At 39.7% G+C, this 51,266-nt stretch overlaps 3 protein-coding genes across 3 annotated transcripts; 2 read left to right on the top strand and 1 right to left on the bottom strand.

Annotated features, from left to right (window-relative positions):
* Positions 1-934: 934 nt before the first annotated feature.
* On the top strand, positions 935-5,245 carry si:dkey-56m19.5 (protein TsetseEP). Its single transcript, XM_047364194.1, has 2 exons — positions 935-1,160; positions 2,945-5,245. Exon 2 carries the CDS (start codon positions 2,953-2,955, stop codon positions 4,699-4,701), a length of 1,749 nt encoding a protein of 582 aa, XP_047220150.1. The 5' UTR covers positions 935-1,160; positions 2,945-2,952; the 3' UTR covers positions 4,702-5,245.
* Positions 5,246-30,110: 24,865 nt separating this feature from the next.
* nae1 (nedd8 activating enzyme E1 subunit 1) lies at positions 30,111-36,686 on the bottom strand. Its single transcript, XM_047363393.1, has 20 exons — positions 36,548-36,686; positions 36,041-36,144; positions 35,896-35,956; positions 35,767-35,797; positions 35,537-35,608; positions 35,210-35,289; positions 34,992-35,101; positions 33,101-33,210; positions 32,941-33,003; positions 32,776-32,839; positions 32,607-32,698; positions 32,444-32,503; positions 32,201-32,334; positions 32,020-32,095; positions 31,665-31,704; positions 31,322-31,408; positions 31,104-31,196; positions 30,760-30,874; positions 30,634-30,683; positions 30,111-30,531 (listed from the first exon to the last, which is right to left on the bottom strand). The coding sequence occupies exons 1-20, from the start codon at positions 36,595-36,597 to the stop codon at positions 30,422-30,424; spliced, it is 1,602 nt and encodes a 533-aa protein (XP_047219349.1). The 5' UTR covers positions 36,598-36,686; the 3' UTR covers positions 30,111-30,421.
* Positions 36,687-38,243: 1,557 nt separating this feature from the next.
* On the top strand, positions 38,244-46,009 carry ca7 (carbonic anhydrase VII). Its single transcript, XM_047362425.1, has 7 exons — positions 38,244-38,369; positions 38,856-39,053; positions 42,272-42,390; positions 42,765-42,860; positions 43,567-43,629; positions 43,731-43,886; positions 44,898-46,009. The coding sequence occupies exons 1-7, from the start codon at positions 38,333-38,335 to the stop codon at positions 45,015-45,017; spliced, it is 789 nt and encodes a 262-aa protein (XP_047218381.1). The 5' UTR covers positions 38,244-38,332; the 3' UTR covers positions 45,018-46,009.
* The last annotated feature ends 5,257 nt before the right edge of the window (positions 46,010-51,266 follow it).

Genomic DNA, 51,266 nt, shown 5'->3' with positions numbered 1-51,266 from the left:
GGTCTAATCAAACCCCTAACCCAGTTGTTTTGTCTTCCTTCCAGTTTCACTGAAATAAATGTTAAAGACAGACATTTCTGGCTGAGTGGTCATGGACAAAGCTGATCTTTTCCTATTGTTTGCACATAAACATCCTCATCAAAAAAAGAGTCTGTGTCTATAGGTATTTTACAGAAGCCTAAATGAGAGCACACGGGGTGTTTTCAGCTTCTGCCGTTTCACTTTTAATGTCGAAAAACTGATTATCAGCATCACCACGTGGTGTGCAGCATGAAGGGTATTTTTTTTTTTAAAGATGACGACATGATTATCTGGAAGGGTCAGATGTAGAATTTCATAGAGTCTCACCCCCAGCCAAGGTGTCCCATTAACACACAGAAGGCAAATAGCAAAGAAGTGCAATGGATTCAGATTATAACAAGAATGGTTGTACAATCAGAAACTAATAGATTCTTAAAACGGGAATGAACTCCACATAGATCTGTTTGCTTTAAACTTTAATCAAAATCTCCATAAACATCTTGTTACTTTTGTTATCTAATGCCACTCTTTTCTATTCATTATCATGTGCTTATAACGATAGACAAGAAAGAAAACATCAGGGGAAGTATAATTTACATGGAGTGTGTACGTGCGTTTTGCTGGTAAGGTCCTCAAGGGTTTTTCCTAACATAACACATCTCATGCATAATTTACATTGCAGAAATACTTCTGGGGATTTACAGCTAACACGATTTCCAAGCCAACTGTGGTCTGGGAAAGCAAGATCGGGTGAAAAACACCACTGTGCGAAAAGAGAAAATGGATGGTCAGTTTATCATCCCCTCTGAGTTTTTTTTTTCAAAAATAGGAAACACGCGCTGCAATGAGTGGGTGTGTGAGTGTGTGTGAGAGAGCGAGGGAAAGGGGAGAGGAGGGGTCAAAGACTGGGAGGTATAGATTGCAGACGGAGAAGTCCTGGGGTTGGCTGGATTGTGATAACGACAGATGTCCAGAAAACTGCGAGAGGGGGCACTCCTCCGGTACCGCGTACTGCACCTCAGAGAGTAGGAGCGAGGGGCGGAATCTGCAGCTGTCACTCCGAAGGCTTACCTCCATTATCACATCCATCCGGAGACTGGACAAGAAGCGCAACTGATTTTACCCAGCAAAAACCACAGGTTAGTCACTGCAAAATTGGAAGTTTTTATTTTAAGAAAGAAAGAAAGAAAGAAAGAAAGAAAGAAAGAAAGAAAGAAAGAAAGAAAGAAAGAAAGAAAGAAAGAAAGAAAGATGGAAAGAAAAAAATGGCTTTCCCTTTTTCTCAGTTTTCACCTTTCAGTGCGTCTTCTCCCCAGCTGCGTTACTTTGCAAAATAGTCAGGCGACCACATATGCTCTACAACTACAGCAAACCTGAAATAAAAGTTGCGCTTGACACATTGGACTTCATTATTTGTGGTCCCGCATTTCCAGACCCTCGTGAACAAAAAAAGGGCAGAGCAGCTGAGGGGTGGGTGGGCTGAGGTGGCGGGGGGATGGAGACGTCTCTGTTACAGCTTTCAACGCTCATGGGTTCGTGGCGAGTCTGTATTTTAATTCAGCACTATAGACCTGCTGCACCCGTATATGGTAGTGTAGTATATTTCAGAAGGAGTTTTTTTTCCCCCTCGTCCAGATCCTCTGCCTTTGTAAGTGGGAGCTGCCATGCTGGTGGGGAGGGGGTCTCATCCTTTGTTACCGGTCGGCATGGACGGCCTGAGGCTCCATTTTCATTTGCATGTGACCATCTCTCCAACAGGAGCTGAGTGAACGTTTTCAATTTAGCGTCCAAAATTATCCAAACATCATTTGATATTCAAGGGCTGAAAAAAAACGCGAGATGAAATGATTTTCCCTCAAACTGCTTTGTTTGACTGGAATACAAGCGACACCCAAAAATGCCGGAGATGATGAAACATGTAAAAAAAGAAGAAAAAAAAACATTTTCTATACAGCTTATAATTATGTTATTTTTATGTAATGGTTTTCATTACAGTAAAACAGGTGTTCACGCCTATCTCGCTTTAGTTGTCTTAAATACTTTATAACAGCACTATGGACAGTTCCCTAATTCTTCTACCCCCTGCTGTTGGTTCCTGTCATTTCTGACATTGAGACACAGTGAAACATGAGAAACACAGCTTTTAGAGATGACACACTATTCCTTGTTTTGTGGCGTAGAACGGATTTACAAGCTCAATTTCTTTTTGTCTAGATCACAACTAGACTTGATTGTTCAACACTTGCTGAAATACTATCCTGAACACAAGCTTGAACTTCCCTTTCTCTGTGCATTCTGTGGCAATCACTGCACTATACACTTCCTCTAAAGGACCAACAGTGTTGAGACATTCATTCAAATAACTTTCACATTTGCTCTCATTCACAAACGGGGATTTGCTGCTCACACAGAAGATACCGTGTTTTAAGATGTACCAGAGTCAGAACAACCATGTAGAATAGTTTCTACATTTTGGGAGAGAAAATAGTTGTGGATGTAGATCATATATGTTTGAGTCATGGGCTTATTTGGCACCAAGCCTCACCAGACATTCCTGAAAGGTTACAGAGACTGTGAGGCTGCCTGAACTCCCTTAAGTTCCCAAGCATTAACATTTGTTTTTATGCCAGACTCTTTTTGGCAGAGGAATGTTTACTAATTAAACTTCTCGTTCTCTTCCAGACAAGACACTTCTCTACTGAAGTGAAAAATAAACATTTATATTTGAAGGAACTAAGTCGTCATTTCAGATTTAAAAGAGGAAATGTTACTTTTATCTGATATTTCTTCATCCGTTACACATACATTCACATTCTATTTGACAATTATGATCCATTTTATGAGACGTAGGTTGCTGAATTTTATCAAGTTAAACTTTTAATTTACTCACGACTAGTGTGCTAAATTGCTGGTATGCTTTTAGGAGTCACCATGGGAGGCAAACTGAGCAAGAAGAAGAAAGGATATGATGTAAGCGACCCCAAGGACAAAAAAGAAGAGACCCTGGCAAATGGTGCTGGTGCAGAAGAGTATGCTAAAGTGGAAGATGGAGCTCCACCCACAAGAGCTGAGGGAACTGCTGGGAAAGATGATGGGGTTGAGGAAACTGCAGTGTCAGCAGATGCCGCAGTAACTGAGGCTGCGGTACCTCCAGAAGAACCAAAATCTGCACCCTCAGAGGAACAAGCTCCTGCGACTGAAGAGAAGGCTGCTCCAGAACAAAAACCAGAAGCAGCTCCAGTAAAAGAAGAGCCAGCTGCTGTGGCAGTGGAAATAACTCCAGCTATCGAGGTACCAGTTGCAGCAGCAGAGAAAAAAGCACTTGAAGGAGAGGAAAAAGGAGCAGCACCAGACAAAGCATCTCTAGTGGCTGAAAAAGCTCCAGAAGAGCCAAAATCTGCTCCACCTGAGGAACTAGTAGCTACAGAGCTGAAATTAACATCAGTGGAAGTAATTCCAGTAGAAAAAGTACCAGCTGTAGTACAGGAGAAACAAACTCCTGTAGAAGAACCAGCAGCACCGACTGAAGAAGCACTTTTGGCAGAACAAGAGCCAGTTGTAGCAACAGAGAAACCAGGACCTAAACTAGAGGAGCCAGTTGCAGCTAAAGCTGCTCCAGCGGTGAAAACAGAGATGCCACCAGTGGCTACAGAGGAATCTTCTCCTCCACCATTTGAGGAACCTGTGCAAGCTGATGCGACGACTGAAGAGCTCCAAGTGGAGGGACCTCTTATCGCTGTAGAATCTGTGCCAGAACCAGATGCTGCTTCAGTCAGCACAGAGGCAGCATCTGAGAATCAACAGCCAGAGCCCATCCAAGACAATGTGAATGAGCCAGAACCGAGCGTGGAAGAAACAGTATCTGCTGCTACAGTGCCCGAGCTGGAACCAAAGGCTAAGCCAGCAGCAGAGCCACTGGCAGAGATAGAAACCAAACCAGAGCAAACTTCAGAGGCAGAGCCTGAGCAAGACACAATTCCAAAAACAGAGCCAGAGTCAGTGAAGGCACCCACACCAGAACCCGAAGCAGAACAAACAACAGAACTAGAGCCAGAACTTGAGCAAGACGCAGAAAAGCAACAGTTAGAGGAAACTGAACTCCAACCAACTTTGGTTGCACCTGACATAGCTGAAGCTAAGACTGTTGAAGTAGAATCATCTGAGGCTTCGGAGGCTGTGGCAGAGAACACCTCTGCTGAAAATCATCATGCAGAAGAAGAATCTATTACCAAAGAAGCCCAGGGGTCCGATGATGCAGTTGAGTCACAAGCTGCAGAACCTGTACCTGAGATTGTCATCTCACAGTCTGCCTCCATTAACAACATGAGTGCTGAATCTGATAAGGCTGCTGAAGCCTCTTTAGAAGAGGTGCCTGGCCTGGAGCCTGAGATGGAAAGCAAGATGGGAAATGGAGATTTAGGAAGCCCTTCCTCCATGGAGAATGAGGTTGATGAAGTCACGGCAGTAAACGGGGAGTGCACCCATAATACTGATGTCGTGGCCACACATGCAGAAGAATGTGTTAACGGAAATGAAAAGTTAGAGGAGAGACCTGTTGAGGAGCAGGCAGATTTTGAACTGAAAAAGGACGTGAACCTGTGTGGGGACGTCCAGGAAGTTCCTGACACAGTCTCAGGCATGGTAGAGGGTCTCGGCACTGAGGTCACCCAGGCGGTCTAAAATTAAGCCTTCTGTCAAGTCACTGTGAGTCAGTTCAGTCGCTCGATGGTGAAAGAAAACCATCAAGGAATCACGGACAGCTATGCTTTCTGAAACGCTTCAACCATTGAGCAGTTCTTATAGGGAACTCAGGAAAAAATCTTTTTTCCTTCTGGGTGGCCAAAAGTGAAACACCACCACTTGATAACAACCATGCTGCAAGAAAGACGGAAGTGCTACAAAAACACATGAGATGGTGATTGTGGTGCAGACAGAGAGTGGAGCTGGACAGCTTAACATAAAAACAAACAAAATATGGTATTAATGAATGTATAAATTTGTGTGTTTGAGGCTGATAAATACTACAAACTGGGTCATTGAAAATAAAAAGCATTCATTAGTAGCATATTCTTCAATTCAGACTTTCATATATCCTTTCTTTTGCTTTATGAAGCAACATAACATAAATGTCTTGGCCTTTTTTAATAATTGTACTTGTAAGGACTGTTCATTTTAAAATGATTGTTCAGAATAGAAAATAAAAAGAGATTGTTGTCCACAGTGATCTTCATGTTTCTGTTATGATTTTTGTCAACATCAAGTGTCTTAAGATGCTGGTTTAGAAGTAATAATTCTGATTAAAATCATAGACCATCCAAACAAATGACTATAGTATATGTATCGTTTATTTTATAGATTTTTACAAATATCACCAGCACTTTAAGGTCAAGATCAGAATTTTTGTAATTGCTGTTGAAGAATAATAAGTTCCTGTGAACAAATAGTGTTGGTCATTGGCTTCCAAAAGCAGAGCAGCAGCAACATCTAATCTGATGGCTCTAGTAATTTTAAACATGTTGACATTCACTGTCACTGTGGCTCATAATCGCTTTAATGGTTTAGAGTTAAGGTGAATATTCATGTCTACATTGACTGTCAGGCCTCTGGATGGCAGAGCATTTTGCAGCCTACATGTATAGAAGGACCAATTGAGAAGACTTCTTTATGCTAAGAAGAATGTTTGAATTTTCAAAAGTAAAACCAGTTTTTTTTTGTCACATCACCATTCCTCGTTGCTGAAGCTCAATGCTCTGCCTGCACACTACACTAACACTTCACAGATCCATACTGGGGAAGGGAAACTCAAGGAGGGAGGGGGGAGGGGCAGGAATGCACGCAGGAGGCAGAGAAAAGAATGAAGAGGCTGGGATGGGGAGGGGTTTTGGGGGATCAAAGGCTTGGATGCAGCATGGAGTAAAAAAAGACCACTCTCTTCTGGCCGAGTACATTTTCACACAATTTCACACGCTGATTTAGAAGCATGCATTGGGACTTTATGACACCCGTATATGAAGTTCTGTTCAATCTATCTATTGTCATCCCCTGCTCCTCACACTAATCTCTAAACAGATGGAACCTTTTTAGAGGTGCTACACACAAGCCCATATACACAGTATATATAAATACAGAATAATCTGCTGAAATAACAATCGCAAATCCGTTTTACAGTGTGAAAGTATAGTAATCCACTAAACCATAAGGTAAGAGCATTACAAGAGATCTGATCACGATAACCAAAATGTCCCATCTGCATACCAGCTCTCTCCACTTTCATACAAAAATACGCAGCCCTGCATACTAGGAATGCTGTGGAGAGAGTTTGGGGCCAGAGACGCTCTACTTCCTGGGAAGTTTTCTGTTTTGCTTTTGAAAAAAAATCTTTGTGCAGATATGTTGGGAGTTTATCTCACACAGTCCTGTTTTTATAACAATTTATGCTGAAATCAATCACCCATCATGGACAGGAGACACATCAATCAATTGTTTAACTTGTTAAAATATATTTTATTTAAAAGTAATTGATGAGAACCTATGTTCTCATCAATTACTCAAACATATTAATCATATCAGTTTTTAGTATTTATATGACAAGAATAGGACAGTTTAGTTTTAAAAGCTGTTCAAAGTTATTGTCATAAACTGAAGTGTAACACGACTTTGTGTCTGAATGGTGCTTGCATTTTCCTTTAAAACATTTAATATGGAACAATAAATAAAAGATGATTAGGCCAAGAAGAATACATATTAAAAATCTTAAGAAAATCTGTATATGTTTATTGTACCATGTACTCTTACCAGAAATAGATTACTAAAATCTAAAACTGAAGACTTACTATTTCAACATTTCTTTGTTCACTCTGCTTCAATTTCTCTAGCTATAGTGTGTGTGTTTGGTGTAGGAGAACACAGTCCTTGTCCTTTCGATCCTGATTTACACACTGCCTTAAAGTTGCATGTTTGTGAAAGCCCAGCTGCACTGCCTGGTTACCCTGACACTATGGGCTCTATATGCATGCCCCTGCACAACGCTCAGACTGTGTTTTAGCCTCTTTTTCCTTGTGAGAGGACTAGCTTGAAGGGTTTAGTTATCCCCAAATGATGCCTCTGAGAAGCAAACGGGAAAAGAAAATGTGGACTAAATCCAAACATTCATGCGTGTGGTCAAATCTTAGAGGCACAGAACTATAGATTGAAGTTGTATTTGTCAATAAAAAAGAGGCCTGGAGTTCACTGATCAATTGTTAGCTTTTACTGTGCAAACATAAAGACAAAGAAACGTCTTTTTGTTTGGTAAAAACTTGTTGGGAGAAATAATTATTGCTTGCCCTGTTTTATTAGGTTCTCCTCATAAACAACTCCTTCAGTTCTTCCTCTCTTTAACGCTGTGTCACAATATGGCTTTATGTGCTTTACATTTGTTTACATCCAGCAGAACCTGGAATAGAACAAATAACCGACACTACTAAATGCAACATGAGAAGTAGCATCCTGTTTTGGCAAAGACATTCACTAATCTGTCTTTACACACATAAGAACTTCAATGACATCCCATTCTGAATTCATAGGATTTTAAATAATGTCAGCCACAAGCTTTAGGAGTTTGTTTATAGAAATCTTTGACAATTCTTTCAGAAGTGCATTTATTAGGTCAGACACTGATGTTCGACAAGAAGGCCTGGCTCATAGTCTCTGCCTTTATCATCCAAAAACTGTTCTATTGGGATTAGGTTCTGAATCTGTGCAGATGTGCCAAGTTCCTCCATGCCAGACTCCATGTCCATGTCTTTATGGACCTTGTATTATGAGCTGGTGCACAGCCAGATTGGAAGAAGAACAGGGCATCCCCAAAGTGTTATCAGAAAGTTTGGAGCAGGCCACATGAAGTTTGGGGATCTGTAGCTGTTGCCTCTGCAGAAAGTTGGGGCCCTCTGTGCACAATGCTCCTCATTTTCCTGTTCTTCTCAGTCACCTCCACTTTGTTATAATAGTACAAAAGGTAAACTTTGGAATACTAAGTTGTGAGGAGATTTCATGCCTGGACCTACTGCATGTTTGGAATCTCCTGAGAGCAACCTTCTTGATTTCTTGTTTTTGGATGAATGTGTGGATGAATGATCTGGAAAGGTGAGTGAATACTTTTGGCAATACAGTGTAAGTCAGTCAATCATGTTGTAAAACAGCACTAAAGCGATATGAAAATATTTCAGAACCATACCTAACTTGCAAAACTCATACAATATAGCATACCTTGCATCTTTAATTTTCCAAGTTCATATAAACAGAATTGCTGGTGTGTGGCTGCTCATAGGACAGCTGTTCTAAATTATAGTCTTTATAGAATGGTGGAACAAATTGGACTCTTTCCCATCCTAGACACACACAGACAAATGTAACATGTATTATTGTGATTGCAGGAAGTTCTTCTCATTCCCTCCCTGTAAACTTTTCAGGAAATGCACTGAGTGACTGACAGGTTCAAAGATCTGCAAATATAGATTTATTTCCTGTGCTGACTAAAAGCAAAATGGAGAGTTTTCTGTCTGAATCACACTTTTTTTTTCTTGAGATTTGTCTTACACACATTGTCAGCTTTAATGTTTCCACTCTTTTCTCTTGGGGATTTGAAAATCTGTAAATTAGACTGTTGATCTATACTTGCCCTGGATGCATCCATCTGGGCATGTGTGCTAATGCTGTCATTGTATCATGGAGAGCAGAACCCTATTAGAGTCTGGTAGTGGTCAGGATCAATATTGAGCCGCTGTGCTGGTCTAATGGATGCTGATTCCTTCTTGTCTGCCCATCACCTCTTCTTACACATGCACACTCTCTTTCAGCCACACACTCTCTCACACACAAAGACACTTGTGTCTAAACTCTGCTGATGCTGCGGTTGCTGCAAAGAGTGAGCACTTTGCAGCGGTCGGTTTTCTGCATCTATGGATGGGTGCTTGGGAGATATGGATGAATCTGCCCGTTATACTCTGTGTTAGCGGGTCATCCTGATATGTTCCTTACGAAATATTGCAAGATACCAAGACGAGAACAGTCAAAATGTCCTGCTGCGGTATAGTCTCAGTTTGGTGTTAGCAGAGACTTTAGTTTTCAGGAGATCACAAATCAAAGTAAGTTTTAATGCAGTCGCTATCTCAGCTTTCAATTTGGCTCAACCCCTGCTGAGATTTCCAGAGCTCAGTGTTGTATCAGCAACTGTTCATTGTTGCAGTGTACGCAGAGCCGGCTGCAAAATGAAAGCTGAGATGGCATCCATCTGCTGTGCCTATTCTTTGGTTAGAGTGGATAATATCTTCACTTCCAGCTCAGACTTTCAAAGCAGTTCTAAACACGTGGACGGACAATATTCTGTACGAAGAACTTCTTTTATAAAATGTGTCTGTCACTGTATTCTTTAGAGATCCTACCAATATAAGATATTACTTTTATAACTCACTGCTCACATGGGCATTTCTCATTTCTAAGTTGCTTATGAGGTTGTTGTTCGATGAATAGGTTTTATGAAGACAATCGTTTGAAACTGGTACTCATGAGTGAGAAGTAAAATACTTTGGGTGGGCGACCATATATCTGGGTGGTCAAAACTGGATCGTAAGGAATCAGTTTTAAGCTAATATTGGCCCATCTTTGTGTGATCAAAATGTAGTGTGCATAAGTTACATGTTTATACAATAATTGGTATAATTACTTTATTATTATAAATAATTATAGTAAGTTGAAGTCCCCCATTATTCTGCTGAGGGACTTCAATGCCCACGTGGGAAACAACACTGAGACCTGGAGAGGCGTGATCGGGAGGAATGGCTTCCTCAATCTGAATCAGAGCGGTGTTTCGTTATTGGTCTTCTGTGCTAGTCATGGATTGTCCATAATGAACACCATGTTCAAGCATAATAGTATTCATCAGTGCTCTTGGCACCAGGACACCCTAGGCAGGAGGTTGATGATCGACTTTGTTGTTGTATCTTCAGACCTTCGGCCGCATGTTTTGGACACTCGGGTGAAGAGAGGGGCTGAGCTGTCCACTGATCACCACCTGGTGATGACTTGGATTCGCTGGAAGAGGATAAAGCCGGACAGACTTGGCAGGCCCAAGCGCATAGTGAGGGTCTGTTGGGAACGTCTGGTAGAGCCCTCCGCCATGGATGTATTCAACTCCCACCTCCGGGAGAGCTTTAACCAGATTCCAGGGGATGTAGAGTCCGAGTGGACCATGTACTCCGCATCTATTGTCGATGCTGCTGCCCGTAGCTGTGGCCGTATGGTCTGAGGTGCCTGTCCTGGCACCAATACTCGAACCCGGTGGTGGACTCCAGCAGTAAGGGATGCTGTCAAGCTGAAGAAGGAGTCCTATCGGCTGTGGTTGGCTTGTGGGACTCCCGAGGCGGCTGACAGGTACCGTTAGGCCAATTGTGCCGCGGATCGGGCTGTGGCAGAGGCAAAAACACGGGCCTGGGAGGAGTTCGGTGAGGCCATGGAGAAGGACTACCGGTTGGCCTCGAAGCGATTCTGGCAAACCGTCTGGCGCCTCAGGAGGGGGAAGCAGTTTTTTGCCATCACTGTTTACAGTGTGGGTGGGGAGCTGCTGACATTGACTGGGGACATTATCGGGCGGTGGAAGGAGTACTTCGAGGATCTCCTCAATCCTGCCGTCACGCATTCCCTGGTGGAAGCAGAGGCTGGGAACTCGGGGTTGGACTCTTTCATCACCCAGGCTGAAGTCACTGAGGTGGTTAAAAAGCTCCATGGTGGCAGGGCTTTGGGGGTGAATGAGATCTGCCCTGAGTACCTCAAGTCTCTACATGTTGTGGGGCTGTCATGGTTGACACGCCTCTTCAACTTTGCGTGGCGGTCGGGGACATTGCCTCTGGACTGGCAGATTGGAGTGGTGGTTCCCATAAATAAGAAGGGTGACCGGAGGGTGTGTTCCAACTATAGGGGATCACACTCCTGAGCCTCCCTGGTAAGGCCTATGCCAGGGTATTGAAGAGGAGAGTCCAGCCGATACTCGAACCTCGGCTTCAGGAGGAGCAGTGGGGTTTTGGTTCCGGTCGTGGAACACTGGACCAGCTCTACACCCTCTGCAGGGTACTCAAGGGTTCACGGGAGTTTGCCCAACCGGTCCACATGTGTTTTGTGGACCTGGAGAAAGCATTCGACCGTGTCCCTCATGGTACCCTGTCGGGGGAGCACCAGGAGTATGGAGTCGGGGGCCCTTTATTAGGGGCCATCCGGTCTCTGTACAAGCGGAGCAGGAGTTTGGTTTGCATTGCCGGCACTAAGTCGGACTTGTTCCCGGTGCATGTTGGACTCCGGCAAGGCTGCCCTTTGTCACCGGTCCTGTTCATAACTTTTATGGACAGGATTTCTAGACGCAGCCAAGGGCCGAAGGGTTTCTAGTTTGGGGACCAGTGGATTTCGTCTCTTCTTTTTGCGGATGACGTGGTCCTGCTGGCCCCCTCTAGCCAAGACCTACAGCATGCGCTGGGGCAGTTCGCAGTTGAGCGTGAAGCGGCTGGGATGAGGATCAGCTCCTCCAAATCTGAGGCCATGGTTCTCAACAGGAAAAGGGTGGCTTGTCCTCTTCAGGTTGGAGGGGAGTTCCTGCCTCAAGTGGAGGAGTTCAAGTATCTTGGGGTCTTGTTCACGAGTGAGGGGAGAATGGAGCAGGAGATTGACAGACGGATCAGTGCGGCTGCTGGAGTAATGGGGATGCAGTACCGATCCATTGTGGTGAAGAGAGAGCTGAGCCGAAAAGCAAAGCTCTCGATTTACCGGTTGGTCTATGTTCCTACCCTCACCTATGGCCATGAACTTTGGGTCATGACTGAAAGAACGGGATCCCGGATACAAGTGGCTAAAATGAGCTTCCTCTGTAGGGTGGCCGGGCACTCCCTTAGAGATAGGGTGAGGAGCTCAGCCATCCGGGAGGGGCTCGGAGTAAAGCCTCCACATAGAGAGGAGCCAGTTGAGGTGGCTTGGGCATCTATACCGGTTGTCTCCTGGACACCTTCCTCAGGAGGTGTTCCAGGCACGTCCCACCAGGAGGAGGCCCAGGGGACTCCCCCGGAGGAGCTGGAGGAGGTGTCTGGGAAGAGGGACGTCTGGGTGTCTCTACTGAGTCTGCTGTCCCCGCGACCCGGTCCCAGATAAAGCGGAAGACGACGAGTACGAGTACAATAACTGGTGAAAAATAAAATGGTCTCATGTTCTGCCATTCTGGGCTTTACCAGCTCTGTCATCCTATGTGTCAGCAACATTTCCCTTGTGTTTTATGTTGATGTTTTGAGCGTGTGCTTTTTAGTGGACTCCTGTTATATGTTTAGTGTCATATTTTTACACAGTATGTTATGTGTTCAGATCAACCTGCCGAGGGACAAGCACACTAAAATTAGCCTTGTGCTATATAATATGGCATGCTTTGAAATACTGCGTGCCTGTCCCAGTTTTAAAGAAATAAAGCTGAATCTGAAAAACATGACAAAAAGGTATAATCTGAGGTGTTTGTGTGCCCTACAGCGTATTGTGCCTCCCTAAGACAAATTTCCTGTTTGCAGAAAACTAAACTTTTACTGTCATTTATGACAAATAGAGTCAAGCTAAAAATTATTTTGATGCAGTAAAACGCTCATAACAAAAGTTCTCCATTAAGCAGTAAAGTCATATCATAAAGAAATGTTGATCCAAAATTAATAAAGAAACATTTTGCAACCTCAAATGGAAAACTTACAATGTCTGTTTGACTAATAAAACAAACAAAGACTTTGAGTTCATTACTAACATCTGCTTTGAAGAAAGTTATGTGTTTATCTTTAAGCTAAAAACCAAATAATTTTAGATGAAAATTCAAGATTTTTTTGAACATTGAATGATCAGTTTCTGGTCAGGAACATGTTTGCGTTTTACATTAAAGATGAAAACGCACCTGTGTGCCATCATCCGGATCCCCCGAAAATCTGTACATTACATACAAAAGTGTCGTAAAAAGGGTAAAACATTTTCTGACATGCGAGTTTGTCATTTCACAGTGGAAAGGGAAATCGAATAACAGACAGAAAGCACTTTATGGCAGTCTGCTTAAAACAACACATTCTAACGTGATTTCTGTGCAGCTGAAATAAAATTCCCATAATTTGATTAAGTGCCAGCCACTATGGCTGCAGAACAATGTCTGCTGAGGACAGATGACCTTCACTGTGTCTTTAGTTACAAACAAAACTAAATCAAAGCTGCTTCTTGTTTAGCGCTGCCCTCCCACACTTTGCTCCTGGTGAATTATTTATACGTGGAATGGAATGACCTCTGGCACTTTTAAACCAGCAGAGATTGGGCAAGGACAAAAACAGACTGAGTGACAGGTAGGGGGTAGGCAGACAGAAGGTTGCAGGGAAAACAAATAGTTTTAATCTGTTGTTGTACGATGTAGAGCAGAAGTAGAGCTGGCTGAAAGAAAAGATATAGACCATCTGATAGCTCAGCTTTCAGCAGGAGCCTGCAAGGGTTCAGATGTTTGAGATATTTCACAACTTGCTTCGGCAGTAGAAGGTGCTTTTTGACTCTGTATATTTGTGTTTTTTGGGGGGTTTGTACAGCACAGAAAAGGTGAAAGGTGAAGGTACTCGTGTCTTTATCTTATACTAGCAACACCATTGACCTTTTGTTATTAATTGAATTTCAAATTCACCTTACTTTACCATTTTAGTTTTGTTTTTTCTAAGTTGTACTTTTACAAAAATTGTAATAAAGAAATGCAAGCTGGATCATCCAGGCTGGAGGCCTGTGTTGGATGGGATCCTTAACAACTCTCCACAGTTCCTCTTATACTCTCCCTGTTAAGTTGGTGGAGGTTTGTCATGGATTTGCACATTAACATCTACTATAATTTAATATATATTATAAAGGGTTGGCAGGTTGCAGTCATCACACATTTCTATTGCCTGCAGTCCCTTTTAATGACTGCTTGGCAGAGAAAGCTCAGAAGCTCTGAATTGTTTTGCTGAATATGAAAGACAGCTTTACAGCCTACAGGCTGCTATGTCAATGCTTCACAAACATTTTGGTGCTGAAAAACTCAGAAATTGCTTACAGGTTAGTCAAAGCAAGAGCAAAATGCATAACATTCTGAACAACCACTGAACATATTATGTACACTGCCTTGCAAACTTATTTAGATTCCTTCAAGCTTTCCACATGTTAGAGAGCCACGTAAAGTGCTTGCCTAATGGTAACTTAATACCAAACACGACAGGCAGTTAAACTATGAGAAGTATTAAAAACAGAAGTAAGTGAACAGTGCATGGCAAATATTACATATCAGCAAGAACAGACTGACTGCAACCATGAGAGCTTGAAATGCCCCCCCCCTTTCACACACTGTGCTGTGTTTGGTTGTCTCTTTGTGTCTTGTTAGTTCACTCTACTTTATTATACACCAGACTCTAATGGATACTGAAGATCTCTTTTTGGCAGGTAGATGCTAAAACTCCTGATCTGAGGAGCTAACTGGAAATAGCAGCGTAAAGCACTTGTCACCTACAGTCTAGCCAATAAAGATACATGGACAGCAGTCACAGAGCAAGCAGAGGGCCTCTTCTTACGATTCTCTACATGTTTACAAAATGTTGCACAGCTGACTTAACACAGTGGTCCATCAGCCTTTTATCAGAGTGGCTGAGAAGTGTCCAGACTGATAACAACTTCAAAGAGACTCCGACAAGACATGTCAGAAGACTGGCCATAGCAAAGTATGACTTAAACCCTGAAAATACAGTATATCCTTATTTATCAGCACAACAGTTTACACAATTTTACTATGGCAGTTGAAAGTCTTTGTGTTAATTTCATTTAGGCTATAAGTTTAATTGTGAAGGACACTGAAGTAGTTTTACCGATGGTCCTCAAGACTGGCAACAGAGAAGAAAGGAAAAATAGAAAGCACAAATTGAAAACAATTCAAAATGGTGACAAGCAGTAGTGGGTCTTGCATGAATGGTTCCCTTGGTTCTAGCTCCACACTCCACACTCTCCCCACTATCTCATATTTATCCAAACTCCCCAAGCACTGACCCTGACAAAGCCTACTTTGCAGAAGAAACATTTTTACATAACTTCTTTTTATTAATTTGATGAATTCACAAAAAATATAAAACAAATAACCAAAACAGATTTTTTTATTATTCTGATTAATTTATGTATTTTAGACTTTCAACTAGAGATGATGAAATTCTACTTTCATCTTTAATAGCCAGCTTCACTGTACAGCAATAGACTTGCAAATAAAGCAGCAGACATGCAAATCAAGGCATGTGTCGTCGCCCGGTACAATGCAGCCAGGGCTCTACTCTGAAACCAGGCCTGGGGTTGGGGTTGGTTGGCGAGTGCTTGGTGGCCAAGTTACTCCTTGTGGGACCTGGCCAGGCCAAACCCGAATGAGAGACACAAGGCCATCTCCCAGTGGGACCACCACCTGCAGGGAGAAATATGAGGGGCCGGTAAAAAGAGGATCAAGTAGGGGTCGAAGCCGGAAACCTCTACAACCAGATACCCAGACGCTTAAACTGGCTCTACGGACGTGCTTCACAGTAGGGGTGGGGAGCTGCTGACCTCGATGGAGGACATTATTGGGCAGCGAAAATTTTACTTCAAGGTTCTCCTCAATCCTGCCATCATGCCTTCCCTGGTGGAAGCAGAGAGTGAGGACTCGGAGTTGGACTTGTTCATCACCCAGGCAGAAGTCACAAAGGTGGTCAAAGCTCCATGGTGGCACGGCTTCCGGGGTGGATAAGATCCACCCTGAGATAGGGGATAGTGCTTCTGGACTTCACAAGAACTTCACATGTTAAGATGCATGCACCTCCATAATGCCCCAGGCTTGATGCTTTGCCATATGTCCACCATGGCAGATCTGACAGCTTCGCTATGCTGTGCTGTGAACATACTTACACGTATGCCTCCTTCAACATGTGAGGCAGACCGAGCAGGATTAAGACAGTGCAGTTATAAAATAACCAAATTACCTTTAAAAGATGGTGACAGCACTGTTTTATTCAAACAATTGGTTTACATTTTGATTTAAAATAATCTAATCATCTAAAGTCAATATTACATTTCAAAGTGTCACAGAAGCTCTGGCAACAACAGGTCACTGATTAACTTTTCTCCAGCAGGTTGGAAGGTTTGTTTAATACTAATCTGTTACAGACAATTCAAAATTGTACAGAACTCTACTTATCAGAAGTTTATAGCACATTGCGTTATATCAAACATAAGTTGACTTGGTGCCTTATTATTAACAATTTTTATGTTTAATAAAAATAAACAGACAAATCTAGATAATCACCTACCTTTGTGCCTGTCTTGCTGAAATGTAGCAGGACCTGCTAGAGGTTTCAATTTAACTTCATTTTCATCAAGTGCAATAGGCTCAAAAAACAGAAATCTCTTCAGGCACAGCAAAGACAAAAACACATCCCAGCCTCCATTATATACAATAAACTAGTCTTTCTGATTGCACATTGTTTTGTGTGGTAATTATTGATCTGTAACTAAGTGCAAAACAAAATCTTGAAAATACATGTAAAGGTTGATAAGCACAATTCCTTCCTTCCTTCCTTCCGTCCTTCCTTCTTTTCTTCCTTCCGTCCTTCCTTCCTTCCTTCCTGCCTGTCTGCTTGCCTGTCTGTCTGTAACTGATTGTGATTCCTTATATCATGCATTCCCAAGTTTAATTATAAATATCATCACTATATTCTTCTGATCTGTTGAACAAAAATCCCCAGCAGACCCGAGCAATAGATATTGTTATTTTTATATCAGGAACCTTCTAGACTTCCCCTATTTGTTTTCACCTTAGCTCTAGTGGTCATTAGCTGCTCTCTGCCAAGCGATGGTTTTTTATGACCTTCAGTGCCATAGAAAGATCAATTTTCTTAGTGTAGTTCTGGGGCAGTGAATAATACACAGACAGAAATCAAAATGCATTTATTAGGGGGTATAACAGGAAATATAGTGACTGAGAACTGTAGCTGTTTTTTATGGTGAACATGTATTTTATGGGATCAGTTTTATGTCTTTTTTATGTGTTAGAAGAAACAAGAAAAAATTTATTTTCTGCGAACACACAAATTACTATGTTAAATGAAGGAAAACAATTACTTTTTGAAACTAACAAGTGAAATGGAAAAGTTGTGCGCAAGCTCAATTTGTTCCAAAATATCAAGATGTATTTTCCTTTATACTGCCTGCCGGTGGACAGCATGACCAGTGGTTAAACAGTAATAAAAGGAGGAATGACTCAGCAGGGCCCCTAGGGAAACGACCCATATCTACCTCAGCTTGGCTTTGCTCATGGAGAAATGTCAAATAAAGTAGGTCAGGGGTGCCATCCCTGCAAACTATTACTGACACTCACAGGAAAGAAAGGAACAGCTTCCTTAGCACTATTTAGCGGGACAGCCAACTCAGCTGATACCCGAGAGGCTGCTCTGTATGTGTTCCAGTCGGTGCGTGTCCATCCAAGCGAATAACCCTCAATAAGTAATCTAGCAGAACATTTTCCAAAAGGTTTCTTCAAAAAAATTAAAAAAGGAACAATAGCCAATCTTTCATCTGATGCTTTCTGTTAAGTTACCATGATATTACTTTAGTTTGACACGGCTGTGTTGCTTCTGTGAACATTAGGGCTCATGGAGGAAGATTAGATGTCTATGCATGTGCAAAATATGTAGAAAGGCAATAAGAACTCTTGTTTAAGGCCATGCAATATGAGATAATAGCAACTAATCCTTTTTACCTGGAAACAGAATCATATAACGGAAAACTACTTCTAAGACTTCTTTAAAATTTGCTAAATTTTGTGCTCTGTAGCTTGCTTGTAAAAGGCTATACTATGGGAGTTATAGTGTCAGAATAAGTGAAGGACATCCTAAAATACGACATCCTAATAGCTGTAAGCTTTCTATCACTTTATTGCCACAATTCAGATAAGGAATTAGTTCTGGCAATAGTTAGCCCTGCGGTCAGGCAGCTTTAAATGTGTTTGAGTCAAGATTTAGCTAACAAGTTAACAATCACAAATGAATGTTTATTGGCATGGAGTTCTAGAAGCGTGCAGACTCTTTTACTCAAGAAACTTATGTTTACATAATAGGATCTGTTCTGCGTTGAACATTTTTCCCTTTTGCAAAGTGCAATCTTGTCATTTCTTTTTTTGGCGAGCTAAATAGATGTGCATTTGTCTTGATTAGATAATAATCTTACAGCTGCAGACATTTTCCCTCGTCCTCTGCCAGGCTTTAAATTCCCGACATGGTAGCATAACCCCCCGGTTGAACCTGATTGCAGCCACGCACCCCCAGCTGTCTAATGCGAGGATTTGACTGCACATATTTGTTTCAATCCCTTCTTGAGGTTACCCCTTCCTTTCCCTCTCTCGATCTCTCTCTCATGTCTCCTCCTCTTCCTCATCTCCACTGAGTCACACGGACTGCTGCGTTTATGGGTCTCAGTGGCTTTTCTCTGCGGTCTGAGCGTCTCCTAGTCTGCTGACACATGCAAGGCACAAACATTCAAGTGCAGCACAAAAGCAGCCTCTAAACACCTCCATACCTTGTCAGGCCATAAACTCCTGCCTGCACACTAAAGCACACAAACCTGGGACGTGGCACATGTTTTAGTGTTATGTTGTCAAGCAACCCCATTGAAGTTCAAAGAGGCGTCTCTGCTGCTTGTGGATTGCCTTCTATTGCATGTAGAGTGTGGTATTGAAAAAAGAGAAAATTGTATGTGCTCTCATTTTTGGTTAGAAAAATAAACGGCTTATTTATGCCTGCCAGTATAATTTCAGGCCGGAATCTGAACAATGTTGTGATCTGACACAATGTGTAGGGCCCCATGATACCGATTTCCCCATGTCATGTGCACACAGCTACGTAGAAAAATCTCAACATGATCTTATTGGGTTATTTGTAATAAATTGCAACATGTTTTGTAGTTTCTGGCATCTTACAAAGTGTTAAACAAATGACAGAATATTCATGTTGCTTATTCATGAGGTTACATACTGATGAGTGGTGTTGTACCACTGCACACTTTCTAACAGCACACTCACGGGCCCCATTGTGTGCATGAATGTGTCACTGAGGTTAACCATGTCCAGCCCGGAGCTTACTCACCTCTCTGACCGGGACACTGAGAGGTTGTGTCACTTATCTGAGGAATTCATCCCAACGATCTTCTGTTCATAAACACTCCTCTGTGGAGCATGTTTCTCCTTTCTAGTTCTGCCTTTCCTCTCACACACACACACACCTTTAAATCTTCATGCTGTTCGGCCAGTTTGCTTTAGAAACAGCTGAAGCCAAGATCTAAACAAGAGTCCAAAACTAAAACAAAATCCATCACATAAAATCTACACAGCCTGGAAATTCTGCTTATGCCTTTCATAATCAAGCACATTTTCTGCTTCTTTTTCTTTTGTATATAAAGGATTTTGCGGTGTTTTAAATGACATATTTGCATGCAATTGATACTGTTCTGTATTTCATTGTATCCAAAACTTCCTTTTCAGCTGTCTTTTAATATTGTTTAGCAAACTTTCACTTTTAATTAGTTTTTAACACTAAAAGATCCAACAAAATACTTTTATCTTGCTTTTTATTTCTAAACTAAACTCTCTGAGCTTTCCATCTGTTACTAGGCTTCATGATTTCTGCAGACTGGGTCCGTATAAGAATAAATACGGCGGTCATTAGGCAAGAGGCAGAGTACACCCTGGGCTGGCTAGACAAAAACATTTAGGTTAAAAAGATGATTTTTTATCTTATTTTGGGCTAGGTGTTAAAAAGACTAATTATATGGAGTACTGAGTAGCTACTATAGATTAAAAAACTTAATTAGGTAGCAAAATGTGACGTGTGAGTTGTGATTTTTGTTTTCTATTCAAATCCACATTACACACATAAATAGGCTGTGAGAAAAAATGGTGTAAACAATCCATCCTGTTTTCCTCACATTAACCATTAAGTAGAGAGGGATTAACTTGTGAGTTGACCCAGAGCCACGTTAGCAGGAAAAAGTATTGTTGCTCTTGTTCTGTGTAACAGGCTAAAAGCTATGCTATCTAGTAAATTATTTAAAATAATTGAGGCAGTCTTATTATTAGGCAAATAAACAATGTAAGATGATAATGATTCTTAATCGATTCCAATTAGATTTGAGTCATATAGGACAGAGTTTAGGATAATGCTGTACAAGACACCGCTGGTATCGGTCCTTAAGGAGACCCCAGGCTGTTTGTTTACATAAGCATGTGTCAGTGAAACATTAATTAATGAAGTCCCTAAACATCACCCACTGTCAATTACTTTTTTTGCTCAACCACTATAAAATGCTCTTTATATCACATAATTAAAATTACACAACATCTAATCTGGTTGCCCAGGCAGGCAGTCTTACTGCTGCTCAGTTAGCTCAATCTTCCCATTGGTGTGACTCCTACATGAACCGCTGCATCCCTTCATGTATCCTGACAACAGTATTGACATTCTACTCATGCCTCCCTGTCTGTCTTTATATAAATCCTGTTGCTATACTAGGTAAAGTTCTCCTCCTCACTATTTTTATCCCAGGAAGCTATTATGCTACCATGTTGACTCTTTGGCTGTATTTCTCTCACTACTACTGCTGACCTTATTGACAACCATTGTAAATGTTTGTCTATTTCCATTTCCAGGTCCCATTTCTATATGCCAGAGGGGTCGTTAACAGTTCAAAATCTAATTCTAAGGTAAAACAAAAGAAAGTATTGTGCCTGATACCTTCTTTTCAATGCATGACTATGGTGATGTAGTTTATATAAATGCCTCATCACAGTGCTTGGATGCTTTGATGTGGTTTATCATGGAACATGTCATGTGATTTGTCATTTGTAAAGATTCAACTCATCACTGAATCTTGCATGTTAGCGTTGGTTGGCCAGCCTTGTTGGTGTGATAACCACATGATCAATCACCTTTTGTATTTTTAACTTGGAAATATCATCAGAAAAGTCGAACCAACAATGGTTTTTCCAAAGTATGTCTCTACATGTAGCAGAACGTATCTGCATCTGATAAAATATACACAGTAGTGGCCACAGAGTAAAACTGTGTTTTCCATCAGAATAGAATTCCAGCGGCCATGCTTCCGACTGATCCCAGCGATGAGAAGAATGTCGGTAGGCGACAACAGAGATAGGAATGGTACCTTGTCCATCATTCTATTCTCTTTATTTTTTTTTACTTTTTTAAATGACCACTGTTGTTTGATTTTATCATTTGATTTGTTTTCCTGTGTCTGTATCTGTGTTTATTTGCTTTGTGATTGTATTGTAATTGTATGTATAGCGCTTTGAGTGTCTCGTTGCTGAAAAGCGCTATATAAATAAACTTACCTTACCTTACCTGGAGAATGTGACCTGGAGCACGTATGTGTGTGCCTTTGATGTAAATGATATGTAAAAATCTGTCTGAATAGGTCCGACAGGAGAAAACGAGAAGCTAAATATAAGTAAATGCATGGTCAATCTCACTTTGCTCTTGTTCAAGACTGGGAAGACTGTCTGATCATGATTTTCTGAAAATGTTTTATGATCTGACCGACCGGGTGATCTGTGATCTGATCTTAGTGATCTGTCTGTTTGTGTGTGTTGTTTACATCCTGTGAGAATGCTGACATTAATAGTGAATCTGCATTTTTAGGAGGGTAACGCCACATGCAGCTCTCACTAGCCTTTGGGGCTCTGACTGATTTTTGCACTTGTTCAGGTGTTTAAATGCCAAGACTGCAGAGTCACTATTGTTTTCACTTTGTGAGCCAGTCAGTATTTGTATGAATGTTTGGCATCATGACAGCTGAAAAGATTATTTATGAGCCACATTACACTAAACAGCTTGTTTTGTATTGTTGTTCCATTGTTTTTCATCCCAGCTTCATCTAGCTCACTAACAACATCCAATAAATTTGGAGATGTAGAAAGTCCTGGGTTTAATTTAAGAGTGTAAATTTTCCAGTGTTTTCACATCACCAACTCACCCTGAGGAAATGTTTCATTACATTAGAAACTGCATGGTATGTGTGCATATTTATGTGACAGGTTAACAGTTGTAACACAGATTGAGGTTGATAAGAACTTTAAACTCTTAATTTCTCCAGAAGGCCATGTTCATGACTCACCTCTATTGTATATGTTGGCATAAACAGGAGAGGAGCTGTTGCATGCATGTCTGTGTTACAGAAATCCATGGATTGGACATCTGGAAGGAATAAAACAAATATTAACACTTAGTAGTTGGATCAGCTCCATGCTCTCATGGTGTTGCTGGCTGAAATTGTCCTGCTGTTGAGTATAGTGAAACAGCAAACTTCACAGTACAACTTCAAAATAATTGAGGATGTATAATGGAACATATGTTAACTCTTCAACGGTTTACCCTCTGTTTTCTGCAAATATATTTGTCATTCCTCCTATTTTTTGTTTTGTACATCATCAAGTATTAATGACACATCCTTTGTGGCTATTAAATAAAGTAAAAACATGTTAGTAATTTATTTAACTTGACACAGTACAGACCAAAGGTTTGGACACACCTTCTCATTCAAAGAGTTTTCTTTATTTTCATGACTAAGAATATTGTAGCTTCACACTGAAGGCATCAAAACTATGAATTAACACATGTGGAATTATATACTGAACAAAAAAGTGTGAAACAACTGAAAATATGTCTTATATTCTAGGTTCTTCAAAGTAGCCACCTTTTGCTTTGATTACTGCTCCGCACACTCTTGGTATTCTGTTGATGAGCTTCAAGAGGTAGTCACCTGAAATGGTTCTCCAACAGTCTTGAAGGAGTTCCCAGAGATGCTTAGCACTTGTTGGCCCTTTTGCCTTCACTCTGCGGTCCAGCTCACCCCAAACCATCTCGATTGGGTTCAGGTCCGGTGACTGTGGAGGCCAGGTCATCTGGTGCAGCACCCCATCACTCTCCTTCTTCGTCAAATAGCCCTTACACAGCCTGGAGGTGTGTTTGGGGTCATTGTCCTGTTGAAAAATAAATGATGGTCCAACTAAATGCAAACTGGATGGAATAGCATGCCGCTGCAAGATGCTGTGGTAGCCATGCTGGTTCAGTATGCCTTCAGTTTTGAATAAATCCCTAACAGTGTCACCAGCAAAGCACCCTCACACCATCACACCTCCTCCTCCATGCTTCACGGTGGGAACCAGGCATGTAGAGTCCATCCGTTCACCTCTTCTGCGCCGCACAAAGGTTGGAACCAAAGATCTCAAACTTGGACTCATCAGACCAAAGCACAGATTTCCACTGGTCTAATGTTCATTCCTTGTGTTCTTTAGCCCAAACAAGTCTCTTCTGCTTGTTGCCTGTCCTCAGCAGTGGTTTCCTAGCAGCTATTTTACCATGAAGGCCTGATTCACACAGTCTTCTCTTAACAGTTGTTGTAGAGATGTGTCTGCTGCTAGAACTCTGTCTGGCATTGACCTGTTCTCTAATCTGAGATGCTGTTAACCTGCGATTTCTGAGGCTGGTGACTCGGATGAACTTATCGTCTGCAGCAGAGGTGACTCTTGGTCTTCCTTTCCTGGGGCGGTCCTCATGTGAGCCAGTTTCTTTGTAGCGCTTGAGGGTTTTTGCAACTGCACTTGGGGACACTTTCAAAGTTTTCCCAATTGTTCGGACTGACTGACCTTCATTTCTTAAAGTAATGATGGCCACTCGTTTTTCTTTACTTAGCTGCTTTTTTCTTGCCATAATACAAATTCTAACAGTCTATTCAGTAGGACTATCAGCTGTGTACTGTATCCACCTCCTGCACAACACAACTGATAGTCCCAACCCCATTTATAAGGCTTGAAATCCCACTTATTAAACCTGACAGGGCACACCTGTGACGTGAAAACCATTTCAGGTGACGACCTCTTGAAGCTCATCAACAGAATGCCAAGAGTGTGCAGAGCAGTAATCAAAGCAAAAGGTGGCTGCTTTGAAGAACCTAGAATATAAGACATATTTTCAGTTGTTTCACACTTTTTTGTTCAGTATATAATTCCACATGTGTTAATTCATCGTTTTGATGCCTTCAGTGTGAAGCTACAATATTCTTAGTCATGAAAATAAAGAAAACTCTTCGAATGGGAAGGTGTGCCCAAACGTTTGGTCTGTACTGTATTTGTCCAAATACCAAAATAAACAATAATAATAATGAACATTTTGCTATTGCTCAATAATTTTAACTAAATTTCATGCAATTTTGTACAGCTATTTTCCCACAATTTAGTGGAAAGTGGAATTTTGTGCCTTTGCTTTCATGCAATGATTTATTTACAGATCCAGATGCAGTTATATTCTAGATATCTTATAACTAGAAAACAAGCAGTCCTATACTGCATACACCTCTAAATCCTGCCACTGTGGTTACATCCATCTATATTTTACTGAACAGGGTTTTTCTCCTTTGGTTTTATATTCAGAAGGGTTCAGCCTCTCTGCATCACAATTTACAGTGACTGTATTTTAGTAGAAATGGGAATTTTAAAACCTCTACATGTAGAGGATTTTTCCTAACCGCTCATCCTTCAGCTATAAAATAAAAGCAATAAAGTAAAAACAGAAAACATTCTGGATCAAAAGTATTCTTTCATGGCAACAGGAACACACATCCAGCTGTTCTTTCTGTCCTCTTACCTCGTCACTATGTCTCATTCCATGTTTGGCTTCATATTTTAAATGCTGGGCCTCTGTAGTAACAGTGATCTGCAAAATTTACTCTCAAGAACAGTGTTCTGCATATTTTACTCCTATTATCCCCCAGTGTTTAATGAAACATCTTGCTCATTAACGGCAGGCTGCTCCCCGCCACCGAACAAACCACATGAAGAAGAGGGAGTGCTATGTGCTGTAGCTTGCTGATTATTACGCGTTGCATTCACTTGCACTCAGACATCTGATGTTCACTCATTAAAACACAAATTCAGGTGACAGGTTGATATTCCACTGTGCAATACACGTGTTATTTTTTCAGTAATTAATTACTTGAAATAGAGGCAGCAATGTCCCAGCCCTACTTATAGTCGTCCTCTTCAATATGCAAAAACCATGGTCTCAATCCTTTAGCAGGGCAATTACTTTGTTGTCAAAATGAAGTACAGTCATATTTGATAAATTAGAATAGTATTGAAAGTTCATTTTTTCAGTAAGTGAAACGTTATATTGATGAATTACACACACACTGGAGTTTTCAAGCCTTTATTCATGTTAATTGTGATGATTTCTCACTTAGAGCTAATGCAATATTACATCAGACCAATATAAAGACACAATTGTAATACATAATTGTGGGTTTAATGAATAGTTTGTTTAATACCTGCTTAAAGGTTGCTATTTTCTAAATATACTTTTAATCTGACAAACGAGTTTCATTGGAACACATATTCTAATTGATTGAATATGACTGTTTGCTTTAGTATGCTAACCCTAACCCTAACATGTAGTGTTGTGCAATTTCTGCAACCTAAACCAGCATTTTAAAAATGTATACATTCTGGCACAACATTTCCTTTGGGTGTATAGGTGCAAAACCTTTTAGAAGCACAGGTGTTCAACTTTATGTTGCGGTAATAGTTCCGTGAGGGGTCAAAAGTATGCCGGCCCCCCACTGTCTCCCTGTAAAAACACAAGGAATACTCTCTTATTCTGTTTTAATCCAGCCTGGTTTTAATTCAAACTGGGCCTCTTTGGATCCTGGCCAGGTAAAAGGTTCCCACTGAGAGGATGTCTCTCTCTCTGTCTCTCCACTTCAGCTGTTCTGGCCTTTCTTGCTCTGTAATGTAAAATACAATCTTCTATGCAGCGACAGGGTATGACAAGAGGATGTACAACCTCGTCCTTGGGAAATATGACCGTCAATCTGCCACATTTACTCTGCACTTTCTTCCATTTACCTATGCCAACTCATTTAGTTGCCTCCTGCCTGTTTCTCTCTCTTCCAGCAAGAGTCATATTGGAATTGTGGCTCATGCGCAAGCGTTACATTTGATTTACTGATTTATTTCAGTATTAACGGCCTTCCTCTCCTTCCAGCTGCCCGTAAACGCATATATTTTCTTGGGCAATTGCAGCGGCTAAAGATAAAGCATCCCATGCACTAAATGAAAGCTGAGGTCTTCATAAAACATGTACCATTTTGATTTCTGTACATTTTAGTTTTTGGCAAATTCCCCACTTATTTTAAGAATGGTTGCTTGATTATGAAAAATCTTAGTCACACTTATTCAGGCTAATATTGAAACTACAATAAACTGGTCTGGGTCTGGAAACACATTAGGACTGGGAATCCTGCTGGGAAATTCTACATCCCATTATTCACATGCACTAGATGTTAGGGTGACAGTTGTGGCTCAACTTAAAATTTCTGGTGATAAATTACACTTTTTACAAAACAACATTCCTCTTATACATTGGGGGTATTTTTATTTTGAAAATCTAGATCATACATTTTTAGTTCTGGAGCAAAATTCCTTATTTCACTAAGATCCTATACTGGTGTCCCAGAAAACTCTTTAAATTCCTGCTGCTTGAACTCAGACTTCGTCTGCTTGTGGTCGAACCTGCGGTCTCAGCTCTATTCTCTCTCTTCATTGATCTCTCTGGCTTGAACCATATGAGCATAACAGGCATACTCCAAAATAAGGAAGTGATCTCAAAGTTATACTATCAGTCTAGTCTAATGACTGAAAGTGTTACCGGGCAGAGTTATCACTTCGATCCAAGAGAGCGCAAACAAAATATGTAAGCAGAGAAAGCTGACATACAAACGAAGACTTCATCCCCACAGAGAAAGCTGAAGTGTGAGGTACAGGAGTCAAACAGGAGTAGATGTTTGCACAAGAGGCATTAAGATATTTAGTTTTAATAAAACAACAAATTTGTATTATTTCTTTTCTGTGATGGGAAAAACAAGATAATGCTTGGCTTTGTTGTCGATGAATACCTCTACACAAAGAACAAAATTGAAGAAAAAGAAGAGCAGCAGAGATATTGCATCCGAAAAAGGTCTCTTTTGGGATGTTTCTTTCTGTTTTCTCCTATCAGCAACCATCTGTAAAAGAGTGTGGGTGTTGGGTCACAAGGCAGCACACAACCACCTCACAGGTCTCTCAGTCTAAAGCAAATACAGAGCAAAACTTGAAGCTAATTACTGAATGAAAATGGAAAGTTTGCACATGTGTATTAAACTGAGATGCTCAAATTTGAGATCTCACTCCTTCAACAAAATGAAAACCTAAATATTCAACAGATTCTTACGTATGTCTCAAATCTGTGGGTTTGTTGTATAAAACTTCACAACACGTTGGATGAAAAATTCTGATAGCTGTATGCAAACTTTGAAAAGAAGCGAGAGATTCAGTTTTGGTTTGATGAACTTGGCACTGCTACATCGTAATCCTCTAAGGAAGCAGATAGGATAGAGACATCATAATCTTTTAGGGGGCAGAGGACAAAATCTTAGATTTAGGAAATTGCCAGAGTACATTTTGGCCTCCAGCTTGATCCCCTGCAGTCAGACAGAACAGCGGGTGTGGGCATTAGAAAATCACTGACGGGAGAATGAGGTCATTTGAGGCCATATTTAAATTTTGTTTTATTTGACAAAAAAAAAAAAATGCAGACGCAGCAGAAAAACCTTTCTTCTACATCTACATTGCAATTACCTTTTATACAGGTCCTTCTCAAAAAATTAGCATATTGTGATAAAGTTCATTATTTTCCATAATGTAATGATGAAAATTTAACATTCATATATTTTAGATTCATTGCACACTAACTGAAATATTTCAGGTCTTTTATTGTCTTAATACGGATGATTTTGGCATACAGCTCATGAAAACCCAAAATTCTTATCTCACAAAATTAGCATATCATTAAAAGGGTCTCTAAATGAGCTATGAACCTAATCATCTGAATCAACGAGTTAACTCTAAACACCTGCAAAAGATTCCTGAGGCCTTTAAAACTCCCAGCCTGGTTCATCACTCAAAACCCCAATCATGGGTAAGACTGCCGACCTGACTGCTGTCCAGAAGGCCACTATTGACACCCTCAAGCAAGAGGGTAAGACACAGAAAGAAATTCCTGAACGAATAGGCTGTTCCCAGAGTGCTGTATCAAGGCACCTCAGTGGGAAGTCTGTGGGAAGGAAAATGTGTGGCAGAAAACGCTGCACAACGAGAAGAGGTGACCGGACCCTGAGGAAGATTGTGGAGAAGGGCCGATTCCAGACCTTGGGGGACCTGCAGAAGCAGTGGATTGAGTCTGGAGTAGAAACATCCAGAGCCACCGTGCACAGGTGTGTGCAGGAAATGGGCTACAGGTGCCGCATTCCCCAGGTCAAGCCACTTTTGAACCAGAAACAGCGGCAGAAGCGCCTGACCTGGGCTACAGAGAAGCAGCACTGGACTGTTGCTCAGTGGTCCAAAGTACTTTTTTCGGATGAAAGCAAATTCTGCATGTCATTCAGAAATCAAGGTGCCAGAGTCTGGAGGAAGACTGTGGAGAAGGAAATGCCAAAATGCTAGAAGTCCAGTGTCAAGTATACACAGTCAGTGATGGTCTGGGGTGCCGTGTCAGCTGCTGGTGTTGGTCCACTGTGTTTTATCAAGGGCAGGGTCAATGCAGCTAGCTATCAGGAGATTTTGGAGCACTTCATGCTTCCATCTGCTGAAAAGCTTTATGGAGATGAAGATTTCATTTTTCAGCACGACCTGGCACCTGCTCACAGTGCCAAAACCACTGGTAAATGGTTTACTGACCATGGTATCACTGTGCTCAATTGGCCTGCCAACTCTCCTGACCTGAACCCCATAGAGAATCTGTGGGATATTGTGAAGAGAACGTTGAGAGACTCAAGACCCAACACTCTGGATGAGCTAAAGGCCGCTATCGAAGCATCCTGGGCCTCCATAAGACCTCAGCAGTGCCACAGGCTGATTGCCTCCATGCCACGCCGCATTGAAGCAGTCATTTCTGCAAAAGGATTCCCGACCAAGTATTGAGTGCATAACTGTACATGATTATTTGAAGGTTGATGTTTTTTGTATTAAAAACACTTTTCTTTTATTGTTCGGATGAAATATGCTAATTTTGTGAGATAGGAATTTTGGGTTTTCATGAGCTGTATGCCACAATCATCCGTATTAAGACAATAAAAGACCTGGAATATTTCAGTTAGTGTGCAATGAATCTAAAATATATGAATGTTAAATTTTCATCATGACATTATGGAAAATAATGAACTTTATCACAATATGCTAATATTTTTAGAAGGACCTGTATATATTGTTTCTTGCTTATTAGGGGATATTGATTGCCCTCTACATCTCACAGCATTTCCTCAGTTAGGTATCAACATGTGAAGCTTCTGTTACTTGATTACATCAGAACTTGATATTTTCTGGTCAGGACTGTAAACTTGGTCACCACATTCTGAACCCAACGTGGTAAAAAAGCTCCCCCTAGTGCCAAATAAGAAAATAACTCCCCATCTCAACAGTAGATTACATGTAAATGCAGTGAAATTCAAAGAACTCCAAGACAGCCCAAATACTATTTTGAAATCCGTTTGGACCTATTGGAGCTTTTTATTTGATCCGAATGCCTTTAATATCATTTTAGGTTTTTACTACTTTTAGATTTCATAAAACATCTTTTTTTTGAAGAAATATTTGATTTTAGTTGTCCATCCATTATTTTATGCATTTACTTTAGCATTTTTCTGTTTGTATGCTTGTACATTTGTTTCTAGCCTCTATGAAGCATGTTGTGGAACATATGAAGTGCTCTACGCTGTTTGAGTGATTAATTTAGGGATGCTTATCTCCGATGAATTTAACTGAATAAAATATTTTAAAACCCTTCATAAAAATAGTCAAGATGAATGAAACACATTATAATCACTTATCTTACATAAAAGCTGCAGGTCAGCTGAGCTGGACACATACATTGAAGACAAACACACTTGAGCAAATTGTTGGAATCCTTTACAGCAAAACATGTTTTTACAAAGGCTGCTCCACACACAATGACAACTGGGACGAAAGCATACAAAGTGCTACAATGAACCAACAGAGGTGAAAAACCTAAAGGAGTGTCACTTTCAGGCTTATTTTCGGGACAAAAAAGTGGTGATGGGGGATGTTAGGAAAATCTTCATCAGGTGCTAGGTTTCTGATCTTCTTCCCATCAACTAGGATTGAAATTATTTTCACCATAAGGTCATCTTTTTTGCCGTTTGCCCCCAATATTTCCTGCTCAGGATTGGTTACTGATTGTATTCACAGCTGAAACGTTGCAGAGGTCTGCGACATGGCATTATAAATGAAAGTGTTGTTGAAGGGCACAAACTGGTGGCTGATGACCTTGATTGCCTCCTGAGCAGCTGATCCTACAAAAGATATTGAGAGAAGAAGTTAGGGGACATGATCCAAGTTTGCGACAGTTTTATTTATTGGGATAAGATCTGTAGAGGCTTCAGGGAAGAACTCACCTCCTAAGAAAGCAGAAACTGTGTGTGGCTCTGCTGCGCCATACCGACAGCTGCAGGTGGTTAAATTATTACTAATTAGTGTCAGCTCTGTTAGTCACTTTGAGTAAAGTATTCATCAGCACTTACAACTCATGGATGTAGTCATCTTTGATGTTGACATTGAGGCTGTACTCTTGCAGCAGGCTGTTCACACACAGCTTTAGCTTGCTGATGTCCTCCTCCACCTGGTAGTTATATACTCCTTTCAAAAAAAAAAAAAAAAGAGATATGCAAAAGGCAAAACATAAAGTACAGTAAAGTGTGAAATACCAGATCTGTCCTCTCATTGGTGACAGTTCAAAAGATTTAAACTTGTCTAAAATCAACCCTTTTCCTATTTATCAAAAGATGAGAAACACCACAAATAGAAAAAATAGGAAATAAAGGTCTTATTATTCTTTCACAAAATAGGGAAAATAAAATGGTCGTACCTGGGTAGCGCGAGTGCAGCTGATAGAAGCGATCGATAGCACGAAGCATGAGGTAGAAGACCATCTCGCTGTCTGGACTGTCCATGCAAGAAGCTGAGAGAACCTTACATTACTGCCTTGTGACATGAATGCACTTTCATCTTACCAGTGAAGCAAAAGGTGCAAGTAACAGATGTTACGCATGAACTAAATAAACAATACATTTGTCACAGACTTACTTATTTCATCTTTATTTACTGAATCCGGGTGATATTCTTCAGCCAAAGACCGGCAGCGCACAACACGCAGGAAGGCTGCATTTTTACCTACGCACAAATGCTTCCAGTTAGAAATAGATTTACTGCAGGTGCAGCAGTCAGATTAAAGAGATCGGGACCATTCTGACGGGTCTGTAAAGAACCGAGTAGAGCTAATCTCAGATATTCAGAAAGGTCCAACATGATAAAAAGAAATCAAGTAAATTACAAAAAAAAAACTGATGTGATTAAAAAAAAATCTCTTTAGAAAAAGGTTCTCAGAAATGTTTAAATATTAAAATTAAATAGGGAACAATTAACTTACAGAACAGCTTGATGTCTTTTTCAGAAATGCTCTCTGCTGGCTGTTAAAAGAAAGGAAAAAAAACCTGAAGTTTTATCCTAATTGCAACAAAAAACAATAATATTATCCACATTAATTGAAATTGTGTTTAAGTCTTTTTGGATGAAGATATTAGATTTGTACATGTATTTGACACAGGAAAAGAATTTTGCTGTTGTGGTTTAATGCTTGCGGGAAATATTTTTATACATGAAATGTGTGCTAAATGTTAGCTTTTGATTACAACAACAGCCTAAATATTATCCAAGCTTTCACAAATACCTTAATGCTTGTACACTTGTTTTAATTCTTAAAATTAAACATAATAATTCTGCACCTTTCCTACAGACTGTAGTAGAGTTTCAACATGCTTAGAAACAGCGGCTGCATCCTGCAGGGCCTTTTCCCTGTAACTGACATAAAATGAAGAAAAAGTGAAAATATGCAGCACCTTAAGTTGCAAAACTTGATTCATTACCAGCTGGTCTTTGTTTCACACCACATATTCCCACACTTACACGTTTTGGAGACTAATAAACTTCTGAGAGTCTGCTATCATGTCTGGGATGGTGCCTCGCACGGGAAGGCTTCCGTTGCCTTCACTGTAAACGAACTCTTTCACAGCTCGCAGCATCACCCAGAAGGATGCAGTCTAAAAAAAAAAAAAGAAATACAAAGAGGAAAAAACAAAATCAATATTTCTGACAATGTAAAGTAAAAGTATATTTCTAACTATAGAACTATAAAAACAAAAACAAAACCTGTGCTGTGATTTTGTTACATTGCCCACTACTGAAGAGATCTTCAACAGTACTTGGAATCTGCAGAAACAAGACATATTATATAAAAAAGTAGATCAACTGGCAGATTTGAACCCTAGACTAACGATAGCTCTATTAAATAGAAGAATTCAGGATCTGACACCTTGGTGTGATTTAACGCTGTGTTGACATTCTTAATAGCTTCGTCAAAGTTTTCTTCGTCTTCTGGAACACCATTCTCGTTCTTCATGATCCCTAAAATGCAAACAGGTTAAGTATAAATCTCAGTCAGGTGATAAATAGACCCCAACAATCTAGAGGTCCACAGGTACCTTCCCTAATCATTTGTCTGAAGGTCTCCTTCTCCTTGTAATTTCTTGGTGGCTGACCATCATGCTGCAACCAAAAACAGCACAAGAGCACAAGTCATAAAACACTATACTGTCACAATAAAGACAGCTTATCCTGGAAAAAGATACCAGAACTGAGTTTCACACCTCACTGAGCCATCTATCCAGGTATTTAGCAACAATGATAATCCACGGTGTGTGACTGTGATCCTACACATTAAACAGAGAGAAAGAGGGGAAATTTTTATTTGTCAACAGAAAGAATGACTACAAGGCTGTTATATGCAAGCTAAACTGAAATAAACACCTTCTTGTCCATGCTTGTGAGGTCATAGGAGTTTATGTGTTTCTTAAACTCATCAAAAGGTTGATCTAATCTGAGATCCTCCAATGCGTTGTCTGGATGAGATTCAACGACTAAAAAGAAATGCGACAAACTAATGACTTAAAAACAAAGAAACAAATTAACTACACACATAATAATGTATGTGTGCATTAACATTTGTATGCATGCACAAGATACCAATGATATACATTGCTCAAAATAAAGGGAACACTTAAACAACACAATATAACTACAAGTAAATCAAACATCTGTGAAATCAAACTGTCCACTTAGGAAGAAACACTGATTAACAATCAATTTCACATGATGTTGTTCAAATGAAACAGACAACAGGGGGAAATCTTTGGTGATTAGCAAGACTCACTCAATAAAGGAGTGGTTCTGCAGGTGGGGACCACAGACCACTTCTCAGTACCTATGCTTTCTGGCTGATGTTTTAGTCACTTTTGAATGTTGGTGGTGCTTTCACACTCGTGGTAGCATGAGACGGACTCTACAACCCACACAAGTGGCTCAGGTAGTGCAGCTCATCCAGGATGGCACATCAATGCCAGCTGTGGCAAGAAGGTTTGCTGTGTCTGTCAGCGTAGTGTCCAGAGCCTGGAGGCGCTACCAGGAGACAGGCCAGTACACCAGGAGACGTGGAGGAGGCCGTAGGAGGGCAACAACCCAGCAGCAGGACCACTACCTCCGCCTTTATGCAAGGAGGAACAGGAGGAGCACTGCCAGAGCCCTGCAAAATGACCTCCAGCAGGCCACAAATGTGCATGTGTCTGCACAGACGGTTAGAAACCGACTCCATGAGGATGGTATGAGGGCCTGACGTCCATAAATGGGGGTTGCGCTCACAGCCCAACACCGTGCAGGACGCTTGGCATTTTCCAGAGAACACCAGGATTGACAAATTCACCACTGGTGCCCTGTGCTCTTCATAGATGAAAGCAGGTTCACACTGATCACATGTGACAGAGGGGACAGAGTCTGGAGACACCGTGGAGAGCGATCTGCTGCCTGCAACATCCTTCAGCATGACCAGTTCGGCAGTGGGTCAGTAATGGTGTGGGGTGGCATTTCTTTGGAGGGCTGCACGGCCCTCCATGTGCTCGCCAGAGGTAGCCTGACTGCCATCAGGTACCGAGATGAGATCCTCAGACCCCTTGTGAAACCATATGCTGGTGCGGTTGGCCCTGGGTTCCTCCTAATGCAGGACAATGCTAGACCTCATGTAGCTGGAGTGTGTCAGCAGTTCCTGCAAGATGAAGACATTGAAGCTATGGACTGGCCGCCCGTTCCCCAGACCTGAATCCGATTGAACACATCTGGGACATCATGTCTCGCTCCATCCACCAATGTCACGTTGCACCACAGACTGTCCAGGAGTTGGCGGATGCTTTAGTCCTGGTCTGGGAGGAGATCCCTCAGGAGACCATCCACCGTCTCATCAGGAGCATGTCCAGTCGTTGTAGGGAGGTCATACAGGAACGTGGAGGCCACTCACAATACTGAGCCTCATTTTGACTTGTTTTAAGGACGTTACATCAAAGTTGGATCAGCCTGTAGTGTGTTTTTCCACTTTAATTTTGTGTGTGACTCCAAATCCAGGCCTCCATTGGTTAATAAATTTGATTTCCATTGATAATTTTTGTGTAATTTTGTTGTCAGCACATTCAACTTTGTATAGAACAAAGTATTCAATGAGAATATTTCATTCATTCAGATCTAAGATGTTATTCGAGTGTTCCCTTTATTTTTTCGAGCAGTGTAGTATCACGAATTAAAATATTCCTTTTGATTGTTAGCTTGAAGTAATGAAATAGTTCTTAGATAAAGAACCCGGGTGGGGGTCACTTACCCGTGTGCTCCTGCACCACTAATCTCATGTAGCCTATGAGGCCATAGGTTTTACAAACCAAAAAAGGTACTGATGCACTCCACAGAACAGAGCCGAGCCTCAAACAGGTGCTGTTGAAGGGTAAGAGAGAGAGAGAGGAAAAAAAAAAATCAGAGCTAGCAGACAGGATGCCACTTATCTTCTTCTGCAAAACCAGTTGGATGATTAATATATTTTACCTTTCTGGCAACTGGACACCAATGACTATTGTAAATCTGTGGAAAAACTCTGGATCGTTGTCCAGAAGCTTGTCAGGACTCTGTAGGGATACAAAATCCAAGCAAGAGCTCAGTCACTAACAGACTGACAATAGAGATTAATGTATTTTTTATATATGTATGGCCTATTTTTAAATCTTTTAACGTGTTCCTGCTCATTCAACCATGTACAACACTCTTTCACTATAATTTGTGCAGCGTATCAACATAAAAAATAAAAATAAGTGGTGCCTTTCTGTTTTCCCATTTCAAGTTTAAGAAAGCTGTCAAAATTAAAGCAATTCAAACCTCCTCAACAAAGTTTCCTGATACGTCGCTGTTCAATTCTTGTAGCAGCTCGGTGGCAGCCTGTGCTCTATTCTGCAACATTAAAACAAAACGAAGTCTCAAATTTCACTTAATTTAAAAGAAAATAATGATTACAACATTATGACCTGATGGATATGCATGGACGCATTCAGAGATATAGAGACGATACGCAGAATGTTAAAGATTGAAACAATTTCTGGTATGCCAACCTTTCCAATGCAGTTGCTGCTAAGGAAAAAGCTGCAAGACAAAATAAAATGGTTAGCTATTGAAGGAAATCGGTAAGTACTTATTTTTGACACAGACCAGTTGTTAAAAAAAAAAAATACGAGTCCTACTTGTTTCCTACATCTTCCCCAGCGACTGTGTGTCCATCTACGATGGTGAAAGCTCCAATCCCTGTCAAACATATCAAGTCACCCAATCAGACAATTGCTTTTATTCCCATCAGCAGCACCTATCCTAAACACATCATCTGGTTACCTGGAAGCACCAGATTCTTCAGGATCTCTGTTCCAGTGGCTGTGGCATTGATGAGACATACATGTGCATTCTCCAGAGCTTCTTGTCCATGATCTCCCCACAGACTGAGGGTAGAAAACACAACAAGGACATGTGATCCTATCTTACTGTAATACACCAGTCACGTCCAGCCGCTGCCCCTTGCAAAAACAGCAGTAAAAGTATCTCCTCTTGTAATCATATGTATTCCTAAATCATTAGAATATTATTCACAGATTATAAAAACGAGGCACCGGGTCTTAGTAAAGCTGTTTTCTCTAAATAAGATCAAAATCAGAACCGAAATGTATCCAATCAACCTCAAAGCCAACGATGCTGAGGAAAAATAAAGCAAAGTAAGCTAATGCTAGCAGGGAACTTCAACATCTCCAACGACGTGTACTGCGATCTCCGAGAATAAATATTCATTACATTTACCAACACAAAGCCCAGTTTCTTAGTGAAAACAACGAAGCTTTTAAAGCTTACCGCAGCTGTCTGTCGTATTTTTGTTCCTTGGCGCCTTTGGTGGTTGTCATGATAGCTTTACAATGACTTATATTTATGGACGTATTTTTACTGTCGCGACGTCAGATTCGACACGACGATCCGCATGCGCACTTTCGACAGAAATCACCATTGAAAGTACAGACGGAATAAGGATATTCTAACAGTATACGATATGTGAGAAGAATATTTAACAAACAAATAGCAATTTACATGTTTAATGTTTCACAACAAGCTTCCTCGTGGTAAACGTATTTTATTAAAGATTAGACGGATTGATTTTTTTTGTGATATCCTTATTATTGTTATATAGGTAGCATGTCATATAGACAATATTGTTTAATAGAAAAACATGGACACGTGTAAATCTGAGGCATTAAACCATACACACGATGTGTTTTGTAGTAGAAGTTTTCTAGATGTTTACATAATCCTGTGCAATTCTGTGGTTAATCCAGTGTCGTTTGACAGGTCAGAGGCATTTAGAGATTGTTTAACATTACGGTGGCTTTTCCTTAACTGATTTTGATTATATTTAAACTTTTTTTCTCCTGTAGATTTTTGAGTAAAACGCCAACCTTTGTTTAAAGTTCTGATATATTTACTGTTGCTTTCGAGTTTGATCAAGTTTTTTTTTTTTTTTTGTAAACACACCAACGTGATGGTTATATTTTGCTTGAAACATTTGTAGGATTTTTAAGTAAGTAAAGCAATTGACAAATGAAAGTGGACCAAAATAATATTCGGTAACTTAACAAGACAGAAGTTCTTAGTAATAGTTGACACGTTTAGGCATAGATTTTGGGGCAACATTTACATATAGGGCCGACGTGGGTAGAAAACGGGTTGAAAAATGGGTCCAACAGGTATTTTCAACAGATGACTTAATGGCCCCATATGATTTGACCGATGCAAGATAACTCTGGGTAAAATGTGATCCTTATGGATTATAGACATGTTTAACAATTTGAATTTATCCCAACTTGTTTTGCTAATTTGGATTTATATAGGCAAATTATTTAACCCAAGTGAACAAAATGTGTACCCAGGCTCTGTTAGAAACCATAGCACAATACAAATGGTGCATACTTAAGTTGTGTATTTAAAAGTCATGCACCTTTTTGTTGTTCTGCTATAAGAAACGATTAATAAACTACATCAATGAAATCAGTTTAATGCTTTGGTTAACATGAAACATCACAACTAAAAACGACTTTCATTTGGAACAACCACAGAGTTGTAACATTTTACTATTAGCCTACACTTTAAATTCTCAACAAATTTGATCTCCTTTGAGAAAGTAGCTTAAAACATTTAATTCAGCAACAAATAGCTTTTCGTGTCTTGCTTATCTATAGGTGTTTAAACTATTACATTTGATTTGTTTTAATTTTTATCTAGTTTTTCCAGGAAGAAGTCCTGGGAATCAGAAATCTGTTTTTCATCTTATTTGTTTTCTACTTTTCCTATCAAATAACTGAAAGTGCCCAAAAAGAAAGAAGTAGCATACCCTTTCAGGGCTCATTGCATTTTCTGATGATAATATTGATACATCATCATCAGAAAATGTATGTTTATATATTAGATTATATTCAAAGCTATATGTCTATAGATGGATTGGTAACTGATTGGTGTGTCTGTATGTACATTAGAGGGGCGTGTCACACCGTGAGTAATTGTCCTTCCCCCTTAATAAACTTCATCAATAGCTGCACCAGCTGATCTCTGTGCCCGTCATTAAGTCTGACTTGAGCCGCAACAAGGACAATGACAGGACACCAATGGGGATACGGGAAAGAGGACGGTAAAATTCTCATTAATCAGACTTTCCATACAATATTTGATGATTTCAACGTGATATGAAGCGCAGTTTCTTAGCTGTCCCGACGGATCCTGCTTTATTTTCTTCTGGAGGATACCTGTAAACATGGCTGTTAATGCGGGATTTAGCCCGGCGGTGCTTTAAAGGTTGACTGCTGTCACTTTAACCTGGTATTCTGCTGTGGAGTTTGTCCTGCACGTCTGACAGGGAAAACATACTGATAATCAACATTTTATGGCTTTTACAAGTTGGTCTGCTGCGCTGCGTCGTTTTGCGCATAAGTCTAATGTTAAATATTAAGCATTTCTGGGGAGGTTTTACCTTGATTTTAGTTAATCATAGGGAAAAGTGTGGTTTAGCAGTCCGTTTTGGTCACAATCAGTTTATGGGGTTATGTTTTTCTGCATGAATTGAAGCTGAAAGTATGCTTTATTGTGAAAATATGACTTTCTCCCCTGTAATTTAAAGGTCCTTCAGCATGGCACAGACAGTACCCAGTTGCCAAAGGAAACCGCCAGTCTCCCATTGACATAATCCCAAACGAGGCTAGACGTGACAGCACACTGGGTCCTATTTTCCTAAAGTATGACCGGTGTAGGTCCCTTAACATTGCCAACAATGGCCACTCTGTAGTTGTGGAGTTTGATGACTCTGATGATCGCTCAGGTGAGAATAACTTGTCTGATTTGTTGTTACAACTTGCACTGCAGATGATGTCAGAATTTTGGCGAAGAAAATGTCATAATGCTTTGCAGGGTCAATGTTTAAAGATTGCATGCCTTGCCGCATTTGATAGTGGTCACAGTTCAGAGATGATACCACTCTCTTATCTACTGGTGCAAACATGCAGTAAAAATCTGTACTGACAGTTAAGGACAAGACAATTTGGAAAGTGCAAAGCGGGTGCATGGCTGACCACATTAAAAGGCTGAAAATAAACTTCTGATTATGAGGCAGGAAAGTGCAGCCGACACTTTACTTTATCAAAATCTGTCTGCTGGACAAAAGATATAATAACCTGTCGGAGATCTCAGTGGTTATTATGGCAATGCTTGTTTTTATGACTGGGTGGATGCATGATGGCCACCCTGCAATCATCTTGAATGATAAGTACAAAAGCGAGGGCAGTTTTGCACAGAGAGTTGAGAACAAGCAAGCAAATATCTAGGGAAATAGCAGATTAAAGTAGAGACCTGCGAGGAAACACAAGTGGCATTCTAAGCACTGTCCAATGTTAAAACGAGATACACAAATCCTCCAAACTATTGAAATTACTCGCTTCTAGTTGCTTTGGGAAGTGATATATGATGGGGGAAATTATCTATCTGGTAAAAAGAAACCAGATTGCAGGAGTAAAATATATATAAAAAATAAAATTATCCAGATCTAATAATGATTAGAATAAAGTACTACTAAAATACTTTTTCACGCATCATAATTATGTTTATTTTCTCTCCTAAAGCAACTTTTAATAGCATTATCCATTGTCAGAACACAACTGTAGCACACACCATCACTTGCAAAACATATACAATTGGTGCCAATAGAGCACATTTATTCAGTTTTTTTTATTTGCATGGGTGAAAAATAATTACAGATGACAAGCAAAAGTTATAACTAGTAAATACATAAAAAAATTATTGGATTATTACTCTTTTCTTGGATCATGTTTGGTTTAAGTTATGAAAAAATGAACAAAAAATCTTTTTTTCCACCTCCTGAGACCAATTGGACTCTTTGAGACACAATTCTTTATACTTATCCGGCTTTACCTTTCTCATATAACACCTAAGAGATTTCAAAGAAGCCTTTTAATGAGCTCTTTATTTTGAGCTCTGCCATATATTTTTGACCTGATCCGGATGTTTGATTTGTTATTGATCTTACACTCGTCAAAATGTGGGAAACCTTTAAAGGAAGTTGTAATCCTCTCTGTGTTGTCTTCGGAAAACTAACGGTCATAATGTTCCTAGAAGTACTAAGTAGACATGTTGGTTCTTAATAGCCTAGGTATTGGTGTTCATAAATTCAGAGAAACTAACTTCTCTAGTTGTTCTTACATTTTGAGACAGTTATTATAAGTCATCATGCACCAAAGGGCCAGTTGTTTCGCATGACGCATGACACATTCATAATTTGCTTCGTCATTGCTGCTTAAGGGATCCGCCGCAGTCAAATCACAAGCAAATATTAAAAAATTCGTGTAAGGAAGCTCATTTGTGTTCATGCGAGGTAAACCAGAATGGGTTGCATGTGATGGAACCTGGCTTCATTAAGACAGTCCTTCCTGATTGTGGTCTCTGAAGCCTAGAATGCAGCAACGCAATGAGCTTTTTAATAAAGTGCTCCCACAAGGGATTGAACTGACTTTTAGAATTGAGGAGGTCAGTTTCTAAATAATGATGCTTCTATACTTCTGCAAGTATGGCTTCTTGGCATCAATAACCTCAGTTTACGGTTGCAACCAACCACAACTGTAAATATATGCAAGATAACAGTTACAAAGAACTGCTTGAATGTAACATTTGGTAGGCTCCCATGCTATCAAACTCTTCTTGCTAGCAATAGTTGATCATTTGGATAAACTTTTTTTTTTTGATAGATCTGTTATAGATGTTAATGACTGAGATTCCCAAGCAAAGAAGTTTGATGGACAGGTAGAAGGAGCTTAATATAGAGAATAGTAAATTAATCTAAGTCACATATATGGTGAGGAACTGAAAAAACTAAAATTAATATATACCAGAAAATTAAAGAAAAGGAACATGGCAATGTAACGGCCATTGAGAATTGGCAATGTACGTGGCGAAGCTGTGAAACTTTAATTGAAAGTGAAATCAATTCTCATGGGAAAATTTAATCTTAACCCCCAACCTAGTGTGGTTGCCAACAATTAACGTCAGTGATGGTTATGAATTTTGGATATGTCTAAAAAATCTAATACTTTTTCTTAAGTGACTTGGGAAAGATCCCAGGATGTAATTAACTTTTGAATGTCTCTTTTAAATGTCTTGAACCTTATATTTCATCTGAATATGTGCAGAGAAGAGATGCATATTTACTAAAAATGTTAACAGTGGCTTGTAAGAAAGTAATAAGAAAGAGATGGGACCAGGCAGACAAATCTGGACCAATGATTTTAGATTGAGGAATCATACATGACAGAGAACCTGACTTGTATAATAATGCTAAACCCAAAAAGAAGACACTGAACAAATTAACAAGATGGAAAAAGAAGTTAGGTCCATGACAGGACAACACAGAGACATACAAGAAAACAACCATGCACACACAAATTCATACCAAAGGGCAATTTTTAGAGAGACCAACTAACCAGTCATGTTTTTGGACTGGAGTTATTAAGACAATGTACTGGGACATTATTGTGACACTGTTCATGTAAGCTGAAAACTACAAAACAATAAAATAACAAAAAATGTTGATTAGTCTCATTCTCTATTATCTCTATTCAACAATAACATCTAAATTACAAGTTTTCCGAATATGTGGAAGTCTAATTTACAGCTAGATCCCGTTTTTGCCAGGAAAAATGCATAGCTTTCAGGATGAACACCTAGAGACATTCAGCTTGTAAGGTCTGTCTTCTGAGCTCATTTCTTACTCCTGATGGATACGATCACTGGTTAGGGAGGCACTGTGTCAGCTCCTTTCTCCACCTTTAATGAGAAATTTGGTGAAGTCCGACGGATGTTACTGCATTGACTCGTCCTGTCGTGTCTGTGAGGGAAGGTGCCAAGCTGTTTTTGATGAAAGAGTTCACATAGTTCTCAGTGCCTGGGAGGTGTTTCTGTAACACTCTGAAAAGTGGGAGTGTGAAGGTACTGTAGATGCATGTGTAACTTCCAATTTATTGCTACCCACAGTGGTTCTAGGAGGCCCTCTTGACCACCCTTATAGACTGAAGCAGTTTCATTTCCACTGGGGTGGAAAAGGATGCGAAGGATCTGAGCACACTGTTGCAGGAGTTGGCTATGCATCAGAGGTCAGTGTTTGGATTTAAATGCTCCAGTTTTTCAGTGGCTCATAACTATACAGACACAGTGGCAATGGGTAACATCAGTTAATTTGTATGGTTTCGGAAGTCACAAAAATGCAGAAAAAAACCCATGTTTTTGTCTTTAAGCCTTTAGTTTATTCTGATAAAATCCTGTTGATGTATGAATGTTAGGGAGATGTTATCTCAACAAAAAGATGTGCTATCCTAAGCAGAGAAAACAGGTTTTTGGTCCTAACTTTCAACAAATAAATCTTTTTTTACCTTCATGATAATGTAGTAAAGACCCACTAATCAATATTCATTTAGCTGTTTAAAGATGTTAATTGTACATTTGTTTTCTTCATGTTTATTCTTTTTAGCTCCATGTAGTTCACTGGAATGCTGTTAAGTACAAGACCTACAACGATGCAGCAGCAGCTCCTGATGGTCTTGCTGTCCTTGGCATCTTTTTAGAGGTACATTTATTTCATGTGCAATTGCTTTTTGTATATGTACTATTTTATTTATTTATTTATTGAGGTGTGCATGTTATAAATGTGATAAAGACAATTTCTTTTGTGCATTGCTTCAATTTCTTTACTCCATTAATAAACTTTACTTCCAATTTAAATGATTAAAATAAGTTAGCAGAATAGCTTTTGCAGCTTGGTGGGTGGTGTAGCTCATCTTTGGGGGGACAAAATAATCCGTTTAATCTAGTTAAGGAGAAGTGTAGGTTAGAGTTGCCAACTGTAAAATTATTTAATGCTTGATCAGTTATTAAGCCTTATCTGACGTGGTGTATGAGTATTATTGAAACTGTTTTAGAAGGGTCCTAATTGTATGGTTTCCCTTTAATGGCATGGCCATGTCTCAAGATCACAATGCTGTTCATTGGACTCAATTTGTAAAGCTTGAGACATTTTTTACCTAAAGACTCCAACCCTTGATCCCATGGACAATCTTTGAGATATGTTGCACAAGACTTGCAGATCCAACACTACATTGATCCAGAGTGCATGAAAATAAAAACCTTACCAAAGTGGATATCTTTTGATCAAATCTAATCATGGTCCAGAAAAATTATAGTGTATGTAAATTATTTCTTTATCCTGCCACCAAATGCAGGATGAAGACTTTAAATGTTTTTCTAAATATACCAATATCAGTCTGTTTTCTTAGCTAGGTGACGACCACAGATGGCTCCACATGATAACAGATGCTCTGTACATGGTTAAATTTAAGGTAAGCCTTGTATTTTACTGCTTATATTTCTTACAGACTCTCTCCCTTATCAGTTCATTGTAAAAGCTGTTGATGCTGTTTTTTTTACTTTTTTGTTGCAGGGCAGCGTCACAGATTTCAAAGGTTTCAACCCTAAGTGCCTCCTACCCAGCAGCCTCCACTACTGGACCTACCTAGGGTCGCTGACCACACCTCCCTTACATGAGAGCGTCACCTGGATTGTCCTGAAGGAGCCAACCGTTGTCTCGGAAAAGCAAGTGAGTGCTGCAGCTTTAAACATTATACATAAAACCTTTCCAACAATTTAACGAAAAGCTCTGACTTTCAGTATGTTCTTTAGTTCTTTACATGCCATCCTTCATGATAACATTAATATTCTTTAGAAATGGTGGGGCTTTATGTTCATCCTAGTGTGGAAAGCGGCCAAGACAAGCCTTTCTAACATTATCACCAAAACGTCACTTAGAGATGTGCCTAGGTTTGTTACCTGAAAGTTTGTTTTGCTGGTGTTGAATATTACACCAGAAATGCGTATTGTGAAATCGGTAGTAGTGATACAAATATTTTAAGTTGTGTGATCCTGTCTACTGGTGCTGTCATTTAAAGGTTAGCTGCTATCCTTCCACCAATTTATCTGGATCTAAGCGGCGTGACTAAGGCATTCTTAATTTGCACACTGACAAATCTCTTCCGGACATCATTTAAATGCCGGGGATTAAGAATGGGATGTCAACCAAATTCATGTGTGTGAAAAGAGACAAACACTTAGCAATATAGTGTAACTGGCCAGCAGCAGTAGTAGTTGATACGAGTTTATTAATACATCTCTAAAATATGGTAAAAGGTTATCTGAAACATTTGGAATGACTTTATTTCTAAATATGTAGAGCAAAATTAATGCATGGATATGAGCAGTTGCACACCTTTTTCTGCACTCATACTGTTACTGCAGAAAAAAGGTGTGCCCCCCACAAACTGCACACACTTAATAGATGATGACTTAATGGAACAGTTTAGCTCTTTTATCATTAAAATAACTTTAATTACTTTCTGCCTCTGACTAATTGGACATGTGGCTCAGAAGGCAGTGAGTATCCAGAGATGGTCTAATGCCTGTTTAGTCTTGGTCTTCACAGATTGGTTGACAACAATATTCAAAATATTAGTTTTATAATTCAACTTGTGTTATTATAACGACCTAAATATTTAGTGCAGAATCTGAGTAAAATGCATGTCACCTCTTTGTCATTCTGTATCTCCATGCTCAGCTTGGGATGTTCCGAATGCTTCAGTTCAATGGTGAAGAGGAAGATCAGAGGATGCGCATGGAGAACAACTTCAGGCCTCCACAAAATCTCAAAGAGAGGATAGTGCGTTCCTCCAATTAAATTCACCTCAGTACATGTCCACTTGTAGATGTCAAAACCAGTTTTTAAGCCACAGAGCATGCTTTGATGTGTGTGTACTATTGCTGCCATGGTAATTCATCCAGAAGCGTTTTAATCCATTTTGCACAAAGTAATATGAGCAGATGTAAGATTCTGCCAGAACAGAGATGCTGTTTTTTTTGTTTGTTTGTTTGTTTTTGGTTTGTGTCTCTTTTGGTCTCAAATCTTAGTGACTGGCAACCTTTGGGAATATACATTTATATATAAATCTTTTTTGGAAAATAATTTTTTTTAAAGGGATTTGACAATATTACAACAAATGAGTTGTCAAATAAAAAAAAAACAACATATCCTTAGTTATAAGTTTAAGGTCTGATTTAGATTCCAACACCAGCAGCAGCTAATCAATGAGAACAAGCAACACAGTGAAATTACTAGCAGCAAGTTCTATCAAGTTTAGAGAGTGCCAACAGCCTGACCATTGATCAGTGATCATTTATCCACTGTTTATCTGCTCTGTTAATTGCTCTGCTGTCCATGATACAGGGCCTTCATTTCTCAGGTACTTTATTGATTGCATATTTAAAGATTTATTTCTAAAAAGATGTGTTTTTGGGATTTATTAAGATTCGACAGCACTAACACAATAGATGTTTTATTATAAAAAGTCGTTCAAATGTAAGACTGTGATCTGCTGGATTTATTATATTGGTTAAATTGTTCCTCTATACAGTATGATTATTGCACACTTGTTTGGTTAACTTCTGAATAAACCTGTTTTTAAATGCCTGACAGAAGGTTTTGTGCTGCATTTAGGAAAGTAATAATCAGTTTGGGTAATGTTACTTCCTGACTGTATTGAAACGCACAACTGATAAGTGGCATGCCATTTATGGTTGTTTTGTTGCAAGAAATGTTATTTATGGGTGGCTTAAATATGTTTTTTTAAAAATGTATTCCGAAATTTAGATTAAACTAAATTAAATGCTTAACTTTTTGTCAGTTTTCCTTTTTAAAGAATGAGTAGTCGGACTTTTCCCTCTTTGGACTAAAATGACAAATGCTGACCTAACAACATGGACAGATCTTTTATGAAACAAGTTTTAGTTTTCTGTATTACTGTTGTAAGGGAATCTTCCAGTTAAAGCAACATTTGTTTTGTTTGGAGTAGGAACTATTCAAGCAAATGTTTAACCTCCTTCATAGCAGCAACAAGAACTAGTACTAAGTTCAAGGTAATCAGTAACCAAGTCCAAGACTCAGGGAATTTGAGAGACAGCACATGGACTGTGATTAATAATTAACTAACTTAATACACTTTGGGCCTGATCTTCAAAGATTCCAACTAAGGAGTGCTAAATTTCACGTGCAAAAAAAAAAAAAAAAGTGGGTGTGTTGCACGCAATGTACAACAGATAACAGGTGCAAAAGTGGTTTTGACCGCCTCATTTAAATGAGGAAATTGCGTGTTTTACCGGCTGTCACCACAGTGTAGGAGAGCAGAGCGGCTGTAAAAGAAAGATAAAATTTGAAGCCTTGAAGTTGGAGGTAATAATAATCATACATTGTAATTATATAAGTATCTCAAAGTGCTATAAAAAAGTAAAAACATGAAAATAATAAAAGCTACAGTTAAACCATGAAATATCAATTATAAAGCCTAAAAAAGCTCTCTGTCACTGTCAAATTTACATTGAAACACAAATCTAAACACTTCTGCCAACTTATTCACATACACAATATAGTTTATAAATAAATAATAAAGAAAATCAAAAATATTTAAACAAATCATCAGCAAAACGCAAAACATTTTGACAAAAAAATATCCAATTCTCGTTAGCAGGAACCTCTGATGTAGTCCAGTTGACCCTCCATGTATTTGTTCTGAGCCCTGGCCACCATCTTTTGTTTGGCCAAACTTCCAGCAATCAGAGATAAGGAATTGGTGAAAGAAACAAGAATTAGTGCTGAAATCACAAACCAAAGGAGAGAAATTGGTTGTTAAAACGCACAAGTCAACTACCTTTGCCTGCTTACAAATAGAACTAATGCATTTAAACCATTCAATAAACCTTTACTGCAAATTAAAGTGTCATTGTGTTTGGATGAATGCAAAATTTGCATAAATATATAAAGCATACTAAAGGGAGATGCATGAAGGTTACTGACTTTAATGTAGTGTGGCCATCACAGATTTTAATAGAGATCTCTAAAGGGGTAGTCCAAAAAATGAGTCGTATGAAAGGTAAGTTAACCCTGAGTTTAGTGAAAATTTCGGATTTGTTGTTTCAGAAAAATAAATGTATGTTAGGCTTAGAGTAAGGTTTTAAATATGGTCATTCACATCTGATGAAAACCCTCAAGAGCTTGGTCTTCAAATATCTTTACCCCCTGGTGAGGTCTGCCAGCCTGGCATTGGGGAGGATGATGCCATCATCTACATCCTGCACTCACCCAGCCTGGAAACACTGTGAGGATCAAACTATTTGATTTCTCCAGTGCTTTTAAGACCATCTAGCTGCGACTTTTAAGGGACAAGCTGAAGCTGTCAGAAGTAAACCACCACCTGCCAAAACTGTCAATATTTGTGTCAACACCATTATTTTCCAGCACTGCCTTGACTCTCTTGGGAATGGAGTTCACCAGAGTTACCCAGATTGCCACTGGTTTCCTCTTCTGCTCCTCCATGATGACATCACAAAGCTGGTGGATGTTAGAGACCTTGTGCTCCTCCATCCTCTGTTTGAGGATGCCCCATAGATGCTCAGTAGGGTTTAGCTCTGGAGACAGCGCCTTCAGCTTCAGTTTCTTTAGCAAGGCAGGGGTTCCCTTAAATAACTGTAGCTCCCCACTCAGGACTCATGCAGCCCCAAACCATGACACAACATGCTAGACTGTAGGCAAGACACACTTGTCTTTGTACTCCTCATCTGGTTGCCGCCACACATACTTGACACCCTCTGAACCAAATAAATTTATGTTGTTCTCATCAGACCACAGGACACTGTTCCAGTAGTCCATATCCTTACTCTACATGTTCTCTGAAACTTAATTACTTTGAACTCTGTCCCATCTAGAAGGTTTGTTGTTTGCATTTTGACGACTTGTGCTGCTTATGTAAATTATGTCTTCTGATGCTGAGAGTTGATCTTCTTTAGCCTTTTTATTTCTCAGTGTAAGCAAAAGCTGGGATTTAAACTTTAAACATATAAGGGTTGATTCAAATGCAGAGGAGGTTGAACTGAAATGAATGAGTCACATTACTTTGAATTTTGTTTCAATCTAAAATGATTGGCACCCTCCTCTGGTTCTGTGATGTATGACAATGAACCTCTTGAATCTAAATGGGCAGTCTGGAATTTATTATGCAAAGCTGGTTTGAAGCTTCGTTCAATAAATCAACAATATATGGACTGAATAAAACCATTTTTTTTAGCCGTAAGATAAAGGTGATCTGTCATTGTATAAGTTCACACACCACCCACTTGCCTAACTATAAAAGCAGTTCTTAAATGTCAGAGGTCTGCAAACTTTGCATCCAAAGCCACATGTAGCTATACCTTCCTGAGTTGCCCTTAATAACCCTTACCAAAAATTATAAGGAACAAAGCAGTGTATAAAGGTGTGAATATCTATCTATCTACAGGGGTTGGACAATGAAACTGAAACACCTGTCATTTTAGTGTGGGAGGTTTCATGGCTAAATTGGACCAGCCTGGTAGCCAGTCTTCATTGATTGCACATCGCACCAGTAAGAGCAGAGTGTGAAGGTTCAATTAGCAGGGTAAGAGCACAGTTTTGCTCAAAATTTTGAAATGCACACAACATTATGAGTGACATACCAGAGTTCAAAAGAGGACAAATTGTTAGTGCACGTCTTGCTGGCGCATCTGTGACCAAGACAGCAAGTCTTTGTGATGTATCAAGAGCCACGGTATCCAGGGTAATGTCAGCATACCACCAAGAAGGACGAACCACATCCAACAGGATTAACTGTGGATGCAAGAGGAAGCTGTCTGAAAGGGATGTTCGGGTGCTAACCCAGATTGTATCCAAAAAACATAAAAACCACGGCTGCCCAATTCACAGCAGAATTAAATGTGCACCTCAACTCTTCTGTTTCCACCAGAACTGTCTGTCAGGAGCTCCACAGGGTCAATATACACGGCCGGGCTGCTATAGCCAAACCTTTGGTCACTCGTGCCAATGCCAAATGTCGGTTTCAATGGTGCAAGGAGCGCAAATCTTGGGCTGTGGACAATGTGAAACATGTATTGTTCTCTGATGAGTCCACTTTTACTGTTTTCCTCACATCCGAGAGAGTTGCGGTGTGGAGAAGCCCCAAAGAAGCGTACCAACCAGACTGTTGCATGCCTAGAGTGAAGCATTGGGGTGGATCAGTGATGGTTTGGGCTGCCATATCATGGCATTCCTTTGGCCCAATACTTGTGCTAGATGGGCGCGTCACTGCCAAGGACTACTGAACCATTCTTGAGGACCATGTGCATCCAGTGGTTCAAACATTGTATCCTGAAGGCGGTGCCATGTATCAGGATGACAATGCACCAATACACACAGCAAGACTGGTGAAAGATTGGTTTGATGAACATGAAAGGGAAGTTGAACATCTCCCATGGCCTGCACAGTCACCAGATCTAAATATTATTGAGCCACTTTGGGTTGTTTTGGAGGAGCGAGTCAGGAAACGTTTTCCTCCACCAGTATCACGTAGTGACCTGGCCACTATCCTGCAAGAAGAATGGCTTAAAATCCCTCTGACCACTGTGCAGGACTTGTATATGTCATTCCCAAGACGAATTGATGCTGTATTGGCTGCAAAAGGAGGCCCTACACCATACTAATAAATTATTGTGGTCTAAAACCAGGTGTTTCAGTTTCATTGTCCAACCCCTGTATCTATCTATCTATCTATCTATCTATCTATCTATCTATCTATCTATCTATCTATCTATCTATCTATCTATCTATCTATCTATCTATCTATCTATCTATCTATCTATCTATCTATCTATCTATCTATCTATCTATCTATCTATCTATCTATCTATCTATCTATCTATCTATCTATCTATCTATCTATCTATCTATCTATCTATCTATCTATCTATCTATCTATCTATCTATCTATCTATCTATCTATCTATCTCTGTCTGACTGACTGACTGAAGAGAATAAGAAGTTAAACAGAATGTTAAGTTATTCTTTTTTGAATGGTGTGCTTCTTTTATGGATTTAGATACATTTTATTTAGCAGGACAGAGGGCAACAATAGCAATTTAGATTGTAAAGGTTGCTCACCCCTGTCACAAGCCATACCTCTTGTTTCTACAACCAACCATTTTATTTGCATGTTAACAAATTCACGTTACAAACTAAAGAGTTAAAAGTGTTTAAAATATACTCTAATGTACATATAGAGATCAGGATGCATATTAAAAGATTACCAACTCCCTCAGGGCATTACTTGAGTATTTACATTTGCAAAATAACAAATGAATACAGTGACCAAGAAATGTGAAAAAAAGATGGAAAAATGTATTCTCATTGAAATCAGTTTGGGGAGAAAATGTAACAGGAAAGGTATGAAACTCAAATCAAAATAAAATAATAAGGTTCATAAATAACACTTTGATAAGGATAAGATTAAATTGGAAATATAATCTTTGTCATTAATTTTATTATATATTATTGAAAAAATATCTGTTTGTTTTTTTCACATTTGCTGGCCCAATACTTAATTGAAATATTTAAGATATTTGTATTTTTTTCTGTGCTTGTTCCTAGTTTTGGTAGTTCTGGTTCTCCATATGTATCTAACTGGATGAATCTAGAAAATATTGTCCGAGAAACAAATTTTATCTTGTTTTCATTGAGTTGTGAAGTCTGAGCTATCAAAAGGAGTGCTTCATCTTATTCAATCAGCATGTCATCTGCTCTTGTGCAACAGCGTTATTGGTCCAGCAGATGGCAAGATACATTCAGGTTAGGAGACTGAGAGACAGCTTTGTTTTAAAATATTGTTTTGGTGTTTTTTGAGAAAAAGCAATTTGAGTATATATTAACAACCAAAACAAAGTTTTGAGGGGCAGCAATTAACCTGAAGAAATTACTGTATTAACTAACACCACAAAAAACATGTGGCTAAATCAGAATAACATTAATTTTCATGAGCTTATAAGTTTGTTTTTTGTGGAACACTTTGAAAGATCAAATTTTTTTAAGTCAACC

The sequence above is a fragment of the Girardinichthys multiradiatus genome, chromosome 4 (genome assembly GCF_021462225.1).
Source record: "Girardinichthys multiradiatus isolate DD_20200921_A chromosome 4, DD_fGirMul_XY1, whole genome shotgun sequence".
In the NCBI taxonomy this organism is placed as follows: domain Eukaryota; kingdom Metazoa; phylum Chordata; class Actinopteri; order Cyprinodontiformes; family Goodeidae; genus Girardinichthys; species Girardinichthys multiradiatus.
This window is presented reverse-complemented; position numbering and strand designations above follow the sequence as displayed.

Excerpts from the sequence above, each read along its gene's own strand:
- si:dkey-56m19.5 (XM_047364194.1), top strand. The coding sequence starts at position 2,953 with ATGGGAGGCAAACTGAGCAAGAAGAAGAAAGGATATGATGTAAGCGAC.
- nae1 (XM_047363393.1), bottom strand. The coding sequence starts at position 36,597 with ATGACAACCACCAAAGGCGCCAAGGAACAAAAATACGACAGACAGCTG. Across the intron at positions 35,957-36,040 it reads GAAGAATCTGGTGCTTCCAG|GGATTGGAGCTTTCACCATC; the intron begins GTAACCAGATGA and ends TATGTTTGACAG. Across the intron at positions 30,684-30,759 it reads GATGACTACATCCATGAGTT|CTGTCGGTATGGCGCAGCAG; the intron begins GTAAGTGCTGAT and ends AACCACCTGCAG.
- ca7 (XM_047362425.1), top strand. The coding sequence starts at position 38,333 with ATGACAGGACACCAATGGGGATACGGGAAAGAGGACG. Across the intron at positions 39,054-42,271 it reads TGACTCTGATGATCGCTCAG|TGGTTCTAGGAGGCCCTCTT; the intron begins GTGAGAATAACT and ends TGCTACCCACAG. Across the intron at positions 43,887-44,897 it reads CCGTTGTCTCGGAAAAGCAA|CTTGGGATGTTCCGAATGCT; the intron begins GTGAGTGCTGCA and ends CTCCATGCTCAG.